This window comes from Macrosteles quadrilineatus, unplaced genomic scaffold (genome assembly GCF_028750875.1).
Source record: "Macrosteles quadrilineatus isolate MER2022 unplaced genomic scaffold, UCM_ALF_1.0 Scaffold_2__2_contigs__length_208266976, whole genome shotgun sequence".
Lineage (NCBI taxonomy): Eukaryota > Metazoa > Arthropoda > Insecta > Hemiptera > Cicadellidae > Macrosteles > Macrosteles quadrilineatus.
The window spans coordinates 42,297,622-42,369,710 of NW_026542595.1; the positions used below are offsets into that span (position 1 = coordinate 42,297,622).

The 72,089-nt window shown below is 31.2% G+C and overlaps 1 protein-coding gene across 1 annotated transcript; it reads left to right on the forward strand.

Annotated features, from left to right (window-relative positions):
- The first annotated feature begins 12,289 nt into the window (after positions 1-12,289).
- LOC128984113 (uncharacterized) lies at positions 12,290-32,503 on the forward strand. The gene is made up of 19 exons (XM_054403397.1): positions 12,290-12,393; positions 13,125-13,193; positions 13,940-14,008; positions 14,974-15,565; positions 16,199-16,372; positions 16,789-17,051; positions 17,636-17,805; positions 18,268-18,658; positions 20,043-20,457; positions 20,945-21,199; positions 21,696-21,948; positions 23,810-24,156; positions 24,637-24,926; positions 26,176-26,299; positions 26,774-26,958; positions 28,008-28,593; positions 29,558-29,704; positions 29,984-30,479; positions 32,154-32,503. The coding sequence occupies exons 1-19, from the start codon at positions 12,290-12,292 to the stop codon at positions 32,501-32,503; spliced, it is 5,280 nt and encodes a 1,759-aa protein (XP_054259372.1).
- The last annotated feature ends 39,586 nt before the right edge of the window (positions 32,504-72,089 follow it).

A 72,089-nucleotide genomic window follows, 5' to 3' on the forward strand; every position in this document is an offset into this window, starting at 1 on the left:
AAATCAACACAAAATAATAAGTCAAAAAATAGTGCAAGAATGTCTCTTATTTTATTTAGTATATAAATAAGTGAGATAATCGTTTTTAAAATACTGTGTATCAAATAATATTTGAGGTCACTGGATCACAGCTGGTTAGCTATACAACGACCCTTATAGCCGTTTTAATTTTTGGCTACCCAAAGAACCCCAAATATTGGTGTACACAGTATCTTTAAAATGAGTTTCCTACCTTTTTTACGAATTTTGTATTTTAGAATTTTCGAAAACTGTTCTAAATTAAACATCTCTACAGTAGCTTTGTAGACTTACGAGGTTTTATGTAATTTCTCTTTTAAGATATTTAATGGCTATCGTTTTGAAACCGCAATTAATAAAAATATATGAAATAATTATATTTTTCCTAAAACTAGGTCCTTGTGTTAATAACCCATTCGTCCAATTTCAATTAAATACAAAAAGCCGTATTCAATTAAACCCTTTTTTTGTTATGAAACAAAATGGGGGCTGTAATATAATGAGGGTAATTTTTTTTGGTGGAAACTTTCAACGTGATATTTTAGTTTGTCTTTAATCTAGGAATGATATTTTAAAAGGTCAGTAGAGAGTTCAGGGACATCATGTTTATTAGAGAAAGCTAGGTATGTATAATGTAAAAAATCACGTTTTGTTTTCCTTTTACGTAGCATCAGTTATAGTTATCTGGTTGACATGAACATACTTTTATTACTGTTAAATTACTATATGCAAGGCTAATATGTATTTTTTCTGTCAAGCTCTCAAACTTCGTGCAGGGTTTCATTTGATGAAATAATCACTATCATATGTCTCTTGTTTTAAATTCTACGCTAACTTGGCTTAATTTCGAGGAGAGCTCACTTATATGAAGTGTTGAGATATATCGATAAGCATAACACTTATCTCAGCCACAAAACCACCAGAAGAGGTCCTAAACTACTTTCCCAAGGCCAATAAAATAGATTCATAGGATGTTATTTACCTCAATATATCAGGACCATCCACGGTTTAAAATGCTTGTATAAGGATTTAAAAAAAAGCAATGCAAACAATATCTATTATTTAACTATAAACTCTTAAACATTTTTGGAACAACGTTTTTGGGTGTATGTAAACCTACACTATGATTAGATTTCGTTTTAAGGATATCTATTTATTGTAAATAAAAAGTTTTTTGAAACTTATCAAGTAAATCATACGACCTCTCGTATAGATTGCTTGTCCTCTACTATCATAACAAAGAGTAATTTGTACGGGTAAAATATAGTTTTAAAAACACCCGAAAAACATGCTTAAGATTTTAGAACAGGATAGAGAGTCTACTTCAAGTTTCCAAAGTAAAATGTTCACATTCCTTGCGAGTTTTCCTGGTAAGTTCAAAGTTTTTGTACGCTAGTTCAACGATATGCCGTTACTGCGCTCTCTTACAATTTGCCATTGTCAAGATGGCAATATTTGTTGTGAGGGCAGTTATTGGTGATCGTTGTTCTACAAACTGAACACAAGAGCTGAGGTTGACTTTATACGCCAACGGAGCGGAAACATGCCACGGACAACAACAACATTCCTTCTCAAAACTTAGATTGGAATTTCTTTTGTGAAAAGAAAAATTACATTTGAGTCTTATATTTGTATTCTACTTTAAAAATGTCCTAAATAATTATATCTAGTTGAAGATCTATGGGTTACAATGCTTATAAGTAAAGCTCCAGTATTTTGTCACATTCAGAAAATATTTTTGTATCTCGAAACACTGAAATAGAAGTTTTCATCACTAGGAGCAAAAGTATATAGGTTATAAGCGAGGCGCATCCGAGCTTAGAAATACGATTAACTACCAAAAAGACACTTTTGCCCCGAGTGATGAACAACTATTCATCATACTGTGGAAATAACCTTCTAATCGTTACAAAATTAGAACACTTAACTTGAGGTTATACAAAGTCGTCATCAATGTTTAAATTCTGTTGTTTACAGACATAACTTAAAATATCGTGTAATTGGCAGAGTTTTCAAACAAATTTTGAGGTTAGTGAACCGACAAATATTCCATAAGTTTTTTCTGTTCCCTATTTGAATTTACCAGAAAACGAAGATTTTGCTGAAGATTTGGAGAATTAAAAACTTGTGTTTTCCGGACAGGATGATGAAAAATTATTTCCATATAGTGAACTATAAGTTATTTTACTTCCATGTTATGGTATTTAAACATGCTAAAGCAACTGATAAAATGTATCCTGAGGTAGTAAATACATTTTATAAAAACCCAGAGGAAGATATCTCTTGTTTTTAACCCTGAAAACTATGTATAACAAGGTTAGAATAATTTATATTGTTAGTATACTATATTTTAAAATCAATATGTAACAAACATTCATATATAATTTGACGTATGGTGAAACAAACTGCTAAATCGTGCAGGCCATTTAAGTATATAGTGTCGACATTTAGACAATGTAGCTATTTTTAATCATACAACATTTAATTAAACTTCTGAGTATAAGAACAATAAAATTTAATGTAAATTTTGTTTTGCCAAGATTTGCATCCCCTAACTGTTAATTACACCGTGATAATTTTATTCAAGTGACTTCGATAAGTAAATAAGTAAGTTTGGAGAGGAAATGCTAACAATACAAAAGTCTTAGTATTGTATTTATATTCTTAAAATATCATAAAATACATTAAAATATCGGTTCCATCGGTTAGAAAATGGCCGCCATTTTCCAAAATGGCAGCTAACTTTAAATTGGAACATCCTGTTTTTGTTGTCTTTTTTTAATGAAATACATTTTAAGACCTTATTTATTCTTTGCATTTCCTCACCAAACTTACTTATTTATAAGCTGCAGGATGCTGATTTTACACCACAAGCCATTCTATTTTAGGTGTAGCTCGTAAACAAGTAGCTTTAGGAAATACATTTCAAAAACCTTTTAAAATCGCATTTAAATCCTAAAACAACCATAAAATAGTGGTGTTCCATAAGAAATAACAAAGTAGTTGGCCATATTGGAAAATAGCGGTCATATTTTAAAATTCAAAACCATGACAACAATCATTATACAAAATTAAGAGGAGAGCTTCATAAGAAGTTTACTCTCCTTGCACAATAAAAAATTATTGGTTAAGCTATTGGTTCAATTGAGATGATAATCCACGTATATTATGAATATTATTTTGAGGAAGATTTCTTAATACTCTCTGTGAGCTACGTCTAGATGTTTAAGATGTCTTTTTTACTTAAAATGTACAAAAAAAGTATAAGCCTAACTGTTATATTTATTGAATTTTCCAAACTTCTCAAATAATTGGTAAACTTGCGTAAGTATCGAAATGGTCTGATTTTCCGTTATTTGGAAATACTCTTAGCTCTGACTTCAACTTTAGAGCGTAAACTTTTGACTGAGTAAATAATTGTTCAAGCGATTTCTTCAACAACTTTGAAACCTTATTGTTTTAATTCATGGAAATAAGCACAATACGTTCAAAATAAATAAATGAAAGAATCACATAATATATACTTTAAATAATGAAATATGTTTACTACAAAGTAGTATGTATTTCTTGGAGATTCTTCTTGGGAATTCCTTATTGCAGAAAGGTACTATTTTAGCTTAAGATCTTACACTACATACACCTTTTAAAAATAAACTAAAAGGGGGCCTAAATCATATAGACTATATATAAATTTTAGGTTAGATAATAAGTTACTAAAGGAACACGAAGATCATGGGGTACTAGTAACATATTGCACTTTTAAAACGCTTTTCTCAAAAATGTCTGTCCGTCCGCATACAAATTTGGCATTTACTCTATTTAAATATTTCCGTGAACAGTTCAAAAGCAAATCTTAAACTGTCAAAATATCTCTCTTGTAATCACCACCTCTGAAGGCCCCAGCTGTTTCTGACAGCACCTTACTCACAGACAAGGGTGGTGCCGTTATCAATCACAATCTGTTACACTTTGACCTCATTCTGACGTGTAAAGTGGAGAGTGTAAAGATTAGAAACCTCAATCCAGAATGAACAAATTTAGCAAATACGTCTAGAAAAATTCTTATAATTCCTCTGCGAAAATACTGGCCAGCTTCCCTATAAACAATTTGTTTGGCATTTCCGTCAAGAAACATCGCATATAGATCAAAATTCTATTGTGTGTGTAGTATTAACATAGAGACGTTTTCGAAGTAGTTATGGTGTAATGATGTCGGTGATGTCCTGAACTGCATTACACTATATATTTTTTACTGTCAACGCCTGTGGCATTTTTTTAGGATCAGAGGTTAACAAACGATTTTTGGGAAATCTGTCCAAACAAATTTATTGTTTAAGGTGTGTCGGGAATAGATTCCATTTCTCTTGCAAGAAAAAAGAAACACTAAATACTAGGCTAGCAACACGTTATTAAACACATGAACCGATGATGTGGGTTTGACGTCGTACAAGTACGCTCTGCTGAAGGATATGTAGTATGATATTACAGTACATTGACGTGTGATATTCTATGTCCATCGCATGAAGCAATGCTAACTATACAGGGTGATTGATATAAGTGTGCCAGCCGTTTTATTCGAAAACTATAAGAGATACAAAAAAAAGTTAAATGGTAAGTGCCTTGGATTTTTTATTTAAAAAATTGTTGTCAAGTCAAAAAAATTATTTTAGCCGCCATTTTTCCAATATGGCCACCAACTTTGATTTTTCTTACGAAACACCCTGTATATTATGATTTATTCTGGTAGAAAAAGTAATTTTAAGACGATTTTATTCTTGTCATTTTTATCATAAACCTAACCATTTCAAAGATAATAATGGTTAAAGTTTTGAAATTTCTGCATGACAAAGAGTTTCGATAAAGGCCTAAGCAAGCATGCCAGCTGTTTTGTTCGAAAACCATTCAAAATTTAACAACTTAAACCATTATTATCTTTGAAATGGTTAGGGTTATGAAAAAAATGACAAGAATAAAATCGTCTTAAAATTTCTTTTTCTACCAGAATACATCATAAAATACAGGGTGTTCCATAAGAAAAATCAAAAGTTGGCGGCCATATTGGAAAAATGGCGGCTAAAATAATTTTTTGGACTTGACTATAATTTTTTAAATAAAAAATCCAAGGCACTTACCATTTAACTTTTTTTGATATCTCTTATAGTTTTCGAATAAAACGGCTGGCACACTTATATCAATCACCATGTATTGTAGCACTACTTGAGGTGCTTTAGATATTAATGATGCAAACATCAACGGTAAATGTGAATATGTATATGATTAACAATCGAAGGAAATAACTTTGATTAAGAGCGTCTGTCCAACATCTTTTTACTTTGTCTGGATTTTTATCTTCTGTAGTTTTGTAATCGTATTTTTTGTTGTATGAACGAAAAACTGCGTTTATGTACTGTTGGTTTTTAAATACAATAAATATCAATTATATACAAAGCTACAAGGATTTAAAGGTGTCACTTAAACGAATTTTTAATCGGCGTGTTGAGAAAAACCAACGTATAGAGAGATGTTTATATAATTTACGTTAAGTTTCGGTTACCATTGAGCTTACGAAACTTTCGTTGAGCTTTTCAATTACAACAGGAATATTCCTAACCGATTTTTTAATTTTCAAGCCGTTTTAAATGTTTTTTTTTATTTATTGTTTTTATTGGTTACAAAAAATAAACATAATCGTTGACATACAAAAATTGTAAAACCTCTGTATGAGGAAACAATGACCTACTTTGATGAAATGAAAATTGATGAATATACACATGCCATATTGAAATAATCATTATCAGTTTATAATATAGGGGATCATTTATTGGAGTGTTCACCAGTCGTACGCTGACTTCTTCCTCGTTCACATCGGAATGTAATATAGCGCTCAAGACACGTCATTAGAGTCCAGCCTGATTCACGGGAATTTTAATAACAATTCCATCATGTCTCCCCGACAGAGGACCTTGGCATTAGCCGTCACAAAAAAAAGAAAACTTAAACGGTAGTTTGTCATTTAGTCACACACTCCTTGCTACGATGGTAAACTATTTTAAGTGATTTAATTTTTACCAACTTTAAAATAACTTATATTTTAATTTACATCAGCTTAAATCAATATTAATATATGTTTTTAGCAGTGGTTCTACATATATTTGGGGTTTTTAGAATTCTTGTTATGCAGTACCATTTGGTAACACTCGTGTTATGTTTCGGCGGGATGTCATTGTCAGCGGTTTTGCGGCTACTACTATCAATTATAGTTGTTATATTTTAATTCAAACCAGTTGCTACAAGGTTAACTAAACAACAAATTAATTAAATTCACAATGAATTGTACAATAATAAGTATTGATCCTTCTGTAAAGGACAAGCCTTAAGCAAAACCGAGACAATCGAATAAACAAAAACAAAAAATGTTATAAAACTGCTGTGGTAATAATAATAATAATAATAATAATAATTATATAAGGTAATCTTATATAGCTCTGTACCTAATCTTCAACTTCATCCTTCTTTGGTATATCTCAGTTTATATAGCTGGGAAGAAAGGCCCTATGATAATCATAAAAAAAAATACATTTAACCTAATAAAAACACGGAGTAAAATAAGCCATTAGAATTTATGAACTCGTACATTCTAAGCAGGAATCTACAATAAAGCAATTCAGTTCGATAAGAATAGAGTGGTTCCATGGATTTGTAATAGGATTGCACGTAATAAAGTATTACATTAAAATGCATAACGACAACCACACTGGCCTGGATTTCGGTTTGAGGTTGAGATTTGTCTGACTTTGTTGCATATCAAAACTCAGTTTTCTGGATTTTCTTTTGCGCTGTTAATACGACATACGTAATGCATAGGTCATTTTAGCGAATTTCCCTATAGGGAAGTAGCTATTACCGTAGGTCTCATGGTAAGACTTAGGCCCGGGACCGATTTACTTTTTCATTTTGATGTCCCCAAAAACACCACTCGTTCAAATTTTTATATATGTATATATATATATATATATATATATATATATATGTGTCCGTGAACACGATAACTTGAGTAATTTTTATCCGATTTTGATGAAATTTGGTTTGAAGGTGTAAGGCGGGATAAACTTGAATGAGTTCGCGATCTAGCATGATCGGACCATGGGAACAGGGTTTTATGGGGGGTTTTATGGGGTAAAAATAGGTTTTTCTCACTTTTGACCCTCAAAACACAAAAATTCCCAATTTTTCTCTAACCTTCTTAAAGAGCTTAAAAAAACAAACAATTCAGTATATCAAAGTATTTTTGTACAGTTATTGGTTACGGAGAAAAATAAAAAAATGGTAAATTTAAAATTCCCATGTTATTCTTATGGAGAATATTGTAAAATGTTGTAGTTTGCTTGTTTATGGATATCTTTTGATCAAACTTGGCAAATATATTCATTTTATACTAAGCAATAATTATTTTACTTAAAACACACACTTTATTAGTTTCCTTGTAGCAGCAAACCTAGGTACTCGTTAAACCTAATGTTATTTAAATAGATCAATTGAAAATCAATTCAGCCAAATGGAAATTCGCTTAGGCGTCAGGTTTGCTGCGGCGGGGGTATTATTTCCAATAATATTGAATGGAATAAAAAGTTTAAAAGTATGTTAATGTATTCTTCAGAGCGAGACCACACCCTGTACTACATTAAGTTACAATTTGATTAATCTGTATTAATGTATGCAGTTGTTTTGATGTTCATAATTGAAGTATTGAACTGGTAGTGAAATATACTGTAGATAGAGAACTTTGATTGTATCAGTCTGAGTTGGAATCCCTCTGACCACTAAAGGATCTATGATGGATACCTTCAACAAAGGAATTTACACTATCTTTAAAATGATGATCCTGCTAATCTATGATGGTGAACTTGAAAGCTATCACCAACTCGGTCAGATGTAATATGACAAAGATGCTAAGCTATCTACAATAATAATTATTAACAGCCTTTCTAAATAAAATAAGTTTACTTTTGTTGATAAAAAGAAAATATTAAAAAAATATCAGTATTATCATCGATAAGTATACCAGTTCATCGGTCCTATTTTGTTATTTTCTAATACAAATATTCTTATAAATTGTTTACTATCTCTTTTATGAGCAAAACAAGAAATTCATTGCGATAATTTGGTAAGGGGTGATTACAATTATTACGGTGTGCTGAGACGATCGGTTAGGTTAGTTTATGGTCATAGTTTCAGTAGTACTTTAACTGAGTGATTTTCAATACAGCAATAAGTCACGATGTCAACCATCAAAATATCTCACTTTATATTGACATATAGAACTCATCACTCATCTCATAACTTTGTAGATTATTATAAGATCTCCAGGTAATATACTGCTGGGCAGTTACAGCATCACTGAGGTCACACGGCTCAGTTAGTATTTCTCGTTTTGTACTAGAAATGCATTTTCTAGGGATTGCTTGACTTAATCATCAAGTTAGGTTAGTTGAAACTAAACCAACGTGTCTGACAAGGCCCAGATCAAAGTTATATCCGTTGATGCGATCTACTCATTTATGCTGACAGTTTACAATTACATAGCAAATTGCAAGCAAACATGAGCTTTCAAATATTTAAATATAATAGATGAGTGAACGAAGTGAACGAATCTATGTATCGTGTTCGTGTCTAGCGGAGTCGGAGAAAAGTTGTGTGTCTGTGTGTTCGCACCAAAAACTCAAGAACCGTCGCACTTATAGCGTTCAAATTTTGCACAAATAATTATGACACGACTGGGAAGACCTCATTAAAATTCTAGACGATTCCGCTCAGTAGTAATTATAAAATACTTAAAAAACATTTTTAAATTTGTCCCATAAGAATAACATTAGGAGCTACCTTCTTCTTCTTTGTATTTGTTTACGTTTTGCGACCAACAATTTTGTTGTCAACTCTAAAGACAGAGAGAACAACTTTTATTCTAAGCTCTTTCATTCATGGAGTAAACAGTTTGGCGTCTATGAATATATATCATTATAATTTCACAGCTTTCAGAATAATAAATTGAACTTTACTATATTAGTCGGCATTAATTTGTATACAGATTATGTACAGTATTAAAACTCAGCTTTACATCACAAATATGAATACATTTACTATTAAGCAGCTGTTTACATTGTTTAATTTAATGTTAGTCTATTTTTATATTAAAAAACATGCTGTTGGCAAACCAACAGGCAAACCTGTATGCAGTTCTAGAATACAAAATAATAATTTTACAAAATTAAATCACAACGGCTTTGGTTTATATTCAAGTTTTAAAAGTTAAATTAAATAGGCCATAAGATGAGAACAGATTTAACATATTTATTCGTGTTTGCGCTTGGGCGGAAATAAATAACCTATTAAATTATTAGGCCTATATGCTGCGTTGAGAAAATGTAACGACGTCATCGCTTAACAAAACTTATCACCTATTTCACCTATTTTATCTGTAATAAACTGTTTTTGAAACATGATCATAGTAGTATACAGGTAAGTTGATAGCTTTCACTGGTTTCAGCTACCAGGAAAAATAAACAGTTTTCTCTGATAAGTTAATTGATTGCCTACCTTAAATAATTTGTCAGGGAACTGATTAAAACACAATGTTAATTTATTGATCAACAAATTAATTCCCATCAAAAAAATAAAATTATAAATGTCCCAAATTTTAACCAAAGATGTACAGTTATGAATAAATCGCATTAAGTACTGCATAAGCAAAATCATTGATAAAAAGTTAACGATGCCTACAGGGTACGAAGTGGTCACCTGGCGTTTATCAGCCGAGTGCGCTATCCACTACAACACGAACAATTTTAAAATCAATGACGACACGGTTGTGTTGTTCCTTGATCCCAGTAACTAGCCCGGCAACAATGCTGGCAAACAGATGAAGACGAAGACCTTTCCACGATCCCAGTGGCTAACCCGCTTCAACAATGGTAACTTAGCTGCTGTTGTGCATACATCGGTTTGCCATTTGATTTTGAATGTTGAATTGTATAGTAATACAACCATTACTGTATACTAACTTACTTCTAGAATACAGGAAAATTCTTCGTACAAGAGGTAAGTTAATAATAAAATAACGATATTACTCTTTATAGCTGTTTGTTTAATAATACAGGTTACTACAAAATTAATAACAATCTGTCCTGTGTGGCATGCATTACTTGGTGAAATTCCTGCCGATGGATTAGGCTAATCGTTGCTACACGTTGAAAACAATTAATTATTGTTAAATAAGTAGGCCTAAATGTTGCTAGGAGAACATGAAAGGTGGTCGTTAAAATCACTACAAGATAATTTATACCAATAAAAGTCACACAGCACTTTACTTATTTAGATGTAAATAAGTAACATACTTGGCCTAGGCCTTTTTAGACCTGAAAATACAATGCTGAGTTTACTAAGTTAAATTGTTGAGGCATTAGGCCTATATAGACCATATTAAGAAAGGACTTAGCATATCTGTGTCAACTTAGATGAAAATGAATAACCAATTATTAAATTAAACTTAGGCCTCTATATGCTTTGTGGTTTAATTAATAAGTATTAGATGTAAGTATGTCTTAACAAAAATACAAGGCCTAGCCTACCACCAATTTATCAATACTGTAGGCTACTTACTAATCTGTAACACTAACACTACACACTATTGCATAACATTAAACCTTAGTAGTCTACAAGTAAGTTGATAGGTTTCACTGGTTTAAGTTAGTTTAAATAATTTTACAAATCGATTAAGTACATTAACTCAGCATATAAATACTTAACTTTAACAGTCTGTTTGGGAAATGATTAAAAAACAAAGTTAATAACAAATAATTCTGTTCATAAAATAAAATTATAAATGCCTCAAATAAAAAAAGTAGCCTACAGCAAAGAATAAATCACATTCTAAGCAAAATTGTTGTCAAAAAGATAGTGATGCAGATGGGATTCGAACTCGGACCTCTAGGTTGACAGCCGTGTACTCTAACCACTACACCACGACAACAGTTTGCTGACAGTCAGTATCGTTGTGCTAATGGAATTACCAGCTGGTACACATGTTTGCTAGCCACCTAAAACTAGCCTACCTACATAATATATTATTTAAGATCTTTTAATTACTATTAGCATTTGGCTATAAACAGAATGCTATTAGACAACTCAAGGCTATGCTAATGATTTTCTGAGCAAAGCTTTGATTCCACGGTCTATTATTTAAAATAAATTAAGAATTATTGAGCGTAGCCAGGGAATCTCGTATATTACTTACACTCCCTTTTTTGATTTTGTACATAATCCTCGCGGAGGCTGAAGTAAACAGGAAATTTAACATAGTCGTAGTAACTAACCAAAAGACTACACGCGACAAAAACTAAAGACTATTTGCGGGGAAGGCATTAATCCAAAATACTAGATTAGTACAAATTGGAATAAAGGGCTTTTCTATACGTGAATTTAAACTTTTAGAAATTTAATAAGAATCTTAAGAGGTTTATTGGTCATCATGGCATTATTTTCAATATAGCCTAACAATTAAAAGGCAAACAATTAAAATATTTGTAACATTTTATGTTAGTCAACAAATCATCTAAACTAGCATTACAAATACAGAACAAAAGGGCAAACAATCGGATTATAATACCTTGAGCACAATTTACTCAAAAAGAATAGGGTAATAAATTAGGGTCACCAAAATTAGTCTAATGTATTATGACTTAAGTTACTTTAAATAGCCATTCAATTTATGTGAATCAAATGTACCATTTGACTTTGGATAATGCAAACAGGCATTTCAATAATGTGAAGATTATATAGCCTACCATTGACTAGAGTAATTTTGTCTATGGTTTTACCTATAAGTCAGGTATTTATCAGATTGTCAACACGAATTAGGATTTTACTGTTCATTTATTTACTCAACAACTTCAATATGTTACCTATTTACTTTAGATTTCAGAATTTAAAATATTACATGTAGCCTACTAAAAAATCAGGCTGAATGTCCATTCTATGTTGATAGAATGTTTTAAACAAAATTAGGTACCGTAATCAGTTATTAATAAAGGTCATGTAATAAGATGTACAGTACCGGCAAGTATTAAATTTGATTACCCATACAATTGACACATACAACAATAATCTGTGTAATATTAAGCAACAATTAGTGTTGTGTCTGGTATTATTTATTGTTTTAGAGTTTGTTACACTAACTAATAGAATTCAAATGTTTTTGGTGTGATGATACAACTAGATGCCTCGAATGAAGAAGAAAACAAAACAAACTAAGCAAAATGATTCGGCTGGAGCAGCTAAATCCAGAAAGGAAAAGGCTCGATTGCGAATGCAAAAGTTAAGGTAAGTGTGGTAGAGTTTTACATTTTCACAAAGAATATTTATAAAAAATAAAATTATTCATGGTGGCAATAGAAGTGTTGAATATTTCTTCTCATATTCCTCTCATCCTCACATTCGCTGTCGCCTATTACACCAAGTTTATTTACTACACACAAGTTCCAAATAAACACTGAAAGATAATTGTATAAGAATTAGACACACATTCATACGTTGCCCATTTTTGGACCATATCTTATAATCACAAATGGAAACTTTGAACTTATTTATCTAAATTATAAAAGACAAGCATATACAGTAAGTTGAAAGTTATTTATCTATTGATTATAATTCCAGATCTTGCGAGACTCCAGATCAGGCGTTTCATCGCCGAATAAAAAACACCCAACGAATGGCCATAAAAAGGTACGTATTATACTGAAAGCTTTTGTTGGAAACAAAAAATTATTATTGTACATTTTGAGTTTACCCATATGCTATAAGCATGGTATCATTTATATCTCTTTTATAAACGGCTTCTATCCATAGGGAAAAATCCCAAAGTAAAAGTTTTAAACTCCAATCTTGAACTAAACCGAGGGTAACTGCTATGCAAATTCTACAAATAATACAAGGACTTTTTTCATACTATAATGAATCTAATTTGTCCCTTTACATGTCATTATTATTTAATTGCTTTTGTGTAATATAGCTCTAATATCTACACAGAAGGCATAACAGTTAATACATTTTAGGTCAACTGAGACACCCAAAGAACAGACAAGGAGAAGAAAAATAGACGCAAAACTTAAAGCCAATATCAGGTAACTTACACAGTTTAAATAATAACATTAATCGTAAAACAACATGACATTGAATAATTTAGTATTCGCAAAAACGCAAATAGAATTTATTGCGTTTATGCTATTTCATAACGTAATTCTATGAACTCTGAAATTAAATGGCTGATTACTTTTCCATTATAATTGTAACAGATTAATAGACAAAATATAAAATTTGAAATGGGCATATATTTTATTTAAACAACAATCTTTCAATTCTTCAATTTCTTTCAATCTGGATGTTTTAATCTCAATTATTTTGAAAACGTAAAAAAAACGTTGAAAAACGCCAATCTAAATACAAGTAAAGGGAATATATTCATATCTTTGTTCTCATTCTAAATCATTCACAGGTTTATCGCTAAACAAATACATTCTCATATCCACTTATCAAATAAGACAATTTTAAAACTGGATTTCTTGCTATAAAAAACAAAAATTAACGTTTTATTAAAAAATAATAAAGCCATATACAGTATGGTAGTTACTTATCAGCGGTTTTATTACATTTTTAATCAAAATATTTTTCAAGGGCTCGAGCAACTTCGATTCAGAGGTTATCTACCCAATCGAAAGTGCTGAAAGCACAGTCCATAATACGACGGTGTTACTCTGAAAAAGAGAAACAGCGCCAGAATCACAAATGGAAACTTTGAACTTATTGATCTAAATTTTAAAAGACAAGCATATACAGTAAGTTGAAAGTTATTTATTGATTATAATTCCAGATCTTGCGAGACTCCTGATCAGGCGTTACATCGCCGAATAAAAAACACCCAACGAATGGCCATAAAAAGGTACGTATTATACTGAAAGCTTTTGTTGGAAACAAAAAATTATTATTGTACATTTTGAGTTTACCCATATCCGTTTTCTTATGTTTACCTTTTTTAAGATAGGTACATAAAGAATATTACTGTTATAATCATACAGTCAAGGGGTATGTTTGTAAAGATTTTTTATGTTGATAATTCTGGAGGGTTGAGTTAAACAAACTAGACCTTTGGTGGTAATACAATTAAAACTGCAATGCTATAAGCTACCTTACGGATCATTGCATAAAGCATTTGCATGTACAGTATCAGAAGATAATTTCTAGCCAAATAAAATTGCAATGAGACTGTTTTAATAGCTTATCACATCTGTCTTTTCCCAGACTTCAGCTTTACCATGAAAGCTACAATTACAACATCTTCATACAAGGCAAATTTGGCAAAGTTTTAAATGGTTCCGTGTTTCCTTCCATGCTATAAACGGCTTCTATCCATAGGGAATAATCCTGAAGTAAAAGTGTTAAACTCCAATCTTGAGCTAAACCGAGGGTAACTGCTATGCAAATTCTACAAGTAATACAACATACAAGGTCTATTTTCATACCATAAAGAATCTGACTTGTCCCTTTACATGTACCATTATTATTTCATTACTTTTGTGTAATAACTCTAATATCTACACAAAAGGCATTACAGTTAATACATTTTAGGGCTACTGAAACACCTTAAGAACAGTCAAGGAGAAGAAAAACAGAGGCAATCATTAAAGCCAAAATCAGGGGAACATTAAATATAAAACAAAATGACATTGAATAATGCAATATTTGCATACAATTAAATTAAACTAACCATGTATACACGCTATTTATTATCCTGATTATTACACACAAATTACAAATAAATTGTGATTAAAGAAAAATAGTAAAGTAATATACAACGGTAAGTTTATCAGCGGTTTTATTACATTTTTAATCAAAATATTTTTCTAGGGTTCGAGCAACTTCAATTAAGAGTACACAATTGAAAGTGCTGAAAGCACAGTCCATAGTGCGACGGTGTTACTCTGTAAAAGAGAAACAGCGCCACTCGACTGTTAGGATACTTCGCTCTCTTCGGGGTACAAACACAGCACATTTCCGGACAATGCCTCACCGCCCTCAGATAAGGGAACAGTCTGAAGCTTTGGAGCAGTTGTTCGAAGAGACGATGCTCTCTGTGGATTGGCAGACATGTTTCCAATGTCAAAGGTCTGTCCTTAGCCATAGGAAAAAACGCTGTGGGAAGCGTTGTAGCCAGTTTTCAGCTGTCAATGACATGGACCCGGGGCCAGTTCCGGATGAACTGACTGGCTTGACTTATCTTGAGCAGCAGCTGATTGCGAGAGTGCATCCTGTTGTCAGTGTCTACCGGATCAAGGGACACCAACTAGGCTACAGCGGCAACGTCATCAACTTCCCACAAGCGGTTGAGGAGTTTGCGGCAGTTCTGCCTCACCGTATCACCAGCTTGTCTGCTGTGATTGTTGTGCGGATGAGGAACAGTGCCACTGACTACGTGGACTTCCATGTTAGGGCCAGTAAGGTAAATATCAATTACTTTTAGGGGTCCCTTGAGCAAACGGCACATTTTTGTATAATGTTCATATTTGTTTTCATTAGCAGTTACAGACAACATACTTTGGTTTACATTCCATTTAATAATCTAACAAACTTATTATTTTGAAATAGGATATAGATGAACCCTCATAGAAATACGAAGATGAATTCATGCAATATGTAAAACTAAAAATAAAAATAAGATAGACAGTGTTCTTCTTCTGTCTTATTCTAAATTATTCACCAGCTTCCCGATAAAGACCTAATGCAAAGCTAAAATATGCCAAAATAATGTTGTTTTTTTATACTCAGCTGGAATTGGATTGCTATAAAGTTAGATGGATATAATTCATACATTTTTTATAGCTTAATCTTGTTGGTCCAGCATTCATATTTGTGTTGTTTTAAAAACAAAAGTGTGCCTTTGATTTTATTAGGTTGTCCAGCCAGAGGGGAGTTAATAATTACTAAAGAAGGCTCGGTTATTCTGGTGCTTTATTTAAGTACAAGTAGGCACGTTTTAAGAAAGATCAGACTATGACGTGGTGTAATTATTAAAAAACATTACATAACAATTATTAATGAAAGAAAATTGATAGTTAAATTATTGATTCAATAGGTCAAGAAAGCCCTTATGTGGCTCAAGCAGAATAACCGATATTATTTTGATATCACAATATCTGATGAGAACATGGCGTTACTGCCTGAGGATGGGGACGCTTCAGCATTTCTGCCTTCATTTTTTGATGCATCAGAAGGGGAGTCAGAAAATCAGGATGCTTTGGAAAATGAGGTATTATTATATTTTTATTTAAAATCCGATCTGATTAATGAGATAAGCTTATTTTGCATTTACTAATATTTGGGTTAGAAGTATTAGTACAGTACTTTAACACCATGGTAAGATTTTGTTTATAATTTTACTTTTCCCATGATTGTTACGAAAAAATATTAACATGAAGTCATACCTTTGCATAAGAGAATAATCTTTATAAAACAATTATTTATCAGATTTTTTTGTGTATAGTAAATCCACTAGACTGGTGAATATTCTTTAGGAGTGATTGCATATCATAATTTAAATGTATTATTTTGTAATTATTTCATGCATTTTTTCTAATAAAGGGGGTTAGTTTAAAAAAGTAGTAAAGAACTGCAAGAAATAAACAATTAAATTTTAAACTAACTTAAAAATATAAATTTATACAGGTAATAGAAACTAGCGTTCCCAGTATGACGACACCTCACCAGGATGCCCAAGTTGCGGCTGTTCTGGATTGGCCTCCCATCGGCAGTAACCCAATTGAGGAATTCAGGACTCCGGGCTACATTACACAAGCATTTCCAGCATTGTTCCCGACTGGAAATGCAGATTTATCTAATCCTCGAGAGAGTAAGATTTCCCCAACTGAGTACTTCAAGCACCTCATGCTCTTTCATGACCACCGATTTGCCAATGATCCTCGGTTCAGGTTAGTAGTCAAACAGTTTCTAGATTTTGAGTCATTTTTCCTAATAATTGTCTTCAATCAGAATAACCAGGTTAATCATGCCACTATAAGTAAACCTCAGAAAATACGAGGAATATTATATTTTTTGCCAATAAAAAACCTGACTAATATTTTTTGTAAAAATTCACATGTTTAAAATGGTAGGTTCTGTAAAGTAAATCCATTGCAATTTAAGAAAAAGGAAGTAACCCATGATCCCCGTCGTAACATATATACAATAGAACATTTGATTATAGAAATTAAATATTTTTCAATAAATACAAATATGTATATAGAATGTTCTTTTGAGAAATGATTAATTTATGGTACACAATTCCCTCAAATAAAAACCTCTGCTCACACAATCCTGACCTAACTCAAACTGAAGTAATTTAACAGTAGTTTATAAAATGCATAATTGACAGTTTTCTCTTAGATATTAAAGTCAAAGGTAAATATCACGTAAGTGGTAACACAAAGTATACCAAGTGCAAGTCTTTTGATATTTTCAAAATATTTGTAACGTTTGAAATTGTTATTATAAGTCTGTGTAATTTGTTTTAAAGGTTTTTTGCCCTTAACTCGGAAATGAGGTGGAGCGCCCTTAGATCTGGCAATTTGTTTGTACGGCGGCATGAGGAGTTGATTGGGAAATCAATCAAAGATCTAAAAGAAATGATGAAGCGAGATCCATCCATCGTGAAAAAAATTATGTTTTATGCAAACAAGCTAAGAGGTAATTGGCGTTATTTAGTCAACTTTATAATTATTATCTATACAAAGCTTTACTTGCAACAGCCTTAAAAATTTGTCAGTCACTGACTACACATAGATGCATGACAATGTTTCCGTACCATATTTTTAACATATAGAAATTCAAACATTTATGCATAGCATATTCGCTCTTAGTATCTTGTAAGGAATATTCATTCTTTATTCCGTTTACCAATTGAATAATAAGGGATTAATATGACTTTTGTTTCTAAAACTTATGGAATTGATCAAGATTTTGTATTACCAATCTGAATACTGTAGTAGCTTTACAATCATCTGAAAAATGTTTTTAATATTTACATTAGTTTGGTTAATCAAGTAATAAAAAAGTTCATTACTTTATTTTAATTAACCTATATCATGTTAAAACAGAAGTATTGCAATATTAAAATAAATAGTTTACTTTAAGGTTATCAAATTACAGGTACTCGGCCCTACTGGCGAGCTCGGCTGGGTGAGCTTCTCGACATGGAAGCACAGCTTGGCCTGCCCACAGTGTTTTTAACACTGAGTGCCGCTGACCTTCACTGGCCAGATATTTCTCGAATTTTTGGCAATGTTGAGGCAACTGATCTTGAAAGACGTCGACTTGTGGCAGATAACCCACTTACGCCAAGTTGGTTCTTTTACGAAAGAACAGAATTCTTTCTCGACCAAATTCTCTCGAGGCAGCTTGGTGTGAAGGACTTCTGGCGACGATACGAGTGGCAGCATCGCGGAAGCCCACACATCCACATGCTTCTGTGGCTGAAGGATGCGCCCGATGTCACTCGACTATCACAGATGACAGAGGAGGAATTAAATCAGGTTGTTGGGTGAGTATTGATCCTTAATATTGAAAAATTAAAATCAACAATTTAACTTGTTTATTTATGAAAATGTGTGATATAGTATTTCCATGTTAAAAACTGCATCCAAAACTAAAACTTTTTTATTTTTTTGTAATAAACTTTAGTTCAAGTATAAGATTGCGGCAAAGATGCTAATAGTGTTAGACTTTTAAAAGTTAGTGCTTTCCCCATACGCTTTAATTTACACAAATTGATACAGAAATTTATGTTTTTATATGTGATATTAAATATACCCCCGCCACAGCAAACCTGCAGACTAAGCGAATTTCCGTTTGCCTGATTGGATTTACACTCAAATGTCTCTTTAAAATTATCACTTTTATTCCCTATTAAATATTTTTAGTTTAACGAGTACCTACTTAGGTTTGCTGCTACCAGAAGGATAAAAATGTTTTTTTGCTGTTAAACGGTAATACTGTGGTTTAATAAGAAATGAATGTATTTTCCAAATTTAATCAAAATATGTTCATAAACAAACAAACTATAACAGTTAATTTATTCTCCATAAGAATAGCATGGGAATTTTAAATTTACATTTTTTTTGAATTTTCTCCATAACCATTAGGCGCATAATAACGCTTCAATATACTAAATTATTTGTTTTTTTTAAGCTCTACATAATAATTTGGAATGAATTGTGAAATTTTGTGTTTTTAAGGTCGAAAATGGGAAAAACCTATTTTTACCCCATAGGCCCCCGTCCCCATAGTCCAATCACGCTGGTTCGCGAACTCGTTCGAATAAATGTAGGTTTACACGTTTGTACCAAATTTCATCAAAATCGGATCATTTTTGTTTGAGTCGAGTTTTTGTGCTAACGGACACACACACACATATATATATATATATATGAATTCGAACGGATGGTTTTTTTGGCCTCTAGGGAGCTCAAAACAATAAAGTAAATCGGTCCCAGGTCCAGGTCTTACCATTAGTACTACGGTAATAGCTTATTCCCTATATGGGAAATTCACTAATACACACTATCAAGTTATTTAACTATTCTGTTATAATAGGTGAGGTATTTGAAAGCAACTGTTACAAACAAAATATTATAATACAAATATTAAAAAAAAAACATTTGAATAGAAAAAAATCATATAACCATAACACAACTAGACATTCCATCCCCATTTTAAAGTTGTCGCCAGCTTTTTAATCAAATTTGTCTTAGTTGATGTGAGCAACCTACAGATTGTGCTGGTATAAATTACTGATTTCTGCTGATTACACGGCTGGTTTTTACCAAGTAAAACTAATGGAATGACTTGTAATGAACTGTAGCAACTGTTATGACCCAGCAACTTCTGTATCCAATACTCAATGCTATAACGATCATTTTCTTTAGGTATTTCGACAACCTGATTTGTACCATGAATCCGGGGCTCAACACTCCACTTGCAGAAATACATCCATGTCGGAAACGGTTGTTGGAAGTGGAAGACCGGCAAGTGGATCTCTCAGAATTGGTGAATAAAGTACAGCGACACACCCGCTGCTCTACCAGTTATTGTCTCCGAAAAAATAAAAGGACAAACCAATTAGAATGCCGGTACAAATTCCCATTTGACCTCAGTGACATAACCCACGTTTACACCAATGAGAAGGGAGTCATGGAACTTGTAACTAAGAGAAATGACGCCCTTCTTAATAAATATAACCCGTGGACGTTGCAGTTGTGGCGAGCCAACATGGACATCACGGCTGTCATGTCCAAAGATGCCTTCCTCAACTATATGGCAAAATATGCCAGTAAATCGGAGGTAAGAAAAAATTCAAATATAATATTTTTTACAATGACATATTCCTAAAGTCTTGTACAAGTAATGTTTGCTTAAGTATAATATATGTATATATGCTTTCTTGCACAATTATCTTAATAAATGTCTTTGGGTATTTCCTTCAATTGCTGAAACTCACTAATTTACTAAAATTTTAATTTGAAAACTTGTAATGAAAATTTAAACAAAGATTAACTAATATAAATTTTATTATAACATGGGCTAGGTTATAAGTTTTTAAATGACACCTTGATCATAAAAATATAATAAGTAAACGGAGTAAAAAAGGATTTAACAGATAAAACCCCTAATGAATAAAAAATATACGTAAAAATTATACATAATATGATTTACTTTTAATTGCCATTATACAATGTTCATCCCTTAAAAATTGGTACCATAAGGTTTGCATAGATTTTTATATTTTAACAATATTGTTAATTTATTATTATTATTGTTATTATTGTAGGTCAAATCTAAAACAATGGCAGAAATGTTTGAGAACATTCTAACTAAAGTAGATGACACTGAGCCCGCAAGGAAGGCTGTACAGAAGCTATTGGTGCAAACTTGTAGCGAGAGAGACTTCTCAAGCCAAGAAGTTCTCCATCTAACAACTGGGAAAAAACTATTTTCTGCATCAAGGGCTTTTGTAAAACTGAATTTCGGAGGAGGAGAGTGGATCCCTGCTAGAGTACATCAAGAGCCGACAAGTGAACATGTAGTAAGTGTATTAAATTATTAAATTACTGATCAAACAGATATAGAAAAAAACATAATGATAATTTTATTGATATGTTTTAATTAACTGGTATAGAAAATAAATATTACATAAACCTTTTAATTTTAGGTGAATAATGTGCTTAAGAAAAGTGTTATTTAGGTTTGTCAAATGCCAAATTTTCTCACAACAACATTGATATTACGGTATTTATTTTTGTTATAACAAATGATAAGATTTTTTAAATTAAGATATCTATATACAATTATTTATTGAAAAGCTATTTCTAATAACTAATCGTCAAAATTATGTTAAAAAGTAAATGTTAAATATTCAACGATATGAAATTTTAAATTGAAAGTTTTAACACAAACAAACTGTTTACGTATTTAAATTAGTAACAGTTAAAAATCGTAGTTTTCACAGCAAATAAAATAAATACAATAGTTGTAATGAACACTCTTAAAAGGTCAATCATATATTTAATTTCCTTTTCTAGGATGAACACGTTAACACCTCTCTCATAGAAAAGTACATCAAACGTCCTCTGGAGTTAGAGAATGTTTCACTATGGGATGTGGCAAGTTTATTTGTTCCAAAGAGGCAAGGAGCGTGGACTCGTCGTCGTGCCCCAGCTATTGTTAGCGTCTTCCCTCGAAGGAAGATAACCTCTGATCCTTCATTGAGGGAGGCCTTCTTTCGACAGGAAGTGCTCCTTAAGGTCCCTTGGCGAGATGAAAATGTAGCAAAAGGTATTACAATCTATATAACCACAGTCAATAATCATGATAATTGTAATCACCTAAATTTTAATGTTTTATATAGTACTAGCAGAGTACCTGTCCTTTGTACGGGGTAGGAATACAAGTTAGAATGCTCATTGTAGTTAAACTCGTGCTTTGCGTCTGCAAAGGGAGAGGAAAATGTTTGAATATTTGGTTATTTTAATTAATAGCATGATATAGTATAGCACATCTACAATAGCCATAATGTTCCATTTCTGCCCCTGAACAATAAAAAAATTGAAATTCTCATTTTTTAGAACTTTTTGATGCTAACTGAATACAAACCCAGCAGCACAATATACACCCAGCACCTGAGCACAATATACCAAAGAAGCGCAATGTCTTTATATAAAATTCGGTCTTGAAATATTTGAATTTTGGATGGGTTCAAATTAGATGATAATTCAAACTAATAGTGCTGCACCCTGTTGATATACCTTATAACTTTTTAATGCTATTTAATATCATAGAACCAACTTCTGTAGTTGAAACAGTCAACAAAATTATTTTGTTCCTTTTAAATGGGAATACTCATAAGGTTAACATGGGAAATTACAGATCCACTGGGGCTTCGCCCAAAAGTATTTTTGAGATAAGAATAGTCTATATGTTAATCGGGAATGTAAGCTATCATCATACCAAATTTCAGCCCAATCCAATCAGTATTTTTCACAATTACTTGTCACAAAAATCAATCCATCCATACATATATCCAAACAGTCTCACTTATATTATTATTAGGATAGAATTTGTATATTGCTACATTCACATCAAACCTGAATTGGTAGTCATGCTTAAATGCTCAACTATGTATTTTAGAATTCTATTAAAAAATATTAACAGAATGCTATTAATATTTGAAAATGGACAACATTTTCATATCTATTTAACACTCAGTGGTTAACTGTCATAATCAGTCGCTGATCTAAGAGTTAAAAACCAACAGTTGAACCAAGATTTAGGGGAAGCTTTGTATGATTTATTTATTAGAAGTAAATGAATGATTACGTTTGATGGAAAATCTGTACTTGTATAGATTTATTTTAAGCTCAATATTTTGAAAATCGGTTGGGTAGAAGCCAAATGAACTAGGAAAATAAATTACCAATCTCCAATAAGAAATGTACAAGGAGGAAGTTGCTTTTGAGCATAAATGTTTGTCAGATAATTAATGCCAATACTTGTTTGCAAATCTGTACGTGTATACCTTTAATTCATGGTCAAAATTATGAAAATCAGCCGGGTAGAAGGGCCGAACCAACTTTTAAAAGAAAAAACCAATAATTTTTAATATATAGGTTTGAGTTAATTTTAAATATTATCATTTATTTGCTTCTTAAAAGTGATTCTATCTTCGTATTTATTGGTTTATATTTAAATTAATAAAACCGTCCACAGTTGTCTTACTTTCTAACCTCAATATTCAAGTATACGGTACTCAATTTTATCCAAAGTTTGCGGGATTTGAGGTAACCACGGTCCCAAAGACTTTCGATAATCGAGAGTGTTACTGTACTCGTACATTAAGATAAAATAATTTTGAGAGTCACGGTTACGGTGTAGCTGATTAATTAATGGAAAAACATTCAAAATCCTATTTAAGAGGTCTTATTTCAATATATAGATTTGTATTGAAGTATATTGATTATATCTCACAATATCAAACTACTGTGCATGTTTAACTACTTAATTTTGGTAGCTACAAAAATGCAGAACTTTTTTTACCAATTTTGTTTCTGGGTATAGAAGAAACTAATTAGTAGTTCGTTTATACTAAAAATGATAGATGTAACTAATTGTTAATCTCATTTTTATCACATTGTTATAGGTACTTTTCAGTCATGGGAAGAAGCATACAATTTCCTCCAAGTTCAAGGAAATCCATCTCTGGATATTCCAATTCCTGATGACGACTATGAAGAAATTCCAGCGTCGCAGGAGGCAATTCCTGGAGACGAATGGATTGCTGTATCAAAAAAAATGCCGAACGGAGGTGTTGATCAAGTAGAGCCTGGGAGGCGCGAAATTGATGTTCAATACAACTGGAACGCCTCATCAGCAATATTTGATGATCCGGCTCTTCTCAGGAAGCATTTGGAATCCTGCAAACGACTTGACATCGAAGTTCCGGAACAACAGTCCACTTCCATAGAATTGAATGCAGAGCAGCGCCAGGTGATAAATTAATTTAAACATTGAGTTTTCATAAAACTTCATTTTCAATTAAAATGAAATGTTCCAATTAATTACAATTACAGTAATATTAATATTATTGTAACAATGTACAGTGCCATGGGTCAAATACTATCTGCGATAAAATCCTTTGATTAAAACCCTTAGAGAAATGGATCCTTGAAAAATTCCTTCATTATTTCTGACAGTAAATAATATAAAGATTTATTTCTTAATTAATAGTATCAATTTGGTTCATAGTTACCACGAGAGTGGTGAAAAAAATCAATACTAAGAAAACATGGAATAACTGAAGTTGGGTTGATAATTTTATTGTTTTATGTTAAATTGAAGTGACTAAATTCCAAGGTATCCAGTAACCACTGACTGTAGATGATAAATTATAAATGTGTAACATAGTGTTTTCTAAAATTTTCCCCTTAATGTTTTTTTTATTATCAATCACATAAAAAACATTTTTAGGTTTTGGCCATTCTTGATAGCCAAATAAGTGCAGAGCTGCATGGATCCCCTAATGATGCCATTCAGTTGGTTATCATACAAGGGAAAGCCGGGTGTGGCAAAAGTACAGTGATTAAGACTATGACATCTCGCCTGAAAGAAACTCCTGGCCTGGGTAGTGCTAGCTATCTGTTGCTCGCCCCCACAGGGTCTGCTGCCCTAAACATCAACGGCAACACAATTCACGCTGCTTTGAGCATACCAGTCAGGACGTCAGGTTACAGACCTCTTGAGGGAGCTGCCAAGAAGAGGTGAGATAAAAAAATTCAATGGATTTGCCTAAATTAACTCAATATATCATAGATTATTGTACAGAAAAATTGTTTGGACATTGATCAATTTATACTTAGTTTAAAATTAAATATAAGCATCAAGGGTGATTTAATTCATAACATTGATAAAAATATACCTTGAAAAATCAAAAACTATTAAAAGTTTAAGTAAACGGATTTTATACTTTTAACCATTGAATTTTGATTTAGGGAAACATCAACTTAGTAGTGTAGATTAGTGTTATATTTCAATTATATACTGAGAAAATCAACAGTGGTAAACACATTACTTTGTCCCAATGTTTATATGACCCAATAATGGGGGAAAAATAAAATAACCTCCTAATATTTAAACATACTGTACATTAATAATATCAGTTAATATAATATTATAGCTTTATGTATATTAAATCTACTATATTATGGCCTAAATCTGCCGATTATAAATATCTGTGTCACATACCTGCGTACTCTATTCCCAAATAAAATGCTATATCTTACTTATTTCTTAATAAATGTTGATAAAACTCGGTATGTAGCTTCATATAGTTGAGATCTCCTTTGCTATGGCTTAAAATCCCTGATATAGCAAATTTACCATGTAGGGAATAAGCTATAGCCCCAGGCAAAAATGATCGAGTTTTGATGAAATTTGGAACGAACTACAAACGTTTAAACATACATTTATTCGAACGAGTTTGCGAACCAGCATGATTGGACTAAGGGAAAAGGGGTTCATGGAAGGTTTTGTGGAGTAAACATTGGATTTCCCAATTTTCAACCCTAAAAACAAAAAAAAATAGCAATTTTTTTTAAAACCATTAAATAGAATAAAAAAAACAAATAACTTAAGTTGGTGTATTGATAATTGTCATGCGCTTAATGGTTATGCGAGAAAAATTAAAAAACTGTAATCATATGGAACATAAATAAACAAATGTAGTTTGCTGTTTTATAGATATATTTTGATAAAATTTAGCATATAAATTTAATTTTTCCTTTAGGCCCTACTATAAACATTTAGTAAAATTACCTCTTCCCTTCTCTGTAGCAGCAAACCTAAGAACTCGTTAAACTATGTTATTTAGATATTGAAAATTAATAATGTCTTTTTAATGAGATATCAACCAGGCAAATGCAAATTTGCTTAATCTGCAAATTTGCTGCAGTGGGGGTATTTCTATTATGTTTACGTTCAACAAAATAAAAAAAATTAAATGCTTTACAGATTCCTTGAAGACATGGATAAGATCCGTTTCATCATCATCGATGAGTATTCGATGATAGGACTTTCACTTTTTGGGATGATAGAGCAAAGATGTGCAGAATCCAAGCCTCAGTGTAACTCTCAGGTAGTAATTTATATAAAAGTTTCATAATGAATTTTGTTTTTGGCATTTACTAATAACATATCACATTGAAAAATTATTATTCAGTTTGAACTATTGTTATTACTCTCCTCAGCCCTATATTGAGTTATACACAGGTTTGGAACTATTGTGATTAAACATTTTTTTCCATCTTCTAACACACATTTTTTTTAAAGTTCAAAATCTTGTTTTTTAATTAAATAAAGAAAATATCAGAAAATATAAGAAAATATATTTTGTGTACCAGAGGTAGAAATGATTAACATTTTAGTATTAGGATTGCATTCTCTATCTCAATTCTGAAAAAATAATATTATTTGAGAATTTTTGGGTTTAAGTGAAATTTAAAGCTCTAATTGTAGTACAATATTAATTACCTATATAGATTGCTTGTGGATATAAAATAAATCTAACCAAACTAGCTGTCCTTGTCTATAATTATTTATTAATTTTTAGATTTTTGGAGGGATTCGTATCTACCTCATAGGAGACATCAGACAGCTACCCCCAGTTGCAAGCAAACCACTCTATTCCCCATCAGCGAAGAGTGAACTTGAAATAAAAGGAGCATTTGCTGTGTCTCAGTTCCAACATGCTGTTGTCTTGACTCAGTCAATGAGACAGACTGATAACACCTTTAGGTAAGCCCATGAATTCGATAAAAAAAACTTTGACAATTATTATTATGGCATTTCATAGTGTAAATATTGAATTATGGCTAAATTGAATAATATTTATTTATTTTTTTTTTGTCCTAAGGACGCTAGGCACGAGCCTGGGATTGTTTTTCACATTACTTCAGGCTAGACCTAGGGGTTGCGGCATTATCACTTAGATAAAATCCATTGGTGACTTGGCGGGGATCGAACCCGGGACCTCAGGGACTCAAGTCCCGCGCTCTAACACTACGCCAGCTCGCTCCCCAAATTGAATAATATTAAGTATTTCATACTAGCGGCTGACCCCATGCCTTGCAACGGGATATAAAGCACTACTTTATGGACAATACTTGAAACATTTTGGTTAAACTGAAACAGCTACTTACATATTAGTAAACAGATTTCTGTGAAGCATTCTGTGGAAACAGTGTGGCACTATTTCAAATTATGACTAATGCAGAGTTTTGTGATTATTCAAACCTACAAAACAGTTGGTGAATGTAATCATATGCTTAAATTATATTTACTTGTAAACATTGTCATTCCAAAAGTCTGACACTGGACCTCTTAAAAATCTCTGGGTTTCGGAGTCCATATGTCATATACATACAAACGCACTTCGTTTTTTGTAGATGTAGATTTCGACACCAGCATGGCAACCTATAAGGCCCATGTCATTTATTTTAAATTAATTTTATGTGCTTATTTTTGCCTTTATCATTAAAGAGATTCTGCACATCTACAGTAAAATATCTTTCTAACAATATGCGTAGATGTTCCCTGCGATGCAAACGAGCTGAGAAAAAAAATATAAAGAGATTTTCTTGCCTATTAATATATAGATGATATGTATTAATAATATATAACAATTTCATGTAGACTATGGAAATTCTTAATTTTTTAATGTGTATGTCATATAAGCATTTCATATATAAGTATACTGTGACTCTTTACTAAAAAAAAAAAAATAAAATAACATAGTTTTGAGAACAACAATAAACCATTACATAATTTATAATTATTTTTTATAGGCAAGCCCTTGACGAGGTTGCCAGGGGTCGTTGCACGGTCGCAACATATGCAGTTTTCAGTAACCGCTTTTATATCAACTTGACAGAAGAAGAACGACGAAACTTCAACGATGCCATTCACATATTTTCCCTGAGAATGACGGCTAAAGCTTTCAACCTAAACCGACTACTAGGCCTGCATTCCCCAGTAGCTCGCATCCCTGCTAAACACAACAACTTGGTGGCAAGTCAGGGAACTAGCGATGACGCTGGAGGTCTCCAGAAGGTGATCTACCTCGCGGAAGGAGCTTTAGTTGTGCTCAAGGCCAACTTGTGGGTGGCTTCTGGGCTCGTCAACGGCGCCATCGGCGAAGTCGTGGCAATTGTATATGAGTCTGGAAAATCCACCCCAAATGATCTACCAATAGCTGTCATGGTGAATTTCGCCAATTATTCTGGACCGAGGATGCAGCGAGATACATTTCCGATCTCTCCGATAATAAGATCATGGAAGAAAGGAAATGCAACTTGCACAAGAGAGCAGATTCCTTTGGATTTGGCATGGGCATGCACAGTCCACCAATCTCAAGGCCAAACATACGACCGGGTAAGTTGTCATTTGATTTTAGGCAAAATATAAATTATAATCTAAAAATAAATAGCTATAATGTATTTTTATTATATACATGACAATTATTACATATTACATACATGTTAATACTATGGCAATTCTTCAATGGGTTTAAATTTAAAGGCAATAGTATTTATCAATCTACAGTTACGTTTGCATTTAATTTGCTAGGTTCGTATAACTAGACAATTCCATATACTATAATTACTATAATTTATGGTGCACGTCCAAATAATTTCTAACATTTACAGTTTGATTTACTATTCATAATTCCTGTACCTGCTTTATAAATCCGTTAAAATATACCAACATATATTAAGTTTCCATTTCAGTATATAAATAAATTACTTTTATTATTTTTCAATCATCTAAATTTCAAACATTAGGGCCTGGATAAGGTTTGCCAGAGTGTATTTCAATAGCAAAAATAGGTCTATGTGTTGTTTACGAGTAATAACAATCTACATATATAAAATCATGTAAAGTTTATCAAAGAATCTGTTTTCCAAACAAGAAACTAATAACTTTTAGACTTATATAATATAAATGAAATATGTAAAATTTATCGTAAAATATTTAAAATCATACCTCCTCAACTGAGCTCAATCAAAATATAATCGACAAGTCTATAAAACCCCCATTTTATTGAATTTCCCTTTAGGACAAGAATCTATTACCGTAGGTTGTGTGGTAAGCCTTTAAGATTGAAACCGTTATACATATTCGTTTTGAAGCCAATATATGCCAAAAAACACTATTAGTTCATTTTAATATGTATATGACTGTATATATATTGTCAGTCAGCACAATAGTAATCATGAGAATAGTTCGTTAAAATTTTAAACGTCTAAAATAACAGATGCTTAGAGATTCAACTTTCTAACAGAAAAGTTAAAATGAATTATTTGGTTTTTATGTAATAATTTTAAATTATTATTAGGTTGTCGTGGACTTGGGGCGTACAGAGTTCACGATCGGTCTCTCCTACGTTGCTCTCTCTCGCTGCAAGACGTTGGATGGATTGGCAATCAATCCACCATTTATCAGAAAGCGACTGGATGATTTGCATCATAAGAATTCTTTGAAGGTTAGCACTTTTGTGATGAAATAATATTATAGATATAAATAAACTATTTTCAAATTTTATAAACTTAATAAAGAGTAACATTTGTAATTAAAATAATCATTAAAACAAGTAGGTGCCTATTAAAAATAAATATAAATATAGCAAGTTTATTATACTTTCATTACCTATCAAAATGAATTTTTTGTGGAATGATAATCTCAAACCCCCATGATCATGAAATATTTTAAAAATAATAAGAATGTAATAAAGTTTTATTATATTGCAATATTTTACCATCAGGACAAACTGCAAGCAGAGGGTAACATCATGAAGATGGCTCAGGGTTTGCCCTTTCGGTTGTCATCATTTATACCTGTGAGGTGTCCACAACCACCTGCACCTGCTCCATCCCCACCATCTTTACCTGCTCCACAACCACCACCTGCACCTGCTCCACCACCACCACCTGCACCTGCTCCACCACCACCACCTGTACCTGCTCCACCACCACCACCTGCACCTGCTCCACCACCACCACCTGCACCTGCTCCATCCCCACTTCACCGACCCAAGACTCCTGCTCCACCACAACCTTCTGCACTGCGGGAAGAGACAGTCAGAGTACACGAGGGAATTGTGACCGTTGTCGTGATGCCCGGCGACGGTCATTGCCTTTTCTCGGCTGTCCTTCACCAGCTTGGACTCTCTTCCCCCATTAACCCCAATCATATGGAATTCGTCAAAAATTTACGAAAAAGGGTTGTGGAGTATATTCGTCAGCAGGACTTGCATTCCGGTACATAAATATAACAATCAAACTAAATATACTGTAATATGTATTTAAATTAGGTAAAAAGAAATAATTAGCTGAATATCTAGCCACAATTCAAATTCAAATGCGACCACTAATAAAAATGCAAAATATTATATAAATACATCCCTTGCAGCAAACCTGTATACTCAGCGAACTTTAATTGATTGAATTAATAATTTAAATAAATATTCAAATCAAGTTTTGTCATTGTATGTTCATGAAAAAACGTACAGAAAAATTCCCTAAAATAATAACAAGCTGCTAACAAAATTCAAAACACCCCTGTTTTAGCACACCTGCAGTATACATGAATTTCTATTTGCCTGTTTTAATTTTCAATTCAATCTATTTAAAACACATTAGGTTTAACAATTACCTAGGTTTACTGCTACAAGCAGGGTAAAAAGGTGTATTGTTAGTAAAATATTAATAGCTTGGTATAAATTAAACAAATATGCAAAGTTTGATCAAAATTTTTCGATAAACCAGCAAACTATAACAGTTTTACTTATTCTCAGCAGAATAACCTTTAGAGTTTTAAATAATTTTTTTAAAAATTTTATCCATAAACAACAGTCGTAAATAAAACTTCAATATAGCACATTAAATTAGTTTATTACTAATAATTTACTTAAATAACTAATTAATTATTACTTAATTTATTTATTTAGTCTATTCAGAATAGTTTGTAAAGAAATCGGATTTTTTAAAATTTGAAGGTCAAAAATTAGAACCCCCACTTTTACCTTATTCAACCCCTTTAAAACCCCATTACCATGGTCCGATCATGCTGGTTCAAGAACCTGTACAAAGTTTTATCAAAATCATATTAATTTTCCTCGAGATATTGTGCCAACGGGCACACATACTTGGGGAAATTCGCTAAAAGGGAATTTCATGGTATAATTCAACTCAACTATATGAAACATCATAACAAGTTTTAAAAAATAAGGGAGATCCTAGAACTTTTCTTTATTTTCTATTGGGTCATTGAGACAGTTTAGTGTGTCTACCTTTATCAATATCCTGTTGCCACTCGACAATAAACTTGAGTTTTTCTATAATTTATTCAATTATAGGGCACACACAGATATTACAAACAATAAATAGATTATGACATACACATCTTGATTTTAGCAAATTTCCCTATAGAAAAGTCAGAAGTAGCTAATACTGTAAGTGGGATGATAAGACCTGGGTCCGGGACCGATTTACTCTTTTATTTTAATGTCCCTAAAGGCCAAAAACACCATTCGTTTGAATTATATATAAATTGATATATGTATATACATATAGATTTAAATATATATATGCGTACGTGAACACAATAACTATTTTTTCAGATCTTGATGAAATTTGGTTTAAAGTGTAAGGTGGGATAAACTTGAATAGGTTTGCCGATCTGCATGATCGGACCATGGGAACGGGAGTTTATGGGGTAAAAATTGAGTTTTGCCACTTTTACAATATACCTTGTTATATAAAAAAATCAACAAACTTCGAAAAAACGAAATGCAATTATATAGAAATTTTATTTGATAAAATTAAATTTAATATAGGGCTAATCAACATTAGACCTTAAGTATAACATTATTGTATCGATATTAAATAAAATTACTTAAAATTATTAGGTTTAATAAAAGTTTAATGTTACAGGCCTTTGGCGCGCACAGCTGGAGGACTCTATAAGTGCCAACTTGACGAAATATCCAGCAGTGCGAAATGGAGTTATTGTTCCTTGGGAGGAAAGGTTGAATTGCTTCCTGGAAAATCTTTCTGTGGACGAGTGGGGTGGCACCGAAACCATTGTGACCATCGCTCAATTGCACAATATAACACTTACAACATATTTCGAAGACGGTGGTGATGGTTTTCGGTGTCAAAGGATCATCTCAGGGGGGGAGAGTGATAGGGAAATTGCTATAGTGTACCGGCTCGCAGCTGTTAGGGGATGTGCTGGCCCTGTGAGTCGAGTGCACTATGACAGTTTAATTTGTTTTAATTAAGTGAGTTTGTATATACGTATATTTTAAACTATTTATATATATATATTTATTTTTATTATTTATTGCTGTATTATTATTTTTGTAATTTGGTTAAATAACCAATATTAAACATTAATTGGATAGTTTCACTACAATCATTTTATTTCAGTTTAACAGTTTTAAATTCATTGGCAATTTCAAATTACTTGTAGCTTTCAAAAGTATGGAAAATGGTATTACCAATTTGAAATACTGTAATGTGTTACAAAATCAAAAGGTTATAGCTAAAATTTTATGAAATTTCTGAACACATTGCCATTTTCAAAGTAAAGAACAATCCCCATAATTGTCAAGCAATATCGCTACAATGTAAAGTAATTAAAACAAATGACTCCAGATTTGAAAATAATGACTTAAGTTTTATTTGAAATAAGAAGAATAATATTACACACACTTGAAATCTTAGTAGGCCTATTTATGCTCTTACTGTACATAAGGGTATAATTGTAAGAGTAAAATTGTGTTAATAAAATAGTTTGTAACATAATCATTTTACAAAATCCTGTATTTTTGTGAAAAATTATTATTCCAAGTTCTTTATTCTTTGACAAATTAATATAACCATTGACAACAATTAATAAACGGTTACAATATTATATTATTCTTTGTTTCAAAATAATTATCTATGTGTGTGTATATTATGAAAGAAACATATACAAAAATATAAAAATTGTTGTACTAATGCACATTAAAATAACTATTCTGAGTTCACTCATCCCGTTACGCGCAGAATAAGCGTACTCCTAGTAGCTAAAAGATCATTTAATTACAAAATATAGTGTTACATAAAGCACAACTGATGGGGTTATTAACTATATCATAGATAAACTGTGGATATAAACACTATCCAAATTAACACATAAACACAGCACTTCTATTAGTTTATTGTCTAATAGTAATGTTCTAAACTAAAAGTTTGTAATGTGCCTAGTGACGCTCGAATTCAGTTAAACAGAAGATATAAATGCACCCGACGCACCTGGGGCAAATGTCACAATCCAGAACTAATTAGTCTGGCCTTGAATTACCTTTATTATCTAGGTGTCTTCTTGTGCACCTCCATAGCTAAACCTATGAGAACTTACATGCTTTTAAACGTTAATTTATATGAATATTCAAAGCCAAGATTGTAACCACAGCATTTAAATTGATTAAAGTTCATGGAAAATTTAATAGCTGATAACTCCAAGATACCCCAAGCCTGCACAATATCAAGTCGATGACACAAATAAAACACATATTTCATGAACTTGGTGTTTTAATTATTCTAAACTAACAACAAATATAACAATGATAGTCTTATTTTGGTGCGAAACCATGTTTTCTGTTTCAGCCGTTTTTCTCTCGTGGTTATCTTCTTTTCAACGAGAGAAGATATTTGTATTCAGTTTATGTATCAGCAACTTAGCTTTATTCTTAATGTACAAATTCTACTAAAGGTACACTAAATGTTAATTAAAAAATCCTAATTAAGATATAAAACAAAGTATAAAAACTACCTGATTAGGTACATTGACTTTTCGTTACATATGTTTTTTGCCTTGAATGTAAAATAAGTGAAAGTGTGTGTGTCACAGTCAAAATGAGAAGTTGTTGGTGGGCGAACCACACTAATACCAGGACAACTCAGTGAAATGTGGCTACAGTCCTCGTTAGTCTAGCTGGAAACTTCCAACAGGTGAATATAATTGGTCTAAAACCTGTTAACATTGCACTCTTGAACAAAATTTGTAAAACAATAAAATATAAAAACTAAAAAAATATTTAGGCTGCTTAGTTGCAAGAAACCTTAGCACTACTTAGTCTAGAACAAATAGTCGTTCGTTCTTCGTGTCCAATGTATATGTACATTTCTAATTTTATGAGGAATTAATTACAGTTGGGTACAAATATTTATAGTGCTCACCTAACAATATACAGTTGCCGGATCGATCCAAAGAAATGTCACAAAGTTTTTGATAGTTTGAAACTGAACTCAGCTGTCCCTGATCATTGCGCTAATAATCGGTGATCGTAGCTAAAGAAACAGGTAGTCGTGGTCAATAACAAAGCTGCAAATGCATCTCAATACATAACACATATATTTTTCACTTATATTTGGATGAAAGTTATAATAATAATAAAGTGTGATATTACTTTCATGCACTTCAAGGATCTATATAATACTTACACTTGGATACTAATAATTTTTTACTCAGAACATGATAGAACATAACCTTAATACGAAATACCTTGTTCTTGGTCACTATGAATAAAATGTTTTAAAACTGCGTTTTGTTTGAATATATTGAATATCAAATATTTTTATGGAAATCGTATTAATATTGACCGTGAAAAAGAGCGTAGAAATTAGATGGATTTCGAATTCTATCCACTCATATTTTGTCAGTATTTCATCGTAAATTAAAAACATAATCGAGCCGTCTTTTTAACTGAGCCTGTGTCTGTACTCTTTCTCCACAAGGCTGTCCGTGAAGTATTGAAAAAGGGAAGATTCGTAGAACAAAAATAAACGAACGGAAATAACTGTTTGATGTGTGATTAACATTTAATTTTAGTCTTCTGCAAAGATCACCACTATCTGCAAAGATGAAATGCGCAAGAAATAACATTTGCGAGAGTAATAACACTAAATACAATTGTATTACCAACTAACACGTCACCATGATCTTTTATCTCAATGTATACGTACTTTAGAAGTCAATTTTGCTAGAGTAAGAGTCAATAAAATAGAGAGGAATTTAATTCCCTTTTACAGTTGCTCACAACTTGATCTTCACAGCTACCCACGTTCTATAGTCACGTGTCTCAATAGATGAAGAATTTTAGAGTTTAATTAAATCAGAGTAATGTGTCAATAAAACTCAAAGTAATTCTATCACTTCCACTGTAGCATGGCACTAAATCTCACCATGCCTCAGTTAAACCAATTTGACTCTGAAACAATTACCCCTATATACAGACAACCCTTTTTCCATGTATGTTTTTTTAGCATTTCGTAAAAGTTGGTTTATACATACGTATAATTCAATATAGTTTTATAAGTACTGTATCCTAATTTAATAAGTTAAACAATTGACATATTACAGTGGTGTATAGTCAATAATAGTATTAATAAATGTTTATTTATTTAACAAATCAAATATCTGATGTTATCTGTTTTATTGTAAAGATATTGGCAATTACATTTTTATCTGAAGGAAATAAGAAAATTAATAAAGGGTACACTTTGTTGAAACAGTGTGTGTACATGATAATATTTTTTAATTTGATTAGTACTCTATAAGTTTGCCTCTTACTCAAGATAACGTAATTCATAATAGTACAGTGAGTCCGTACATGTAGGCCTACAGCTTTTTGAAGTGCTGCTAAATTACTGTTCTTCTTTTCAATGAAACATACAAATATATAAAAACACACCCGGCTTACAGATATGCTCTATAGTTCAAAGTCATCAGTCGTGATTAATTAATAACTGATCTTAATAAGGTATATGAATGGTAGTAATATACCGTATATAAATGTTTCGCATTGTTAATTAAGTAAATCATTTCTTTCAGATAAGAATAAAGATAAACCTTTTATTTATTTTTTTAAGTTCCAACTTTGGGAAAAACTTCAATGGCGTGTAACATTTCATATAATATTGGTTTGTCAATAACTTATCAAAAGTTTGTCGTTTAATCAAGTTAAAAGCAGACCATCTGTCGTCATAGGGCCACGATAAAATTGTATCAATGTACGATGCACCCTGGCCTTACTTCACTCACGTATTTGTCAGTTTTATAAGGTAATTTAACAATATATCGATGAGTAACACGTTCCTTAAACCTTTTAATTTTAATTCATAACCTCTTATAATTAGAAACAGACTTTATTAGACATTCTGTGAACTAGGTTGCTCGGTATGTCATTGAATTGCAGTTGGTATGCAATTGGTGTTAATTATTGGTGGACATTGAAGTACGTTACAGTAAGTTAACGAAATTTATGTTAATATGATACAAGGCTGTTTACACTACACAATGATTTTTAATATTAAATCACTTTTACAAATAAGTAGATGAAATTATATTTTCCAGTTCATAAAGTTTTTAAACTAGTTATTTTAAAGTTTACTATAAATGGAGTGTGGCCCTTCTTAAATTTTCTATTCTTTTTGTGTGTATACAGTATTCACGTACAGATAAAACGTATATTAAGTCCTAAGAGAAACCTTAAAGTGGTCAGCAATATTTTTCTTACATTAAACTCCTAAATAAAATAGATAAATAGGCCTAGGCCTATTCGGTTTTATAAATTCATTAATCTACCTATACTCATTGGTTAGGGACTTTCTTTTCGAAATAAAATTTGTTAATAATATAAAACTAATTCAGACAAAAAAATAAACCTGAAAATGTTTAAATCCTAATAAACGTTGTAAAATATTTATTCTAAAAAATAATACTCAATAAGATTGTACTTTCTGATGGTATCAATCGGAAGACACCAATATTTGTAAATACAAACGCTAACAACTATACCACGAGCGCTCCGTTAACTTTCATACGCGATGGCTATAAATGTGTTGGTATTAGTGTTTTTCATTGTATACAGTATTTTGTTCTTAGTAGGTTAACTTGTTTACAAAAATAACTATTGATGCAACTTTGTCGAAGTTTGTGTAAGTTGACTAAAGAACACTCCTCATGGTGGGGGGGGGGCCTGAATTACACTGTAAGAATAAAGGTGTTTCTTTGTGCCAATTCCAAATAAAAGTAACAAGTATACAAACTTTACTCTATTATAATTACGTTCAATGTAAAGAAAAAAAACAGTAAACACACCAGCCACTAGCAACTTATAAACTCGCTGATAGCTCAAGAAATAGATGGAACCTGTCTTACATAAGCGGCTCTGAAGAAACTCTGGTTAATTTTATATTTAGTTTTACTTTGTTTTGTATATTTTGATGGATAAATCAACTACCAGCAAGAGCCTTCATCCGTGGTTGATGAACCTTTGATAAGGTCCTGTAATGACGGTGACAGTTAATTACAACACTGTAATTGTCACCAAACATGCAATAGTAGTCCAATTGTATTTTTAACTGCTTTAAGTCAATTAGACGATCTTAAGAGTCATTAACTGTAGTAAAAAAACAGATCACTCGAGAAACCATTCCTCACTCGCCTACGGCTCGTGAGTAAGCATGTTATGTTTAATTGAGATATTTAACATAACTTTAGGTGTTTTTAAAACATGAGTTGATGTACATTATTTTAACTCATAAGCTAATTGTTTGCGAGAATACGAAGACATACTTTACAAATTAAATAATTTATGTGATTATTAATGTAATGAACATATATAGTGAGAACATTTTACATAAATGTTTGGTTTTAGCAATAAAACGGTTTTGTTGTACTTATCTGTTTTGGAAACAATTAAGTCATATTGCAGTGTTTAAACATTGCTTTTTTAATGATAAATAGGTTAAATACCACCGCTGTAGCAAGCCAACTTACTGACTTTCAAATTGTCTAATTGGACTTGTACTAATTTATTATTTTTTATTGTCATGCTCATTCCCGTTTAAAAAAAAAACATAATGTTTAGTGATAACTTTAGGTTTACAGACATTGGGAAGGTAACAAGTTTTTTTTTTATGAAATGTTCATAGCTGGGTATGAAAAAATCTTTCGGATTCTGATCAAAACGTATCCATAAACAGGACCTACAATAAACTATTCCTTACCGTAACTATAAGAATATCATGAGAATTGTATGTTTACAGTTTTATGGAATTCTCTCCATAACCATTAGGCCTTGAAATATTGAATTAAAAATGTAGATTTTCGCAAGAAAAAACTGGTTCTATTTTTTAAGGATAAGTAAGGACGTACAATAACGCTTTAATGTACTACGTTTTTAGTTTTTTCAAGGTCTACACAATTTTTAAGAAAATATGTCGTAAACACACGAGAATAAATTGTTGGGGCGGTTTTTAGTACACTACTCAAAACATATTTTATGAATGGAAGTCGTCAAACTGTGACATTAAACCTCTGATGCCTTGGGACATTTATTGCCTCCACATGGTATGAGTGTGGAAGGCCCTTTCCCCATCACCATTTTAGTGACTACGTATACAGGGTGTCCCGTAACTTTCTGGACATACAGTATGTACATAGCGTTATTACTTAAGTCAAGACAAAACACATTTCGCCATAGGAACATGGGTCCGTGGTGCCTACTTTTCCGTCCGTCTGTGTGTTTATATATATATATAATAACTCCGAAATGGTTTGAGATACAGATTTGAGATTTTTCAAAAATGTTTATCTTATTAAGACCTATTTTTGCTTAGAATTATGAAAAAAAATCATCAACCGTTTCGAAATGGCGGCCATTTAAAATATTTGATGTCAAATGTCACGAAAACCGTGAATTTTACAAAAAATTCAGCAGACAAGAACGTTAGTACATTTAATTTAGTTTTCAATGATACCCTATTTTTTTAAGAATGGATAAATAATAACAGAGAAATGTGTTCTTTTCCTAATGCATGACTACTTTTCTCCATTAAACAAAGCTAATACACTTTTACATTGTCTTAATATCTCTTGTAACAATCATCTGTTATACAATCAGGAGTTTAAAAACATTACAGTTGATTGAGTCAATTGTTTTTGTTATTTATACTGTATAAGTATTGTCGTCTGAACATTACTGCAAGTCTTTACTCCAATCTTTTGTTTTAACGTCAAAATCTGTTCTCATTTTCAACCAAGGCAATCATGATAACCAAAATGTTCACACTGGTTCATCCATGTCTTGTATCACAATAGTTGGTACACGTCCCTGAGACTTTTCAATTGCTGTTTGAACAATCATTACATCTGCGTCCCCAGTAGCTTGTCTTACTTTATAATTATTAGTTTCTAGATAAAGTTTCAGTATCTCAATTAACAGATTTTTTTTGTTTTTAGAGTTGGATAACCTGTGAATTGAGGAGTTCTTATCTATTTGAAATTGACGACAAAAAAAAACACTTGGACTAATGACTACTATTGATGAAAGCCCTTGTAATGAAAAATTTACAGTTATTTTCAATAATCTGGTACTTAATTTTACTACTTTATAAATACATGTTTAGAGATCGTAAAAAAGTAATAATATTTGTGTAACACCCTGTATAGAGTGTTGTAATACACTTAAAACTAGTACCAATCGTTATGAAATTACTAAAACCATCAAAAGCCACACCTCACTCGACCTTAAACGTAAAAAAAATTATTTATGAATTCAACTCCTACGATCAAAAAGGTTCCCAAAATTGGGGTTTAGGACGCCCAAAATTTTGGAGACTCGTCGGATCTTCGTTTCTCATATTATTAATAACTCACAGGTGAAGTTTAATGAATTTACAAATTTGGTTGTTTATAAAACGGTATTTTCCCCGTACTATTTTTTTATATTTTCAATGCACCGAGTGCATATGACACCTGTTTTAATTAAACGTATGAAAAACGTTTTTATCAACAAGCATTCAGTAAAGTATGCAGAATGATTTTATATTTAGTTGTAAAATTGGTAAAGAAGTAATATTCTTGATATTGTGTAATATGTAATATTGCGATGATCATGTGGTCATCACAGAAGTATACACAAAGTTCGTTTGGACATGTTAGTAACTTTGTGGAAGTGGTTAAACAGTGTTTTACCAAACCCTTAAACTCCGTCATTATTTCTCTTAAGTGGAAAATTTGCAAATTAACCCGCTCTGCTTGTATTTAATACTTTTTGAACATCATACTGTTCTAAATATAAAAGATAATTACACTTTATGCTATAACCATAATTCAGTGTACCTATATGTTATTTATTCAACTAACCAGATTGAAAACTGATAAGCTGTGTTCAGTATACATTTATACTGCTAAGGTAAATACTGTGACATATTTTAGCCGATCATCACTTTTGACGTCTTAACTGCATGTGTCAAATACATAGATATTTTATTCCTATACAACATATACAATAAAGCTGTACTTATTTGTTTGTTATTCTTTCAATTAATACCTTATTAAAATCAGATGTGATTATTTGTTTGTATAGCTGTATTCTGTTTTGTTCATTTCAAATAGTTTTACTAATACTCATGAAGTCAAACGGGGTGAAGCCCGTGGGTAACAGCCAGTATAGCATAAGCATCAAAGAATAATAAATGTTCATTACGTGTAAGTGGAATCGAATAATTTAAAATTTTATTATGTTTTTATGTTATACGTTTATTTGAAACTAGTTTTACTTGAGTTAAATATTCTGAACGCACAACGAAAATCGTTTGGAGCCACTTTACTCTATATAAGAGCGAAACTGTGTTTTCTTTTTCAGAGCACTTTGGCTACTGAGGATGATGTATTTTCGACAAATAAATGGAATTTGTATGTTTAAAATATTACAACACTTGTTACTTAGTAGCATATTGATTAATGATCAGTTCTCCCTTATAAACATAAGTACCTTACACACATCATAAAACAGCAATGTGTGTAATATTATTATACATTAAAGTTAATCTTCTATACTAAGCCAAATATCATTCACTGACTCACCGAACACTGTATCTCAAAAGTATTAACCATCAGAACTCAGTAATTGGCATGGAGATTCTAATTAGACTCTAGGTGTGCAATAAGAAGCGTTTTCAAGAAATACCGTCATGGCTCTCCCCTAGTGGCCTCTAAAGTTTCCATGTTATCTTTATGGAGAAAAGACTTGTTTTGACATTTAAACAGATGAATATTTCAGAATTTGATACTATTAACTAAGGGAATAGTCAGTTGTATTTATTTGATTGAAATGAAAATATTTGCATTATTTTGTGGCTTGAAAATTAGTAGTGTACTGCATAACACTTTTTGTAATCGTCAAATAAATTAAAAAAACAAGATATGTTAACTGTTTTCTTGAAGATTTTATGATCTGTTTCTCAGCAACTAAATAACGGTATATTATTTAGTGTGTTCAGAATATCAATGTCAAAGGAACAATTGATTTGCAATCGAGTTTCAACTAATATTTTAAGGGATGGCATCTGCCTTCTTCTATCACTAGGCTACTTTATGATAATTTATAATAGGTGCTCAAGAGAAAAGATCAGAACTGCTTGATAAGTTCAATCACTTCCATCTATAGGCTAATACAAATTTCACAACCATACAATTTCAGATGAGTATGTTGCTTTTCAATACCAGTTCACATATTTGGTGGATTATTTAAAAAGAATTAGCTTGTTATGATTTTGTTTTGTTTTGTAGAAAAATGTATGCATGATATCAGTGTTAATAATCCCTTTTACTCGAGAGGTGAGAAAAGCAACTTTTAGGTGAGTAAATTCCGCTTGGTGAAAAAATCATAGACTCTGTAGGCCTGTTAATGTTTGAGGGTTATAAGAACCACAATAAAACGTCTTGCAAGGTTTTTATGTTATTTTAAGATAAATTAACTTTCCAATAAGTTATGGGAGATTTGACAGTACTATAGGAAAATTCAGTTTAATCATGTAAAGGGAAAGGAGATAATTGTTTTTTTAATAAAAAAATATGTAGGTGGTTTCAGAGTGAGCAGTCCGAAGCTCCTGGTAGTGGGACAGTTATTGTTGTAAATTAAGAAGTTCTCTCGTAGTTGAACTTAAGAAGTCACATATGTTAAACTTAAATTTTTGTGAGCAAAGCCACGGCGGGATATGCTAGTGTTTTTATAAAGGTAGGCCTAATATGATCAGTTTGGTAAATTAATGCCCATTAAAAAATGAAATAATCTGGTCATTAGTAACACAAATATCAATTAAACACTGCAATATATAAAAGGATAGCAACATAAGTTGAAAGAAAATATCTATTAGTTTCACGTTTAAATTAAAGGAAAGGGCAAACACTTGACACAGCATTTCTGTTACGACGATTTTCGTTACATAATTTAGAAAATAACTTTCATCACAAAATGTTTTAGGTATTGAGATATTTCACCTGACATGTTTCCAAGTTCATAGATAAGTTAAGTTCAGTCGAAACTTCATCAGGAGCTAATTTTATTCTTGAGAAACATGGATGAAATAGTTGGATAAATAGTTATTTTCAACCAAACTGGTTTATAAATACTTTGTCCATAGGATAAATAATTCAGGTATTTAAATACAGGTTTTTTAGTACTTTAACAAGTTGATATGTACTTAATGATATCGTAGTTTTAAGTACGCTTTGTGCTTGAGGGTCTAATATAACCATTTTGTCCTTTGGTAATTCACTTGAGGAGGGCCAGTTTTACCAAAATTACAAGATTATTTCTTATAAACATATTATTAATATGTAGACACATATTATTATTAATACACATATTACTAATAGTCCATTGATGCAGTGAATAGTTTTTTTTTATTCGTAGGTCAATTACCTAATGACGAACACAATTTAAACACGACGTATGTTTAATTTTAAGAATATATACCTTTAATTTGGATTTAATTTGGCAAAAATACAGTTTTGTTGGCCGCAAATCATCGTGCATAGCACCTATTTCCTAACATGTACAGTTATATTTGTGTCAAAGCCAGATTAAAGTGGGTAATTAATTAATCTAAAAGTTCATTGTCTGATGCCAGACTGTAGGAGTCTGGACTCAAACTCCACCGGGTTAGCGTCGCCTGTTATAACTGATAATTTACCATAAATGTTTTTCCGTTTTCGTATCGTGTCGTGAGTAAATGTTTATTTATTTACGTGTTTAATGTGACACTCTTCATATAAAGAAAGGAAGTCCTTGTATCGACTGATAATGGATCCAAATAGGATCCGAAACTAGTTGCAACTGCAATTGAATCACCTTAATATCAGTATTTAATTGTTATTTCTATTTCTTTTTATTGTTATTTCTAAATGTTCCAATAGACAAAAAAAAAAATACGATTTCAGTATTTCATCACACAGCAGTAAAACAATTTTCAAAAAGAAATATGAAATCTCATTTGAATAAATTAAAAGGGCATTGCGATGCTTCAACCAAGCTGTTTTATCATCACTGGTCTGTCTACCTTTCTTTGCTTCCACTATTTCATCTAATGCATTCCGCTACTTACGCACTTAATAATGCATAATGCATTAAACGAAACACACGACTTTACCTTTTGACCTATTTAAAAACTTCGTTAAAAATCGTTTGGTAAATAGTCGGGGGGCAAACTGTATTCCGTGGGATTTTTTGTGAAGGGAATGTGTGACTATGTGGAATCTCTTTATTATATGTCACATAATGGTGTAGTACCGAGTGTTTACCCTCAAATCGCGGGGTTTGATTTTTATGACGTCGTAAATCCAAGATGGCCGCCATGTGTGACATCTATTCATTAAATTAATAATAACTCTTTTCAGAGTAAAATAATCGAATTTTAATTTACACCATTGAATTAAGCTTAAAAAATCAAACAATTTGGTGTTTTGAATCATTGCTCTATGACCATTGGTTACCGAGATATTGAAGGCGGAAAACACAGAACATTGTCCCCATGTTATCCTTATGAGGAAAAAAAAATTGTATATCTAGCTTATTACTCAGCATATCTTAATAATAATTGGTATGTGCTTTCATTTAGTAGAGATCTACTTGATTATGGCCTAAAATCCCCCATTTTTACATTTCCGTGGCAGCAAACCTGCATACTAACTTCCAATGTTATTCTTATGGACAATTTTTGGCATGCTTGTTCATGAACATACTTTGAGAAATGATGATGTGTGGCTCAATTTTAATTATTTATTGAAGCATTTGTAATTCGTTGAGTATACAGGTCTGCTGCTATGGGTAGGTCTGCTATAAACAAATTACAGGTATTAGAAAATAAAATAAATTAGACTATAGTTGTGAGGCATATGTAATTTTGTAGGATTTTGAATTAAGCAATTGTATGATTGTTGGCGATTAATAGGTAATGACATGTAGAACCATGTACTACCGAGTATTTTGTCTGAAAGTGTGGCCAAGCTAGTGTTTTCGGCCGCCATCTTGGATCCGCCATATTGGATGTTAATAACTTTTTTATACAATGCTAGTGTTGTGACACATCATTATGAACTAAATTTCCACGCTGATTTCAATGCTGAAATATGTTTTTAAATATATTTTTTCGTTTGGAAGATATATTCAAATAAAAACTCTCTCCCATACATTTCTTACGGACGTTTCGTACTTTGAACATTTTTAAGATTATTTTTCTTATATCTCCAGTTCCTATTAACGCTTGCAGTTCGTTCTAGTCCTAAGATATTTAGTGATGTATGAGCTTTTATTTGAGCTATTGATCTTTAAATTCGGTTGAGTTAGAGCGTTAGAGTCAAGCTACGAACCCTAACACAATATTAAATTTAACTTATTACAATTCTGTTTATTTTATTTATTTATTTGTTAACGGTTGCACCATTTTTACATGAATAATACAATAATCTTACATACGGAAAAAACAGAAAAAAATCACAGGCCAGTACAAAAGTAGTGAAAAAAAAACTGGAAAACAAGACTTCAATACAAGACATAAAAAGATAAATAACAACTATAAATAACAAACTATAAATAACAAACTATGAATAACAAACTATAAGTAACAACTATAAATAACAAACTATCTGAACAAGTTGACAAAACGAGATATTCGAAAAACAAAACCAGTATAGGAACAATAACAATGATGCAATGCAGTAGCCGAGTGAAACTTCAGTAAAGAGGCAGAACAAACGAAAAACAGATAAAACTTTCAGAAAAATAACAATATGATAAACTCTGTACAAGAACAAGATATAACAGTGCAATAACAACAGGATAGACTATATTAACAAAAATAAATAACAATGCAATAAATAGGAAGTTTGGAAATATTCAAAGATTGATGCAGGAGTTCAGCAAAAAAAGAAAAAAAGTTCTGTTGTTATTAAAATATGTATATCTCGGGTTATTAGTTCGTCACTAAGTTCTTCCTGGTCTCAAATTACTTGGTTAATGTTTGATTTTACATTTTATTAATCACTAAATGAAATCTGACTAAGTTATTTTAAAATGAGTCATGAACCATCATTTAACATTAAATTATTTTTATGTCCAAAACTTTCTTTGGTTAAAGACATACAGGGCTAGTCATCAGTGTTACAATTTTTAGAAGTGGAACCTTTTAGTCTTAAATGCCTCATCACACATCATTTACTTTGTACTTACATCAAACAAATGTTGTAACCCTGATGACCAGCCCTGTACGTCTTTAATTGCTTTAACCAAAAAAAAAAATTCTAAATAAAAATAATTAATTATGTTAAATAAAGGCCCATGACTCATTTTCAATTAGTCAGATTTCATTTAGTGATTAATAACATTTTAAACCAGACATTTACTGAGTAATTTAAGACTAGAATGAACCTTTTGCCGTATTAACAAACCGAGATATAAATCTTTTAATAAAACTGATTTGGAAAAAGCTAAATTTAATATTGTGTTGTGGTTCATAGCTCAACTCTAACTAGTCCGATTTTAATGATCGATAGCTTAAATAAAAGCCATTACATCACTGAATACTTTAAGACTATAACGAATTGCAAGCGATAATAAGAACTGGATATATGAGAAAAATAATCAAAGTACGAAACGTCCGTAAAAGATGTATGGGGGGGGGAGTTTTCATTTCAATATATCTTCGAAACGAAAGACGATATTTACAAACGGTTTCCGGAATTGAAATTAGCGTAAACATCTATAGTTTATAATGATGAGTCACAACACCTGCATTACATTTAAAAAATTATATTAATATCCAATATGGTGGATCCAAGACGGCGGGCCAAAAACACCAGCTTGGCCACACTTTCAGACGAAACACCTGGTAGTACATGAGGTAGTACATGATTCTATATGTCACTACCTATCTATCACCACCAATCATACAATCACACGAAATTACATATGACCCAGAACTATAGTCTATTTTATTTTATTTTATACCAATAATTTGTGATATTTTTTATAGCTACAATACCCCCGTAGCAGCTGACCTGTATACTCAACGAATTGCAAATGCTTCAATAAATAATTAAAATGGAGCCACACATCATCATTTCTCAAAGTATGTTCATGAACAAGCATGCAAAAAATTGTCCATAAGAATAACATTGGAAGTTAGTATGCACGTTTGCTGCCACGGAAATGTAAAAATGGGGGATTTTAGGCCATAATCAAGTAGATCTCTACTAAATGAAGCCACATACCAATTATTTTGTGTTATCTGTTAAAAATACCTAGTTATCTTAAACTGATGCTAAGGCCCCCCTAATAATGTATTTTTTGTCTTTTTTCAGTCAGTTGTTAAGGTTTGTGATCAATATTTTTTTTGTTATACAATGTATTTCAGGTAGTGTTAACTTTGGGTTGTAACTATATATTACATTATCAAACGTATTTTATTAAACTGTATGTTCAATACACCGGTCCTATGTTATTGTTAACCAACAGTTTTTCTACGAAAAACATCGTTTGAGAATCATTGACTCAGAGATTTCCTCTCATTTTGTATAGCTTATTGGCATAGTCAATACGAGGTTAAGTATAATCTGTATTATGGTTACAGTAGATTCAAGTTGACGTGTTAATCATGTAATGTGTGTTTTCACAAGCTAAAGAAAGTTTGCTACAAGATACTTTACTTTATATAAAGCAGAAACAGTGTTCGTTGTTCAAAGCACTTTGGCTCTTGTGGTTGAGGAAAATGGAGTTTGTATGTTTAAAACATGTAAACACACCTGCTTTTGATGGAAATAAGAAAACGTATTTAATCGCACATATTCCACATCAATATAAGTATTAAATCACATTATTCAATTTCTTACCTTAGAATTAGAGAGTGGTATAGAACAAATGTTTAGACCATTTCAATTAAAGGGGAAAATATACTGATATTTAAATTAGTTTAAAATATTTCAAGGTTACGGAAACCGTAAGAAAGTAAAATAGTGGAACTTAAAATCCCCTCTGTCACGTTTTATTTGGAAAATCTTATATTTTATTGTAAGAGATACGGTATACATATTCTCATCTTATAAATCAAACAATGTTCACAACACTATAATAATAATTCCACAAACATAACAGACTTTTTTTAAATTCTTAAAATGATAATTTTTACGAAATGTTGTAGATTTAAAGAGTATGACTTAGCAATTAATAGCGTAACAAAACTTCTGACACTTTCATCTTGGTTTTAGCAGTTTTGAGCAAAGGCAGATAATCATTCATTACTATAATAATTTTGATTTGAAGTTTTATAAATTTGTTGGTTGCAATGCTGCTATATAAATAACTCAGTATGGACAGTAAAATTTGCCCTTATTAATAGTTTTAAAAATAAGCGTAATAAATAGTTTTATTTCTAACGTGATATTACATTTTTCCTACTGTATAGAGAAAGTGTAATAGAGAAGTAGTTAATTGATGCCCAAAGTTAAATCTGGACCTTCCAGCGAGTTGTGGCTCCCATCGTCATTAGCCTAACTAGACACTTCAAAGGACAGCCGAGTCGAATGTTAGTTCTAGTTTTCAATTTCCTCTCCACTGAAACATAGATCACACCTTACTATTTACATAACGAGTTTATATTTATATTTATTACGGTTTGAAGCTATAATAGTATGAAACTAAGTAAAATATGATTCAAAAACATTATCCTTATGCGTATCAACGTATAGCATGTCTCTAATTATGGATATCATACGAAACTAGCTATTATGAGTAATTAGTATTAATCGATTAGTTTTGATGAACACTATATATGTTTACATTCTACTTTTTAGCGTAATCAACGGAATAATTTCAACACAAAATACGCTATCCTGATACTATTACGTTTGCAGTTTATTACGTCTAAGGAAGACAAAAGAAAAAAATAACGTGATAGCAAAAAATGGCCAAGGGTAGATATAATTAACCAATTTATGTATTAAGCTAAGTATAGTACGTTATAGTCCCGATTTATTTGTATTAAGACCTTTGGGATTTACGCTAGCTACTGATCTTATACATACATAAAAAAATAAATTATTCGACAATTTAATCATAGTAAAATGTTACTTATCTACGATTGTAAAATGATTGTCGTAGTAACGTAATCTATTTCGTAATTCCCTTTCAACAGATTTCAATGAAATACCTTACATAATACCTACTTAGCCTACCTCCTATTTAATGGGTTATAACAATGGAATTTGGTTATAAATTTTTTTCTCAAACATATTTAAGTGAGTTCAGCTTATACCAACAAGCTATTGTGTTAGATAATATTATTACTTTTTAGTAAGGTTTTGGCTAGGCATATTGACAATAATTTATAAATAATCTTACAAAAAAATTAAACGTATATTTAATCATACTCTACGTATTGAACTAAATTTATAAATACCTAATGGATTAAATTGTATTGAGAAATACTTTCTTAATACTCTGATAATCAAATGTTTAAAATGCGATAGGAACTGAACTTAAAGAAACACATTGTAAAATATTTACATATTTAGTTCATATCTATGATCCATTGCAATTTTGTACTTAAGGTTTTGAAGTTTTAACCTTTGTATATGTTAAAAACATGCTGCAGTATTAATATATTGTGAAAAAATGCACCTACAAATATTTTAGAAGTAACTTATTTCTTGTATTTAAGTTAACATAAAAATATTATACTTTGATAACTTTTACTAAGGATTTGTGAACATTTTAATATCTTCCAGGTGAATACCGTGAAGGGCGGCTTGTATGAATTGTAATTATTCACAAGTCAAACTGAAAGCTTCAAATGTTCTCCCATTACCATGGAGATTGGACGCTGGATTGGACCGTAAAGAGGCAGTTAAACTTTACGGTGCAGTTTTATCTATTGAAGTGACGGAACGATCCAATCAAAGTACTTATACAATACTTGCTTTGTATATATGGAACGTGCATGCATGAGTTACATAAGTTGAAAATCATGTAACAATCTTACACTCTTGTCATTACTTATTCATTTTCATGCCAGTACCAGGCGTGTATTTCATGTCTATATTCCTTCACAAGATCAATTGTACGTCATAATTGTCTTAGGTTTAATTTATTTTGCCCTTCTATCCAGACAGTATAGAATGCATTGAAAACTAAAATGATGACCATCCAAAGGTTTGATCCAAATGTCACCAACCATATGCTAGAATAGTCTACCCTTGCTGTCTATTATTGCAACTTATAATCCTGTTTGATTTCTTTTTATCGAGTTTCCCTATAAGGGAGAAAGCATAACCGAAGGCAACACGTAAAGACCTTGACTGGAGGCCGATTTACTTTTTCGTTTTGATGTCCCCAGAGGCCATCAATTGTATGTACGTGGACAAAAATGTTGATTGTTTACAAAAATATTTAATTTAAAATCTAATCTAACCCAATGGGCGCTTTGGTGCATTGCTATTTATGTGATCACTGGTATTATCAAGAAACGGAATCAGATGGCACTTCTTCCCTCCTCGTGCGCCCCGCATGGGAGGTTGATGGGAGTGTCTCATCAGATCCGTGAAAACTGCTTTAAGGACTGTTATGCAATCACAGTACCCTCGTGATGAAGAGTTAGTGACTCTGCTAGTCAGGATCGAATTTATCCTAAACAGTCGACATCTTACTCACGTTTCCATGGATCCTGGAGACCCCGAGCCGTTAACTACCAACCACTTCCTCAGGGAGGCATTCGAGTTCCCTATTAATGAAGACAACCACTGTAAGAAACAACTAACCCGCGTAAGATCACTTATGAACAGTTTTTGGGAGCGTTGGATCAAGGCCCCACTAGAAAAAGTTGTTCTAGTGGGGCCTTGGTTGGATCCATGAATACCTGCCCTGTTTAACAAGACGTTGCAAGTTGCACAAAAGAATAGAACCACCTCAAGTAGGCGACTTGGCTATATTAGTAGATGAAGATAACCAAAAAAATTCATGGCCTCTTGGACAAATATCAGCCATTTACCCAAGTAAAGATGGTGTTAAAAGTAAAGAATTGTGGACGTTAAAACAACCAAAGGCACATTCCGGCGCCCACTTACCAAGGTCGCAGTTCTTGGGGGGAAGAAAATGTAATAATTTATTGCCTGCCATGGTCTTTCTAAATAATTAATTGATACTTACAACATATGTTTTATTCTTTATTTAATATATTGTAAACATTGTCAATGTTCCCTTTGTTTAATCATAGGCAAACTTTTTGTCTATGGTTTAGTACAGATCAGTTTATTAATTGTCTTAAAGTCTTGTCTTAAATATTTTTAACAGGTATTATGTCGAATGTGTCGGATTGGACTTAAAGGAATAGCCCAAAAGATACATTGCAAGGACAAGTAATAGATACCATACTAATTTAAATAATTATTACTAGGGCAAACAATCTGATATACAGTGTGTAAATTAAGTATGGAAACAAATCTGTATTTTTAAAACCGAAATAGATAGAAATATTCTATTTGTGGCAATAATAGTTAACAAAGATTCCGCAATTTTTCACATAAAAAATATTTTTTTACCCCCCTAACGGGGTAGGTGGTAGGGGGTGACTTATTTTTTTCAAATAGCAACCCCTATTGAGTGACCCCTCATTTTGAAGGGTTTGTCAAAAGAAACACAATGACGCAAATCCGAGGTGAATATCTCACTCCTAGCTAAAATGGCGGATATTCCAAAATTTGATTTACTGTACGTGAAAAGCACCAATTTCACAAATAATGGAAAGAAATCTGTATTTTTAAAACTGAAATAGATAGAAATATTCTGTTTGTGGAATTGATTGTTGACATAGGTTCCGCAATTTTTTAAATTAACAATATTTTTTCAACCCCTTTAACAGGGTAGGGGGTGGGAGTGACTTATTTTTTTCAACAACAACCCCTATTGAGTGACCCCTCATTTTGAAGGTTTTGTTAAAATAAAAAGAATGACGCAAACCCGAGGTAGATATTTCACCCCTAGCCTAAATGGCGGGTAGTGAAAAATTTAATTTTTGTAAAAAAGCACCCATTTTGGAATATCCGCCATTTTAGCTAGGAGTGAGATATTCACCTCGGATTTGTGTCATTGTGTTTCTTTTGACAAACCCTTCAAAATGAGGGGTCACTCAATAGGGGTTGCTATTTGAAAAAAATAAGTCACCCCCTACCACCTACCCCGTTAGGGGGGTAAAAAAATATTTTTTATGTGAAAAATTGCGGAATCTTTGTTAACTATTATTGCCACAAATAGAATATTTCTATCTATTTCGGTTTTAAAAATACAGATTTGTTTCCATACTTAATTTACACACTGTATAAATATTACCATTCACGGAAGAATAGTGATTTATTGAAGGGTAGAGATCTGGATGGGTGCGTGTGTCAATGTGTTAGTATAAGTGTATGCGCTTGAAACAAAATGAAGACAAGGGTAAGAGAATGCGTGAAAGAGATATGATTGACAGGGTGGGAGGAAATAAGTGAGAAACAACATCGATATTTAAATTAATGTATATTGCTTTTACACAAGGGAAAAGGAAAATAGGTAAAGTTGTAACACAAATTTAAATCCTATGCTGGTTTATGTGGGATGGATGTTATGATGAGAATCATGACCAGAATATTTGTTGAAACACACTGATCCAACGTACCATAATATGATTTTTTTCAATTTGAAAATTAAATAAACAAATGGTTCATATATTGTGAAAAACAAAATACGTTAACCTTTCCTTATAGTACCTTCAGTGATTATATTTTTAATTGATTAATGAAAAAATAAAAATAAAAACACTTATCTGATATTGTTTTCATACGATTTATGAAACCTTGTAATACAATTGGGTTGAGTTCATGAAATAAAATATAGTTAGACGTTTTTTTGTTAATATGTATTGAGTTTCTTATGGTAAGCTTTCAACAGTCCACTTAATACAAATGTACGTAGGAATATTTTAATTTTATCAATTTACATAATTATATGGATTAAATAAATTTTTCGGTGTTATTAGTATATAACATTTTTAAGTTTTGATGTTGATAAACAAAAACAGTGGCACCTTTACTTAAATATACTATTCACGGTTTTACATTGATCATGGCTTCATCAAGCCTTACTTAAGCCTTACACATTAAATAAAACAAGCTTTAGGTAGCAAAGTTTTATTATGTTTTAAAAATGCAATGTCCTTAAGAATGAGGCAGCTCAAGTTTTGTTCATATTCTATTGGTCGAAAACAAATCGACATACAAATAGGGTTATATTATAGTGTAAAATAACCCTATTTATTAATTATTAATTTATTGCAATGTATCAAAATTTAAATAAAAATAAATAATTCGTTCGCAGATACCAAGTTAAGAATGTAATTAAAAAATGTATTTGTGTATCCTCTTTTGCTAAACTAGTTTTAGCTTTCAATAACAATTGAACAAGAATTACACATAAGAGTTAGAAAATAAATACAATTATAACTTTCAAGTAATCGTTATAGTTAACCTTTTATTTTACAACAATGAGGTAATTGATGACACTGTATGCAGTATACACAACCATACGCGTAAACAGTCTATCTCTGCTACAACATTCACTGTGGTAACGCACTAACTCAGTTATTTGTCCTAAGTACAAAGGTCAATCTCCGCTTGTCCATGCATTTATCTAACTTTATACGTAATCAATTGTTTATATCATAATTTTACATTACGACATATATAGTATTAGATCACGCACCCGTAGATTTAGGAACAATTACTGATTTCTTGCTCAGTTGAAATGTATTTTTATTACAATTCAAAACCTTGAAACTATCGTACTTAGATTCGTACTAATAAGTCGGTTTGAAACGTTGCAGACAACTTTCATGGCAGAATCAAAATTCTGTTCCAGAACACTAATTTGATGTTTCCTTAATGTCTGGACAAATTTTCTGGACTCGTTCCTTGGGCTAAGACAAACATAAGCACACACATAAGTACAAACATAAGTATGGTCTAAAATGCCTAGATTTCTGTTTGTTGGTCTGTTTGTAATTTTTTAGAATTATTTTATATCTTAAGCATTTTTCGAGATAGAAATTTAAAAATTAGTATAAATGTGTATTCACAAAAAAAATGTTTATTCAGTTTGTTACAATAAATGTTCATATTGTTTATTTGTTATTTTACAGAGCATTACCTATAAGTTGATAACTCGGTTGTTTGCAATATTTTAACGAACAAGGTATCATTTGATATGGACTTCTGATATCTATCTTTTTGATCTGAAGAAAAATTGTCTTAATATTTACGGGTTTCATGAAATATGGCATTAAAGATTTTAAATGGCCGCCATATTGAAACCGCTTGATACATTGGAACGAAACCTATTTTAACACATTTACACCAATTTTGAAATTTGTATCTTGAAAAATGCCAACGATATAAAGTAGTTATTAAAAATCACAAACAGACCGCAACAGTCAGGGGAGTTAATAGTCTATTATTAGACCCATACTTATGTAGAATTTTATGTTTGTCTTAGCCCAAGGAACAAATCAACAAAATAGGTCATGACAATTTGGAAACACCCTGTATTATACTCGTTAATGACACATACCGTAGACAAACAATTGTGATGAATTGAAAGAAAATATAGAAATAAATTTGACTGCCATATTGAATATTTGTATTCATAAAAATAAGTGTATGTTCATACTAAGATTTCAGAATGCAACAGTTTCATTCCCATGGAAATTGAACTCTGTATTGAGCAATAAAGTGGTCATGTTACTCTTTACGATGCACTTCTAGCTTTCATGGTAGACTTTACGGTGGAGCTTGAAAGGAAAAAAAAGTATTATAATACACTTATTAAAAATTTTTCACAATTATTACAAACTTTGTTAACTAACAAATGATTTACTAAATGCTTTACGTTTAAACAAACACAATTCACAACAGTCTTTCTAGGAGGACTTTAAAACGGGCATGAATTTTAAACACAAAATTGTGTATACACTTAAATTTAATTTTAGTTTTTAGTCAAATATACAGGGTGTTTGTGAACTCTCTCGAAAAAATTCACAGGATTATTCCTTGAGTTAATACATGAATATTTTACATTATAAATATGGGTCGCCGGAGCCTCGTTTTCTGTCTGTCTGTCTGTATGTGTTTTTTATAAATAACTTTATAACTCGAGTTTGAATCGAGGTACAAACTTTAAATTTGACACACTTGTGTATTTTAACGTGTTACACAAACATGCAAAATTTCATTTCGATGACTATAGCCGTTTCAAAATGGCGGCCATCTAAAATCTTTGAACTCAAATTACATGAAAACCAGTAGAGTTACAAAAAACCAAAGAAGAACAAAATGTGGGAAATCTTATGCAAAATCAAATGACACCTAGATCTTAAAGATCGGACAACAAACAGCTGAGTTATAAACTTTTTAAATAATTAATAATTTCTTTACTGGCTTTTAATTGTTATTGTTTATTCTTTAAAATCATCTGATCCTTTCTAAATTGTCACAACAATGTAAGACAGCTGGTTGGACATATGATTTTGAGATGATGATCACATGATTATTTTGAGTTATAAATTTTTTTAATAATTAATAATTTCTTTACTGGATTTTAATTGTTATTGTCTATTCTTTAAAATCATCTGATCCTTTCTAAATTGTTACAACAATGTAAGACAGCTGGTTTGCCCTAACAACAACATTTAGTTTTTTTACTAGATGGTAAATGTATTAAGTGTCCTATTTTTACCTTAACTATTGAGATCTGTTTAAGGTTACGTAATGTACTCTATCAGACGATTTTAAAGAATAAACAATAACAATTAAAAGCCAGTAAAGAAATTATTAATTATTTAAAAAGTTTATAACTCAGCTGTTTGTTGTCCGATCTTTAAGATCTAGGTGTCATTTGATTTGGCATAAGAATTCCCACATTTTGTTCTCCTTTGGTTTTTTTGTAACTCTAGTGGTTTTCATGTAATTTGAGTTCAAAGATTTTAGTTGGCCGCCATTTTGAAACGGCTATAGTCATCGAAATGAAATTTTGCATGTTTGTGTAACACGTTAAAATACACAAGTGTGTCAAATTTAAAGTTTGTACCTCGATTCAAACTCGAGTTATAAAGTTATTTATAAAAAACACATACAGACAGACAGACAGAAAACGAGGCTCCGGCGACCCATATTTATAATGTAAAATATTCATGTATTAACCCAAGGAATAATCCTATGAATTTTTTCGAGAGAGTTCACAAACACCCTGTATACTGCAATAAGCTATTCTATATTTAGTTTTACAACCTTTTTCAAATTCTTCTGAAATTTGTTCTTCGATATTGTTTGCCATAATGTTTTGTTTTCGCTCTAGTTCACTTATCTAGTCGAGGGCAGTAGAACAATAATCAATGGTTTAATTAAATGCGTTCTATTCATTTACCTTTAATAAATAAATAAAATACTCTAGCCAGAGCGAACCTGCAGATTTAGTGAATTTATTTTTTCCTAATTGGTTTTTACTTTAATATTTCCATAAACATATCAGGTTCATTCCCTATTTATATAACATTAGGTTATGTGACTATATATATATATGTTTGCTTCTACAGGTTAAAAAGTGTTTATTTGCTAAAATATTGATAGTATAGTATAAGATAAATAAGTTTGCCAAATTTGAGCAAAATATATCCATAAACACGCAAACTGCAACGGTTTATCTTCATAAAAATAACATGAATTGTTAAGTGTTTGTAAACAAATAATTCGTAATTTTTAATTGTGCAACCACGCTTCGGTATATAAATGTATTTGTTTTTGTAGCTCTTCACATTTATCTATGTAATTAAAGTAAAAGCTTGAAAAAAACAATGTTTGAAGAATTTTGATACCCCATAGGCCTAACACTAATCTTGCTGGTTTGCGAACTAACTCGGATTTAACCTGCCCTACACGTTCAAGCCAAAGTGTATCAAAATCTGACCTCAGTTGCTTGAGTTTACACAGACACATTTTAACGAATAATGTTTTTGGCCTCTGGGTACATCAAAATGAGAAAGGTAATCGTTCTAGGTCTTATCTTGCAACATTAGATAATAGCTTCTTCCCTATAGGTAAAATACACTAAAAAAAACTCAAATATTGCAACTCATGACACTACTAGAGTGGTTGCAGCAACAATGTTTTTGTTAATTTGTTCTAATTGGGGTTTTATTATGTTTCTAAAGTACAATTAGTTTTGTATTATTATTGTTAAATATTGTTGTTATACCGACTGAATATCTTAAATAAACAGATCACTGTCGCAAAATAATTTATATGAGAATTGTATTTTTATCCATCGATATTAAACATACCTGAGCTACAAATTTATAGATGGTAAAGTAGGGTGCTTGGAGCTACAGATATTGCACTATAACTTAGTGGTAAGGGATCTTAAGTGAAAGTTTCTACAAATACTTTTTCGATATGTATTTATAATATGTTAAAGAGTGAATTGTACGAAAGAAGAAAATTAAATGCAATGAGTTTTTTTTATTATTTATTTATCTCATGCGATGTCATTCAAGAAGATTTTTGCGATATTTTTTTGAAGAGTGAATTGTTTTTAATAATAATATTTAAATACAAAATTACAACAAATTTTATTTTAAACTTAATCAAGATTAAGGTACATCTTTAATTATGTTTTTTTTTTTATCAAGGGTTTTCATTGGCTTCGTTCCTAAAACTTATAGGCTAACTAATTGAATATTTTCAGCTTGGGGCGTTTAATAGATATTAAAGGACAATGAGCGATCGATAATGTTTAATTCTATGGAACTAATGGTTTTTGTTAAATTGCAATAACATGTTTACTTGAAAACCTCAAATCACTACACAAAATAGATAATATAATCATAATCAAGCTTAGGTACACGCAAGGTCTTAAGACAAAAAAAGTCCAAAGCATGCAATAATAAATAGGCGTTTCTCATCATTATTTAATAAAATATGTACATATTATGGAATGACAATTTATAAACAAGGAGTAGAAATGGTGCTTGAGGATTCTTGTTGCATATAAATCATCTCGTTAAGTGAAGCTCGGGTAATATTATGACGACTGAGTCGAAAACATAACCGATTGAATTGGGATTGTTGCCCGTTACTGTGTGATACTTTGTAAAATAATTATTTTTAGGGCATTTACAATTAATTCATTAGTACAATACATTGAAGTGAAACATTTATATACCAGTCCTTCATAACGAGATTTTAAATCCAAAACAAAAAATACTTCACAACTGTAGGGTACAAATCTTTACTGTTCTGTATAACACGATACGTAATAACCAATTATGGCATCTTCAGATAACACAGGAAGTATAATTTGCTCAAATGAATAAATATATTATTTTCAATACGAAGTGTGGAAGTATAAAATTTAAATCATATGAAAAACGTACAAAATTAAACTGTTATTAGTTTTCTTTTTATGGTCATGGACACTTTTTAATACGCAACTACACACATTATAATTTTGGTCTTCAAAACCAATTATAAAAATAAAACCCAGATGATGACCTATAATATAACCTAGACACTTATATAATGTAGTGCACCAACACTTTAGAATCCAATGTAAGGATATAGGGTAGTAAAAAGTCTTATGAAAACTACACCCTACCACAAATACAATGATTATGTTTTTATACGCTCGTGCAGAGAGAGCAGTTCGTGTATTTATGACATAGGGGTATTTTCTGTGATATTGGTCTTGGTCTAAATGTTACTGCGACAAAAAAATTAGCCCACTGACAGTATTTATCCATTGTATGTCGAGACGTCCTAAGGCATAGAGTATTTATCTCCAAGGTAATAGGATGATATGTATCATTATAAAACTTAATTTAATGTTATTATTTTGTATTTTTCAACTATCTTTATCAGCATACATTTTTGAACTTGAAACGAATTTCTAAAACACCTTTGGTAAATATACTAAATCAAGCCATACGTATGACTTTTGATTCTCTGTAACAAATTTCATAGAAAACAACAATATTTTACATAAGATTCTATCTACTGTTTACAGAAATTTGATGAATTAGTATCATTTAAGAGCCAAATAAGAGGTTAAAAGAGGAAATGATACAATACAGTAGGGCCCTTAATCACTTCCACCTTTGGTCAAGAATATTTAAGTGCGCCATATGTTAAAAGTCAATTAGGTGATAGTAACTGTCCCAGCCACAATACTATAATGATGTATCATAATGAATTACGAGCTTTAGAATTTCATTCGTTATTTTTAATGTATCAATCAAACTAAAAGTGACTCTATTTTCTGCCACCAAAACGTCAACCTTACATGTGACTCTATATGCCTCGGTCAATCATATTTCATTTTTAAAAAAATCTCCTAACACTTATATCTTGTCCCTCGACATTTTTGTATCAGCGATATTATTAATTAATAACGCATTTTTTAAATATTATTTTCATACTATTATTATATTGATCATAGCATAACGTCAACAGCTCTAAATAGATATCCTTTGTCTGGACTCAGAAGTCGCTAAGAAATTACAGCGTTCTTATTTACCTACTGCAGAACAAAACTGCTAAATTAGATAGCCTAGGTGTAAAACATTGACATAGTTTTATGGAAAATCATCGTTAATAGTATCCAGGTCTGGTCTAGCATACATATTATAAGTGCATCAATTAATTAATGACGATTTACCTGGTTAATAAATTTAATAAAAAAAAACGAAGTCATGAACCTTTAAATTTTGTTACTAAACCATTTTTATTATAAAAAATACAAATGAAAGAAGATACTAACTCCGACCTTTAAATAACAGATAGCGATGGAATGAAAAGTCTATAAACACACGATTGTTGAGTAATTTAATGAAAGATGTGTAATTTAATTTAGTTGAAAACCTGGACATCCGTAGTCTGCACCGATAGTAAATAAATGAATCCACGATTGATGTACGTTTACTGTTTCTTTCACGACATTTCCAATACATAACAAAGCTTATTAGTTATTTCCAATACAGCATATGTATATTTTTTACAAACTACATTGACAGTTTTGAGGCCATGCCCATGTTACCATCAACTAACCGTTGTCTTTAAAAATACTGTATCGGTTTCTAAAAGATAAATAATTTTACAAATAATTTTTATATAGGGTCTATAAGTCGAAAGCATAATCTATAGTTTTAAAACGTAACAAGGATAAGTCATAAAAACCTGTTTCAAAACACAGAACCAGCGTTTTAGAACATCCAAAATTGGACAATGAGTTAGCTAATAATAATGTGAATGTTTGGTCATAGTATTAATAAAAATGTTTAACTTATTATAAATGTGTAAGAAATTAAATTTGTATTACTTTACCATGTTTACGTACTCTGAAGGAATATATATATACATTTCTGATTTTATATAATACTTGACTGCGTTGGACGTTGGTTCTTTGTTTGCGACAAAATCATCAATAATCTGTAAATATCTTGTGGATATTTTTAAATTGTACACCCCCTAAGTTAACCTTGGGTGGGGTTATATCCAATTATAAATAACGGACATATTATTTAGTATGAATTTATATGAAAAGATAATATCTGACAGAAATACAAAAAAAAACCATTATGATTTTCCAGTAACAATATAAGAAAAAAAACAAACAAAAAAAGCATAAACTGTACTCAAACTCAAGATAATGCAATGCATAACTGGAAACCCCTCCCATATACGTGGCAGTGGTATGTGTTGTTTTACATTATATAAATATTTATGATTGTTATTTCTATGTAGTACCAGCTATATTAGTAATGCTAGTAAGACTTCGATGGGTTCATTTTCAGTATCAATGATTTATTCTTAGATATAGAGTCTATTATATAGATTAATATTACGTTGCAGGGATTCGACGCGTTGTTGAATCTAATCAGACATCGTTCTTATGAACATTCGTCTTGAGACGATGCCTTAATAGAATCTGGAACGCTCCAGGTTTAATTATTAATTAAACTACAACTGTTTGAAGTTCTATTTAATTTAATACAATGAGTTTTCTAGCCATAACAAAATTTTTTTAACATTTGAATTAAATAGTATATTTTTTAATTTTGGGACAATTACATCAAATTCACAAAACGTCGCAGAGCTGAACCTATAGAACACCTCCTTATTCATCCATTTGCTTACCAAAGAATAAATAGCTAAATTTTGGTAAATGTGGAACTTTATTAACAGTTTCATATTTTGTTAGTTAAATCTGGAAGTGTTGTTGGCCAATCACAAATAAACTTTCTCCATTAATTTAATGATGTTGCAACTCAATAAATATGTTTACGTTATAATTGGAACATAAATCATAATTCTTAACATTTAAATTGGTACACCAATTGCTGGATTCATACTGCAAATACTCTAAAGTGTGTCGAATAATTTAGTTAAAAGCAGAGCGTGTATCGGGGAGACACCCACACTGTTTTATAACTCAATATCCCACCATCAATAGACAAAGACTCTTCCTCTACTCAATCGGTTCTTGTATTATGGTTTACTTAGGAATATGTTTTTCGAGTATCAATCTTATCTACATTTACAATTTTTTCTAAACAAGCGATGGACAATATAACTACCCCGACATACATATTAACAGTCCACTACAGCTACAACACGACCACATTCACTTTGGCAACACACTAACTCAATTACTCTCCTATACACAATGTTCTCTTGTGTTTGGTCAACGTGGTTACTTCACTGCACACTCGTAATTAACTGTATCCACACAATTAACGTCAAGATTTGCGAATGTTGATGGTTAACTATTTTTAGCTCTTAATTAATCTTCATTAAATTACCAAAACGTCAGTTTAGGTATTTTTTTAGTTTTATTCAATTATTCAAATCAATTCAAACATTTTTATTCAATACAACATTAGGCTAAATATTACATATCTTGTTGTTCACAGAACGTGCGAAAATATTTAGGTCCATATTACAGTGTTTTTACTGACAAAGTCTATTTACTGTTGTTAATAATATAATCACGGAATAGTTATTTGTGTAAGTAGTAGGTGAAGTGGCACTTTGCTGCACACGAGAGAAATGTTTACGCACGAGCAGTGTGGGTGTGGAAAGTTACTCAGATGTAGTAAAGGCAGTTTGCACTCGCGTTACACATTATATTTTTTCTACAGTTACTATAAAGCATATAAATAATTATCCTTTAAACAACACGTTTTTAGGTTAGGTTAAATCAAAACATTGGGAAACGAAATGGGAAACGCTGCACCAGCCGATCGTAGTCGTAATATATTTAAGCGTTGCCAACTTATTTTTAAGCGAACACTTATTACATGCCTAATTAACTGCAGTGCTGTTTTGTGTTGTTTGGTTGGAATACTAGTTTTCGAAAAAGTAAAAAGTGTGCGGCAAAGTAAGTAAATGCAGCAAATATTAGCTTTCAGTACTATAATCAGTGCAAGGAAGGCCACTTTGTCGGGTGACTATAGGAATAATCATTTCAGTTTACTCTTCCTAATTAACAGTTAGTTGTTTATTTACTTGAACGGATTTTTGATGGTGGCTTATTAACTATAACTATTATTGTATAAATGAATAAGTTATAGATATGTAACTATTTTATTCAGCAAAGTATCTGCACAGATCTACATAACAGCATTCTTTCTTTCACGTGCCCCCTTATCCCCCCTGTTTGGAAGCTCACATATATGTTTCGAAGGGTTTATTAGCTCGTTGAAGTTTAAAAAAAAATAACCAATAGAGTAACTTTATGGACAATTTTATTGCATCCATTGGCAGGAATAAATCGTGCCTTCAAGAGCGGAAGAATTTTTTTTCATAGTAACAGATGCTTATAATACACCAAGTTTTCAAATTATTGTATTTTGGTTTGTGCGGGACGGGAAATATATTAGAACAATTAATATCCGTTGCTGGCTACTATACCCGCATCTGTTATCACTATTCCTGGTCTTTGTCAATCAAACGGAAGTAAATTTCAATGACCCATAGGTCAACAGTTTAGTTGTAGTATGATACCTCACTCCTTCTAAGAAATTGACGTTATGCCCTCTTCCACCATTTGGCACGCTATCTCTCTCCTTCCGCCAGCTATCACTTTCGCTTTCTCACCCCTCCTTCGTCCAACCAAGATCTGACCTTTGGCCAACCGACCGTGATTAAGATTAAATCTGTCTGGAACACATCCCTAAACCATTTAAAATAGGCTTATGTTGAAAGTAGATGGGCAATACTCATAATAAATTAATCATGATCTGCTTCAATTTCTAAACTCCAACTCATTCGGTAACACCTCACTCATCCCAAATCAAAGAATTTATCTTTTCAAATAATGTTTTAAGTGTCGCGGTCACATAATTCTTATTTTACAACATCCTTCTGTATTGATTACAGCAAATCTTTTGCATGTTGATCAATGAAATCAAATCAATTAATCTTATTGTGGATTGAAATCTAAGCTTGATGGCATGATAAAGTAGCCAATCAGTGGGCAGCATTACAGATAACAGCATTTGGTACTTTCCTGTTAAAGGGAACATTCATTATTATCGATGATTTTTTCTCGATATATCGATATTAACAAATTGAAACATATCACCTGACAACTACGCGATAAATATTGTTCAGTACCAACAAACAATAATGAAATAAAACTGTTCTAAAAATATACCCTAATATAACTAACCCCTTGCTATAACATTTAAAAAAAAAATCCGTGTTTAACTTGCCTTTTCTATTATCAAACCCAAACGGAATTTTTAAATGGTCCAGCAAGTTTGGTTGGTTATGTTAGGTTAGCTTAGAACAGTTTCATTTCCCAATCCATATAATAGACTATTTTAGCCTAAACAAGATCAGTTAGTTGTTGTTAATTTGAAATGAATCGGGAAATAAAAATATCGATACATCGAAAAAATCTTCGATAATAATGAATGTTCCCTTTAACAGGAAAGTACCCTTGAGGTATATTATAAAGTAATTGACATATACTTGTAAGGCTACATAAATCTGTTTAAAATTATAAGATTGGTCTTCCTAAACATCAATTGTAAATAAAGACTACCTAACATGTATACGGACATTGGAAAGAGTGGGTAGTAACGATTTATAGTATAAAATAATATGTTTAAACCCAAATCAATAAAACAGGGTTCTCCTTTGCTGAAGCTTAGACGCTTGTGTGTGTACATATTGATTAGCTTTTTATGTATAAATAGATAAGCATAACGAATTTATCAGTTACATAAATTTCATTGTAGAAGAAGTTTATTGTAATGAAAAATTGTTTTCTAAATGCCATACTAATATTTAAACAGATTTAATTTTATCATATGATATTTTTTTAAACGTATTAACAACATTTGTTTTAGTTATATTTAATAGTATAAACTACAAGTTATAAGATTTGCAACTATGACAAACATTATTTGATATGTAAAGTCACTTTAACATACTGAACCCACAACAAAGTTCGCTACAAGACACTTTACTTTATATAAGGGCAAAACAGTGTTTCCTTGTTCAAAGCACTTTGGCTCTCGTGGTTGATGTATTTTATTCAAGTAAATGGAGTTTGTATTTCTAAAACATGACAACTTATTTTATATAAAAATAACATGTTTTGCCTTCTTACACGCCACATGTAATTGGCACAGCAGTGCATGATTTCTTACAAAAAAATTATTTATTGATGAAATATATTTACAAAGAGTTAAACTATCTTAAATTTCATGTCTAACTTAACTTATTAGTACTATCAATAAAAGTATCAGCAACAAGCAAAGTTCGCAACGATCACACATGTTTAGTGACATTGCACATAAATTGTCTTTATTACTTGTGAAATTATCATTTACCTTTTTTATATCTCAAATATCAATACAGTTTAAACATTCCTAAAAATTAAATTATTATTTGATCAGTATACCACTATCATAGGGTGAGTCTCTCCATAGTAATATTTGTATGTATATCGAACTAATAAAATGTTTTTTATTTGTAAGATTTATCAAAGAGTAATTGCATCTTAATAATCATTTGTCTATAAAGGCCTAGTATTTTACAATAATTTTAACAGGTGTTTAGTTTAAGAGTAATTTTCAAGGTGAAAAACACATTTAGTGATTTGATTTATTCTGTTTAGCAAGGTTAAACTTTGCCACTCAACAGTTTTATTCACTTCGGAGGTAAGTGATCAAACCTACCCTTATTATTTGATATTAAGAAAGATCTTATCCTCTTATCTGTAGATAAAGTAGGAGAGAAGTATTTTACAGTTGTACTAAAGTTAAAGTTGGACGTACCAATGAGTTGTAGCCTCCATAGTCATTACCATAACTAGACACTTCAAAGGGCAACTGGTGTTATTGGTAGTCCACAATGTGCAAACCAACAAATGTGATTATAAGATAATACGTAATGAGCTGTATGGTTATTGTATTACAATAATAAGAATATGGGAATTGTATTAAGGAAATTGTTAGTTTTATAAAGTATACATTTATGGGAATTTCCGGGAAATTTTAAGTCTTCATCTGAATTTGTTGACAATTTAATAATACCACCATAAAGTATATTAAAGTTTTTTTCCATGCCATTACAAAAAAAAAAAAAAAAATAGAAAGTAACACTTTAAGGGATAAAAATTTTATTGAATTTGTCAGCGCACAATTGACGATTTTACCTTTTGGTTTATAATCAATCATAACAGCAAACGGTAGTAAATATTCATTCGTTACAGCTAAAAAAAAAACAATACTATAACAAAATTGTCCAAGTCGTAAAACACAATTTGTATTAGCTTTGGCTGTCTAACAGTCAATTACTGATAAATAAAGAAAAATCTTTTTATTTACAATTTAATTAAAAAAGTAAGAAACTTACTGTGCTGGTCTCTTGATCTGTCTTTAATTCTGTCTTTAATATAAATCATATGATTTTTTTAAATCTTATATAATATTGGAGAGTGTTTGTAAACAAGGAGTATGGTAGTTGAATGTAGTAATATGTTAACACAATAAATACCTTATTAATTATCACTGTATTGATGTCGGGAATAACTCACTTACACAGAGAAATTATAGAATACGGACATGCATCTGATACGAAAAACAAATCAAGGTCCCTGTGGATGGCCATGCCCTACAGTATAGCGTGGGTGGTATTTTCAGGTGGTATTTTGCCCAGCCTTAATTTTACAAAGAGGTTCTTGAACAGCTTAACGACGTCATCAATATTTTTAATACGCTTCAACGAGAGGTTTTTGAATGGATATACATCTCATCGGAACTGTGTTATATAATTTACAAGGGAGATAAGTTATTACGAGTAGTTTTATATTAATTATGTTCACGATGTGTAGATGGACAATAACGACAGTATTCCTAAATGTATGTAATACTTATATGATAAAAAAATTTCAAGCCTTCCATAATGAAAGCTGCATCTTAAAGAGTAAACACGACCACTTTACTGCTCAATCAAGAGGTTAATTTCCATGGGAATGAAATTTCTTATATTGATCTACGCATAAATAAATACTTGACATAAATCAAATAAAGAACTTTACATAAATAAATAGTAAATAAAATATATTGCGAATCTAATATTCTTTTTCGTGAATAGAGTTTGTTCACTTTCAGATTTAAAGATATAATCAGCATATTTTTCATCATTTACAATCTTTAAATCTAAGAAACAATCTTTAAGAGAGTGGTAAACACTTCTATTTGTTTGTTTGTTCCTGAAGAAGGCTAATGCAGAAATATAGAACTTTTTTTAAAAGTGTGTGATTTGTTTTTTTTTATAATAATCTTTAAGTCTAGTTGTTGAGAACAAATTATTCTTAAAAAACCCATACACGTTTACCTAATTTTTTTAGCTTATAAAATTATTACAAACAAAGGGTTTTCCATGATTTGCATCTATAGATTTATCGTTATTATAAATAAAGTTCGTATACAAAAATATAGAAATAATTATCAACAATGTTCACAGGGTTACTACAAAATAAGCAATAAGAGTTGCCCTACGATTATACATTTTTGTCAACGACATTTTTTAGAATAATTTTTCAACTTTAAAGTACACAGTTGTATACAGAGTCCTCGTAATGAATAACAATAATTTGAACATAACACAAATTATATTACCATCACTACAATATGGTAATATAATAAATGAGAAAAATATTCAAACAATCCGAATGAATCCAAACAATAAAAATGCCAGTTCAAATGTCTTAAGAAACCAGTTATTTCTCAGAATTATTCTCTAAAATAAGTACATATGGAATAACAATTTATAAACAAGCAGTAGAGATGGCGCTCGAGGATTCTTGTTGCATATAAATCATCTCGTTAAGTGAAGAACGGGTTATACTATGACGACTGAGTTAATACAGAACTGATTGACTTGGTATTGTTGTATGTAACAGTTCAGAAATAGTTAAGAGTAAGGCATTTCATTTGGATCTGATTCAAAACCCATTGCTCATTGGATTAATAATTAACTATGCTATATAACAAAAAGTTGACGTTGGATAGTAACAAAACCAGATTTATCATTATTATACATTGAATGTTATCACACCTAAGGGATGCTTAGCAGAAGCACTTTAGGATAGCATGTCAAGATAATTATGGAATCATAAGTCTACTGAAAATTACAGCCTGTTAGAAATGGCACGGTTATGTTTTATACGCTCGTGCAGAAGGAGTAGGACGTACAGTTTATAATATAGTGGTGTCTGTGATGATGAAATCGGCAAAACTAGATGTTATTGCGACAAGGAACTGGCAGTGGTCGAGTCGTTTCCGACGTTCCAGAGTATAGAGTAATTGACAGTAAGGTAAAGGGGGTTGTCTGTATTTTAAAAATTGTTCAAATATTTACATTTGGTATATTCTACTTTACAGTTAAAGTTAACCGCACATATCTGAAATAAACAAAATGCATATAAAATGTTTTTTGCAGGTAAACCGTATCAAACCATACGTATGATCATTGTAACTTTCTGTAGTTATTTAATAGATAAATATACATTTAAAAAAATATGTTATATAGTACATTTAACAAGTTGTATCAATTTATTGACATTAAAGAGATAAAGGAGAAGACTCTAGAGAAAGTATTAAAACTGTTTACAACAGATATAAATATCCTGACAATCACAATGATCGTGAGTCTCAATGTGTATCGTTTGTCAAAAGACAATTAGGTGGGAGTAAGTGGCAATAAAGCTACGAGTAATTTCATTCCCTTCCACAGTAGTCACTACATTGTCCCAACAATCGCCCACGTTACCATAGCCATGCGTCGTAATAAAAGAAACATTTCAGGGTTGAATTAAATATGTGGAACGCACCAAAACACTTTAAATTCATTCTATTTTCTATCGATGAACTTACACGCTACTCGCAATGCCTCAGTTGTATAATCTTTTTTTTTTTCAATTAGATATACATAAAACCTCATAACCCTCATAGCTTAGTTCTGAGAAAATTTGTTTTTTTTCAATTTTAATTAACTAATAGACACACCACGTCGAGTTTCTAATATAATTTTAATTATATGAATATTACAAGTATAGCATAACATCGATCTATATTAAACACGGTGTTTTATTAAATTCTTGACTTCACTCTTAGTTTATTAATTACAATCCTTTACTTATTAATGATCTCACAGTCACTGATAACTTGCAGTGATCATTGTATGCATCTTCTTACTAATACAAAACTGGTTGTCATGGTTTGGTATACGGTTTTATTGAAAAACATTTTTATTCTAGAGGTCTGTTATTTTCAGTGAGTTATTTATATACAGTACTGACAATTTTCATAATTTTCAATAATAGTTTAACTAAACCTTAAGTTTTTACAATTTACTAAGCAGTTTTTACTATAGACGAGTTTTAAACAAAATATCAAATTTTCGAAATGAACAAAATATGTAAAAATCCTATTTCAAAAAGCGGATACGGACGAAATTAATTTAACTCACATTGCTTTGTAAATAATGTAATACAATTTGAGGAATTCAATTAAGTTGAAACAGCAAATCTATCGTCAGGACCGATAGTGAACTAAAATTCCACTATTAATGTTCGCTTGATCAATTTGGAACAAACTTTCGAATACATGTGAATATTTCATTTAAAAAACCATTCTGTAGTTTTTCACAAACAGTACAAGTAGATTTTTGGCCATATTAAATTGACAGTTCTAAGCGATTTCCGTGATACTAATAACTAAATTTTACTATTTATGATTCTAAGAGATAGATATTTAATTGTATTACTTTTTGTTATACTTATTACTTATTGTATTACTTATTAGTAGTGTGCTACACTTAAAAGTTTTTCACTAGCACGAACTCCAAAGTATTGACTACGGTCTAGACAACGTAGGGTACACAACATTGCACGATGTATGGTTAAATTGAAAATGTGAATTTTTGGTAATAATGCTGATGAAAAGCTTTTAATTAGGAAAAAAACTAAATCAGTAAAAAAATCAAATTTGTGTGTATAGCTTTAGCATGTGTAAATAGTCTAAAAGTTGTAAGTTTTATACTTTTTAGAAGACCGGAATGCTACAGGCGTTAGGTCTTTGAGTCTAATATTATTATCTAAGATTTATTATCTAAGGACAAACTGCCTTTACTGTCTATTTAACTTTTAAATACAACATATTTTACAATAAAAATTTATAAATAGCTTAGTTTGATTATTATTTTAGTTGCTTATTATTATCTTATTTTCTGGGGAAAATTTTTATGTAATTTCTTTAAACCAATGGTCATGGAATATAACCTTAAATTTAACAAAAACCGTTCAAAAATCCACAATTGGGAGAATAAATACTTTGTGGGTAGGTCTTGTGAGGTCACCACTTTAAATCTTTAAGTACAACTCCGTCGGCTTTTGGTTGATGTATTAAAATGGAAAATAAATTTCTTTATGTGAAGGAAATCGCAGAAACATTTCCTTAGATTCTTGAGAGTACATAGAGGTTTCAACAATCTTGCGTTATGTAGAATCAGCTGTTGAGAGTAGATGCATGGATAGGGTGTTAGCAGGCTGAGAAGAGGCGGAACAAGGTGCAGCCACACACACACTCACACAAACACACAACAAAGCCAAAGTTAGTTCCCATGCAGGCATGTTAGGGCCGAGAAAGTAGTTTTAATTAGTAAGAATAAGCGGGAAGTGAGAAGCTCCGCTCAGTATATCAGTAGGTCCTACTAAGTGGAAGCTGGGACCAGCAAGGACGTAAGGTCCGAGGTTTTATCTTCGATAGAATTCTATCAGATAAATGACCTCTAAGGAGATGCCAGATATTTAGTAAAGTATGTAAACCTCATGGTGCGATGGAATTAATTAGCCTTCACTGTTTAAACAGTAAGGTTCATACTACCTTTTTGTGTGAGCCGGAGATTGAGAAAGACCAACTACTTTATAATTTTTTTATTAAAAACTATCACTATGCAATTACATGTGACTGTCCATAAATAGATACAAGGTAACTTTTATATGACAGGTTTATAGAGGTAGTCATATTCAACTTCAATACAAGCTGTAATTTTAAGAGAGCAAGGATTGGAGACTCTTTCCAAAGGAGCGATAGAGGGTCACTTGATAAGGAGGGCTCTTAACAAACTGTATTTATTTCATATTATTAAATTGAACAACTCCACTCAATATTAGTCTCAGAATCGAGGCTTCAGGTAAATTATATGTTTGCAGTTGACTTTGGCTAAAAGTGATTAGCATCAAAGAGTTATTTTGGGATGCATAATCTAAAATATAGCTTAATCTTATATTGTAGGTATTCAACGCGCGATAATTGAATCTAGTTAGACATCATCCTTATCAACAGCCACTCACATTCGTGTTAAGACTCCAGCTTTGATCAAATCTGGGATACTTCATGTTGAATACTAATTAAACTAGAATTGCTTGTCTTTCTAATCAACTTAGCAAAGTAGGCCTACGTTGAAGCAATCTTAAGCACTAAAAATAAAAATTTATTCTCTACGTTTAAATAAAATAGTATTTGCTTTCAGGGAAACGTCACTGGTAATATCACTCAATTTTCCTTAGAAAACAATTTTTTTTACAAAATACAGTGAAGGGTTGTGTAGCAAGTTGTGCAACTACCCCAATTGATTACATCTGTTTATTCTTAATGAAATGTGTTTCAAGTTAACGTATTTGAATCTACCAGTTACTACAGGGTGGGCCAGATAAAACCGGTCCCGAGCGAGTTTACGCAATACTCATACAATGCGTACAGGAAACTGAAAAAGTGACTAGGCGAAATAAAAAAAATACATAATATTAAGTAAAATGAAATTTTATTTTGTCTATTTTACAACAACGTACAGTACTGAAGATTAGTGGATGGAGATACACTATTCCCATGGTACTGCGCGTTTAACATGGGTTTTAAATGGGCAATTGGAGTTTTTGGTTAATTACTAGAAAACGACCAAAGATAGACGGTAGGTTTAAATTTAAAAGTTGTTTGTTTTTACAAGACCTTCAAAATTATACACACCTTTACATATGTTGCCATTTAAAAATTTTCATTTGCAAGGCTACCAACTTAAAAAAAAATTAAAATCATAGAAAAAATATTTAGTTTTTAAAATGTTGACTTGTTGTATATCAAATTAAAGCTGAACCTACGAGGATTAAGAATTTTCAAACAGAACGATAATAAGTTTAGTGGTTTTCAAGATACAGGGTATTCTGTAAATATCAATATTTTCTATAAAAATGACCGCCATTTTGAAACGGACAAAGATAAATGAGTTCTGTTTTCACTAAATTGTTTGTCTAGTCTAGAGCTTTACAATGATGCATAACATGACATATGTTTACATTTGAAAACTCTGAGATTCGAACCCATGACCCCCAGTTTCTTGAACACCCTGTATTTAAAAAATGGTAAAAACATTTTTACGTTGTTCCTTGGGTATGAATTAGTGGGGAAAAGTTTTGTTTCATCTCTGTATGTCAAGCCGTTCGTCTGTAATCTGTTTAGGACAGCTTAGAAGATTCACCCTGTATAGCTAGTGTCTTTTGAAATAAATTATAACTTAGAAAAATATAATAAGGGTTTGCATCTATAATTAACTATAATAATCCTGTTATTGACTATTTGTGATACTATGTGTTAAGTATTGTATTTGTGTTTAAAAGAAGGCAACTTTAAGTTTTGTATGAGTAACTATTTTGTCTGATCTTATCTGTGATAATTTTATTGTGTAACATTGTAAGGTGATGTTACTTTACTTTGTCGACCACTGCCTAGCTTTGTCGTTTGACTAATGGTGTAATAAAATAGTACCCATACGTATATCTGTACTTTTATCGTAAAGGCACTAAAGTGAGTAATTTAATTTTGTTA

Bases quoted from the DNA above. Each gene is read 5' to 3' on its own strand.
- LOC128984113 (XM_054403397.1), top strand. From the start codon at position 12,290: ATGCCTCGAATGAAGAAGAAAACAAAACAAACTAAGCAAAATGATTCG. The intron at 29,705-29,983 runs GTTAGCACTTTT...TTTTACCATCAG, and splicing joins ATCATAAGAATTCTTTGAAG to GACAAACTGCAAGCAGAGGG. The intron at 30,480-32,153 runs GTACATAAATAT...TTAATGTTACAG, and splicing joins TCAGCAGGACTTGCATTCCG to GCCTTTGGCGCGCACAGCTG.